The sequence below is a fragment of the Dasypus novemcinctus genome, chromosome 30 (genome assembly GCF_030445035.2).
Source record: "Dasypus novemcinctus isolate mDasNov1 chromosome 30, mDasNov1.1.hap2, whole genome shotgun sequence".
Taxonomy (NCBI): Eukaryota; Metazoa; Chordata; class Mammalia; order Cingulata; family Dasypodidae; genus Dasypus; species Dasypus novemcinctus.
Window position 1 is genome coordinate 4,070,888 of NC_080702.1, and position 72,089 is coordinate 4,142,976.

The following is a 72,089-nucleotide window of genomic DNA, read 5'->3' on the forward strand; positions in this document are numbered from 1 at the left end:
TCACTCAGGGAAGTCACTTGACTGTCAGAGAGGCTCACCAAAGTAGGTGACAGATAATGTAAAAATGCTGTGGGAAGAGGGCTACAAGTCTGGACTTCATCTAGACCTTTGGGGGGTGGTTCATGTGAGGGAAATGACATAATTGTTAGGGTTTGAAATGTAGAGTCAGGAAATTGTGTCAGCATTGGGGCCATTCTGGTGGCTCATGAACATCCTTTGGGCATTGATTCTCTCCCCCAACAGCTTTGAGAAAGCAGCATTTTTAAGGACTGTCTCAACGGTGAAAGCAGGAAAGCAATTAGGAAACATTCTGAGATGATTGAAAACAAAACCACCACATACAAAAACTTACAGGATGTAGCAAACGCAGTACTGAGGGGGAAATTTATAGCCCTAAATGCTTAAACTACAAAAGAAAAAAGAGCAAAAGTCAAACACCGAACTGCACATCAGGAGGAACTAACAAAACAACAGCACAAACTAAATCCAAAACAAGCAGAAAGAAATCACAAAGATTGGAGAGTTTAAAAACCAAAAATGAAGGGGGAAAAAACAATATCATCTAAATTAATGCAGAAAAGGCATGTGACAAAATCCAGCATCCTTTCTTCCTAAAATCACTTAGAAAAATAAGAATAAAAGGAAACTTCACCAACATTATAAAGGGCATACTTGAAAAACACCACTGCAAATACCATATCACTGGTGAAAGATTGAAAACTTTCCAAGATCTGGAATGAGACAAGGATGCCCAATGTCACCGATGTAATTCAACATTGTACTGGATGTTGTAGGCAGAGCCAAGTAAGCAAGAAAAAGAAATTAAAAACATCCAATTAGGAAAAGAAGTAAAACTTTCTCCTTGCAAATGACATGATCTTATATATAGAAAGTCCTGTACACTGTACAACAAAGTTATTCAAGCTAACAATTCCAGCAAAGTGCTGTTTGTTGAGATAAACATGAGCAAATCAGTAGTATTTATGTATAATTTCAGGAAGAAATGAAAAAAAGAAGTCCATTTCCAACTACCAGAATAAATTTAACTGAGGATGTAAAGGAATTATGCATGGGAAACTTCAAAATTATGAATACAAAAAGAATTTTTAAGAGAATGGAAGGATATTCCCTGCTCATGGATTGGAAGGTTAAATATACCAAGATATATGAATTACCAATGCTATGCAGTCCCAATGAAAATTGCAATAAACAACTTTGTAGAAATGGAAAAGACAAGTCAACACATTTATTTGGAAGGACATACAGTCCCAAAAAGCCAAAACCATCATGAAAAACAAACTCAGAGGACACACACTTCTTCACTTTAAAACATATTACAAAGCTACAGTGGCCTAAACAACATGGTCCTGGGACAAGTAGATACATAGACCAATTGAACTGAATGGACCCTCAAAATTATTCAGAAATAGACTCTCATAACTATGGGCAATTGATTTTTGACAAGGCTGCCAAGTCCACTCAAAATAGTCTATTCAATAAATGATGCTAACAGAACTGGATATCCAAATGTAAAACAATGACAGAGGACCCTGATCTCATCTCATATACAAAAAATTAACTGAAAATGTATAAAGATCTAAAAGAACTAGTAAGTTAAGATTTCTAGAAGAAAACATAGGAAATGATCTTCAGCACCTCATGTTGGGCAATGGTTTCTTAGACTTTACACCCAAAGCACAAGCAACAAAGGAAAAATTGATAAGACCTCATCTAAATTTAAAAGTTTTTCACCTAAAATAATTTTATCATGAAAATGAAAAGACAACTCATTCCATGGGAGAAAACAATTGGAAACTATATATCCAATTAGGGTTTAATACCTAGACTATACAAAGAAATCCTAAAACTCAACAATACAATGAAAGAAAACCCAATTAAATATGGGGAAAAGACTTGTGCCTCCAAAGAGTATACACAAATGACCAGAAAGCACATGAAAAGATCCTTACCTTCATTAGCTATTATGGACATGCAACTCAAAACCAAACTGAAATACCATGTCACACTCACTATAATGGTGTTATTATGAAACAGAAAATAAAAAATATTGGAGAGGATGTTGAGATATAGAAACACCCTTTCAATGCTGATGGCCAAGTAAAATGGCCACACAGCAGCAGTTGGACCTTGCAATATGGAGAATACATTCCCTTTGAAAATTCTGTGATGACCAGTTGCCATGGTTATCTCATGATGCACGTAAGGCTCATGGTCCTAACTATCACTCTATGCCCAGAGAGATTTGGAGTTGGTAGCAGGTGGAAAAGCTCCCCGCTTAGTTTCCACAGTACATAGAGATGGGAAATCTCAATTGCTGCTTAAGAGGTATGATCATATTGGCCTACATGATTAATTCAATCCCCAAAAAATTGGCAGGAAATTTTTCCACAAAATATGATTCACTTTTCTTCTAGTTTCTCCTCTCCAATTTGTCCTAAAGAGTTTTAGATGTGATTTATAGTTTTCTCTTAATCCTTATTTTATATTTTAGATCCATCTATCAAGCTGGTTGCCTCAAAATGAGTCTCCCTTTAGAAAACTTTAGCATTTCTTATAAAGTTCTTTACCATTCACTCTCTTTCTCAAGACCATGTCTGTGTTAATGTTATTTTACTCAGCAGGGATGTAGTAAAATAATTATTGCAGAATATGGAGTGAATCTGGATTGGTAGGGACCAGAAAGGATGCATTTCATATGATGAGGTGTACTAAAGATGTTTTTAACACCCTTTTCAACCTCTATTCATCATTAAGTGTATATATAACTCAGTATACTTGGGGTATGTTAGTACCATTCATATAACTAGTTTTCCAAACCTAGCTATAAGAACTTGAGTTTCCAAATGTCAGTTTATAAACCAATATACATATTTCCTTTAATCCTTGGGGGTTATCCAAAATTTTCATTTTAGGAAGTTACCTACTGATTTTCTCACTGCCCTGTATGCTCTTCAATAGTAAGTATGGGGAAAATAGAATAATTTTTTTCCATTGTGTTTTACATCACAAAATAAGCTTCTTTAGATGTTGATCATAATAACACATATTAGACTTGTTAGTGGTTCCATGGTTTAGGAAGCTAGAGCAGAAGTAAGACAAATTTTGAAGTTAAGTGGAGTGATACCCTTCACTATCCTTTCTCATTAATGAATTGTCTATCTTTACCTAAAAGGGCATATGATTTTGCCAGATTTCATGGTGGGATTTCTCTGGGATAATAGCAGAGGGTGCAGGTAACTGAGTGCAGCCTGGGGGAGGGAGAAGAAGGGACATCCCTTAGTACATGAGCAATTGGGGCCCAAAGAAAGGAGGCTAGAGGTGCTGAGGAAAGTCCTGGGTGGGGATAGCTATGGATGGGACTCTCTCCTCTGCCACTGCTTGTTCAGACTTGAGTGCAAGGAGAGCACATTCTTTGCAGAGCTCTCATGTGGCAGCTCTTTGTGAAAAGGTGGGTTCTGAGCCAGGATGGGAATCAAGCACACCCCTGATCACTAGGAGAGATTACATGCCCCCAGGAAGGCTCACATGAGGCAGCTGACAGTGGGAGTATTTGGGGCACGATGTTCACAAGTTTTGTTCCCTGGTCCTTCAGAGGAACTCTATGAGGGGAAACCTGAGTTATGGTTTGGGTCAGAGAACTCACTTATGCAGAAGGCAGGGTGAGGGTTTGAACCACTCTCTCTCCTGTAATAAAGTAGTTGGCAGGCCTTTCTCCACAGCTCCTGGGAGGTAACTTGTAACCCCAGAATCTGCTGAGTGGGGGCACTGACTACATTTCCTGACTAGAATCATTCACTCAGCAGTGTTGTGACCACACAGGGTTGATGTGGGATCTCAGAACAGAGCACGTGTTCTCTGTGAGCTGTAAAGGATCACCCCACTGAGGGCTGAAAGTCAGTGTCCATCCCCCTTGTCCTGGAACCATCAGGCACCCACTCTGGAGGGAAGTACTAGCAAGTTTCTTGAAATTCCTCCCAACATTTAATAAGTGAACTCTTCTGGGGCTTTTATGATATATTGGGCATTTTTCTTAAGGATTTCCTTACATTTGCTTATTTTTAGTCTCATAATACAAACTAATAAGCAGGTCTGGCTAAAATCTTCAAAAGACAGCATGGAAAACTGGACACATAAAGAGTTTACATAATGTTCCCTGTTTTGGGTGGCCTCTGAATGAGATTTGAACACAGTTGACCAGACCTTGGCACCCATGCTTTTGGTCACTGTGCTCTGCTGCCTTCCTATGCTGTGTCATCTATATTAAGTACCCTACATCTGTCTTTTGGGTGTCTAAAATGAACCCCAAACTACAACTTTTTTTGAAACCCACCTTTTACTCAAGTGGGACACCTGTGTAGACTGTAAATAAGGGATCATAGTGTGAACTGTAAATAAATTAATAATGATTTCCTACATTCATCTGTTGGTAAGATGTCACCTGAGAGTTCTGTTGTGAATGCCTTTCCCAGTTCTTGTCTCAAGCATGAAAAAATAAAATTTGCTACCCAGTCCAAAAAATCTACTATCTGACAATCCCATTCAGTTGGGAACCTCAAAATCAGCATCTGGCCAAAGAAAAGGGAGTGTCCTCTAACCTTCCCTAGAAAGTATTCCACAGACAGTACAATAGAAATGCAATTATTTTATTGCATCAGTAATGTTGACTGTAGATACTAAGTATTCCATATTGAGAAAAACCTTTAAAAAGGTTAAGCCATGATAGTTTTCTTAATTCACATGTGAAATTTTGCTTTTAGTAATGAGTCAGTAGTGCCACAACCACATAATTAAAAATGTAGTTACAACTAAAGTTGGTTCACATTTACTGGTAGATTGTATTTTAAGTTAATGTTTGGTCAGTCTATTTCTGAACATCAGTAGGAAGAGTTATCTTCTGAAAAAGTGCTGTGAGATTATTAAAAATCTGATATATTTTTAAGAGAAGTTTTAGATTCACATAAAAAACTGTGGAGAATACAAACAATTCCCACATATTCCCCTGCCACCCTCCCAGTCTAGAGCCAGCAGTTTCCCCTGTTAATAACTCTCATCACTGTGGTATGAACAATTGAAGGGACAGTATTGATACAGTGTTTTGGAGGCTTGCTCTTCCTAATCCTCAGCTTTGTGCATTTTGAGAAAGGCATATTGTCATGGTCCTACCATGACAGAACATCAGTGGTTGAATTGTGTCCCTCCAAATTACATTGAGAAAACCTTGGTACCTGTGAGTGTGACCACTTTTGGAAATAAGATGTTTGCAAATGTGATTAAGATGAGGTCTACTGAATCAGGGTGAACTGCAATATAATACAACTTGTGCACTTACAAGAAGGGAAGAGACAGAGAGGAGAAGGCTGTGTTAAGATGGACCAACACCGGAGAAGCAGGCCAGGTGAAGATGAGGAAGAGATTAGAGTCATGCTGCCAGGAGCCAGGACACCTGGAGCCACCAGAAGCTGGAAGAGTCAAGGAATGGTTCCTAGCAAGGATCTTCAGAGAGAGACACAGAGTATGGTGCTGTGGACACATTAATGCTGGACTTTTTGTCCTTAGAATTGTGAAGGTTTAAGTTTGTGTTCTCAAACCACCCAGTCTGTGGCAATGTATTATAGAAGTGCTAAGAAACTAAACACATATAGTGATGGGAAGTAAGGTGCTGCTGTAACAGATACATGTGGAAGGCTCACAGAGGCTTCTAGGCAAAATATAACTTCTGAGCAGTCATGGGTGAAATTAGCCCAGATATTTCCAGCCTACCTATAGCCATGACTCTGCATTGAAGCTTCAGACTCCAGAAAGCACAAATGGACCTCATCAATGTGCCTGTCTGGATTGCTAAAGATGTGATACAAAAACCTACTGAAATTGTTGTATTCCACAATTTGGGACAGTAGGGTTTTCATACAAAATAGCAGCAAAAATAATGCATTAATAAGAAATTTAAAATGTATGCAGGACTGTATATTGAAATCTGATTGACCTACCCTCCATTTTCTTTAGCCCTCTAGGTTCTGTGTCTCAAGTAACAACAGTTAAGTTTTTGCACATCCTTTTGGATTGAGTAATTGAGTATTCATATAAAATTGACACTGTACCACAGTTTTCTAAGGGTTTTACCTATATGTACTCATGGTCTTTTTTCCCTTTACTTTTAAGGAAATTTTAGATTACATGAAAGTTAAAGCAAAATTAGGTGGGATTCCCATATACTCCACCTCCACCCCCTCACACTTTACCCATTAAAAACATCTTTCATTAATGTGGGATATTTTTTATAAATCTTGAAGCACTGCTACTAACCATGGTCCATAGTTTCCAAGGTAAGGCCCACTGATGGGTTACCAATTTCCTGGGGATATCTGCCCTGGCTAGAATGTCCAGATGTCTTTAGAGCCCTCAGGAACACTCCTGCCTGAGGTATTATTTACTGTGGCAGCCACAGAGATCCTCCTGTGACCTGCCTAAACTTTCCTCTGGAATGACTTCCTGACTCATATTGAAGTATCCTAGCCATAAACACTCATTTGTATTTAATATTCCCTCTCTTGGTCAAGGTCTTTTTACAAATGTATCTCTAGTTGGCAATTGGTAACAATCCCTCAGTGCCAAGGGGGCCCATCCTTGGGAGTAATGTCCCATGCTGGGGAGAAAGCAGACTTCTATGCTGAGTTTGGCTTAGAGAGAGGCCACATTTGAGCAACATACACATTTTCAGAAGGTAACTCTTAGGCAGTATATATCACTAGGCTAAGTTTCAATTTTACAAGAATGAAGTTCATAACTACCAGCATTAATATCAAGGGCCTGGCATATTGGTCTGTCCTCTTTTAGCTAGGTTCTGATGATGTATTGATATTCTTACCACTGTATTAGAAAATGTAGCAGGGCTCCAAGAATGGGAATTGAAAGTTTTATTGTTTATTGTATGGGTTCCATCTACTGAGATAACACCCCATGACCATATGGACACATTCATAATCCCTAGAGGCATGCCTGAGGTGCACCCTTCCCCATGCATCTGTCCCTCACTGTCACCCTGCACCAGTAGACCTCCCCTGCCATAGCTGTAACTTTTGTGTAGTTCAAAACCTCCCCATAAAGAAAGTCAAAAGTTTTTTGCATTGTGACTTTCATCACCTTAATATCTGTTATTTTTTATGTATACTTACAATTTCATCTGTATCTTCCCCCAACGTCTTATTTTTTTTCACTTTATCTTCAAAGAAGCTTTCAGTTACAGAAATGTCACATCAAAAATATAGGGAATGAGCAGATGTGGCTTAAATGTTTGAATGCCTGCTCTCCACATGGGAGGTCCCAGTATGATTCCCAGTGCCTCCTAAAAACAAAGACAAAAAATGAAAAAAGCGAACACACACACACAAAAACAACTCAAAGGAACTGATGTGGCTCAGTGGTTGACTACTGGCTTCCCACTTACAAAGTCTGGGTTTCACTCCCTGGTCCTGGTACCTAAAAAAAGAGAGAAGAAAATAGAAGAATATATAGGTGATTCCCATATACTGCACCCCTTCCCATCTCATATTTATTTCTATTAGCAATATCATACATGAGTAGGGTTCATCTGTTACAATTGAAAAAAAAAAAACAGAAGCATTGCTACAAACTATGGTCAATGGTTTATGTTATGGTTTACACTTTGCATCATACTTTTATACGTTTTCACACAATGTACAATCATCTGTATCCATCATTGCAAAATCACACAGAACAGTTCCAATGCCCTCAAAATGATCCATCTATTCTTCCCTCCTTCTTCCCTCAGAACCTATGTTAGCCACTAAGTTTCAATTTTCCAAGAATAAGGTTCATAGTCTTATGCATTAATAATGAGGCTTTGACATACTGGTCTGCTTTTATTTGGCACTGCCCATGTACTCTAGAGATTCTTGCCCCTCTCTTTGAGTATATAGCAGGATTCCCAGGATGGAATTTTAATATTTTCTCATTGTTTGTGGGTCTCCATCCACTGATATAACACCTTATGACAAGATGAACACATTCATATTCCTTTGAAGCATCCCCCAGGGGCATCCTTTTCTATATGCCCCCCTAGCACCAGTACACTGCACCAGTGACCTACCTGCTGTATTTGCCAAAAAAACATTCCCATCCTTGTAGTCCCAACACAAACCAACAAATCCCAAGTACACTTGTTCCTTCCTCCAAGACTTCCACAATTCCATACAGTCCAAATTAAATACCTCCACCATGCTCACCCTTCCATTCCAGTTCCATCAACCCACTCATATCCCTGCATCACCATCACCCCATCCACTGCCAAACCACCCCTTTCTGCCTTATCATAGGCTCTGCCCATATTGAGCTTGGTTCACCACACTCAACTCCCTTTCTGTCTCCTTTAATCTATCTTCCAGACTCTCTGTGAGTCTCCTAAATAAACTTAGGTCATATCAGTGAGGTCAAGAAGTATTTGCCTTTAGTGACTGGCTTACTTCACTCAACATAAGGTCAAGATTCATCTATGTTGTCACATATATCAACATGCCATTCCTTCCTACAGCTGAGTAATATTCCATTGTATGTATAAACCATATTTGCTTATCCATTCATTTGTTGCTGGTCACAATTCTTTTGCATATATACCCAGTGGTGGGATTGCACAATCATATGGCAATTCTATAATAACCCTTTTGAGCACTGCCAAATCATCCTCCAAAATGGCTGCACCATTCCACATTCCCAGCAGCAGTTGAAGAGGGTTAGTCTTTCAGGAAATGGAGATTCCATTTTTAATAAGTAGGGTGGCTAATATTTTAGAAAGAAACAAAACTAGAAAATAACAAATAGAGATGTGGATATGAGTAAACTGGAGTCCCCATATATTGGTGATAGGAATCTAAAATAAAGCAGCCAATTCGGGAAATAGTTTGACATTCCCTCAAAAAGCTAAATCTAGAACTACTATATGACAGCTACCTATTAGGTTTGTATATTAAAGAATTAAAAACAGAGGCTGAAAGAGGTACTCGAAACCAGTATTTATTGCAGCATTATTTGCAATACCCAAAAGCTGGAAACCACCTAAGTGTGCTCATACAGAGGAATGAGTTTTTTTTAAAAGTGGCATATCCATACAATGGAATATAATTGAGCCATAAAAAGTATTGAAGTTCTGATACATACTACTGTATGCATGACCCTTAAAAACGTACTGAATAAGGCAGACACAAAAGTAAAACAGTTGGTGATTGCAATTATTTGAAAGCTAAGAAAAAGTAAATTCACAGAAACAGATAGGAGATTAGAGTTTATTACCAGGGACTAGCAGAAAGTAGAATGGGCTTAATAGCTAATAATTATAGAGTTTCTGTTTCAGGTAATGAGAAAGTTTTGGAATTGAATGTTTGGTGACAGTTACAAAACACTGTAAATGTAATTGATTCAAGTAAATTGTACATGCTGTAAAAATGGGTAAACTGGCAAATTTTCTATTACATAGCTATCTCACTGAAATTTTTTAAAAAATCCTCTAGATTGGATGGGATATTAAAAGTCAACAAGGCTGTGAGGCTGAAGCAGTATTTCTTGAAATCAGTGTGATACTGACAATTTCCTTGGACTTCAGAATAGGTTGGATATATATCATCATACTGTATAGTTTAGTACCACTTATACATGAACTATTTCACATTGACTTAGATTGTCTTCAGCTACAAAGCCAAGGATTCTGATTATATTCCACTCTTTCCTTTGTCTCTCTTTCCTACATGAAGGGTTTCTGGGTAGCTCCACCATCCTTGTTTGCACATTGTAGCCTCTTGTCTGGGCAAAGCAAAGTGCCCTGAGTAATGCAGGAGCTGCACCCCAGTGTACTGATCATTACTCTGTGTCCCCCTAGCTCCCATGGAAGACCTAGTAGAGGAGCCTTCTAGTGACAGGGTGGTTGAGGAGGTCCCATCTAATGTTGAGGTGAAGTCATCTGTTTTTGTCTAAGATAGAAATGTTCCTTTCTCAGATTTGTCCTTTTTTAAATTTGAGTACAGAACTTATTATATGATGGTATGAATTATAAATCTTTTTAAAGATTAGACTACAGCATAATTATATTTTTTCTTCTCCTCCCCCAGCCCCAGCCCCACCTCCATCCTACTGTTCTTACTGTCTGTGCCCATTCACTGTATGACCTTCTGCATTTTTGTCTTGTCTTCTCATCTTTCTCCTCTAGGATTCACTAGTACTCAGTCCTGGGGACATCTGATGTGGAGAGAGGTACCCTTTCACATGTGCCACATCAGTTCCTAGTCTCTGCTGCCCTTCACTTTGACTTTCCCCTTTGTTTCTCTTTTGTTGCATCATCATCTTACTGTGTGACTCACCTAAGCAGGCACTGGCTCACCATAGAGGCACTCAGCTCACCATGTGAGCACTAGCTGACTGCATAGGTACTCACACAGGCACTTGGCTTAACACATGGGTACTTGGCTTACTGTGTGGGCACTGGATCCCTTTACAGGCACTGGCTCAGCACATGGGCATTCACATGGACAATCAGCTCAGCACATGGGCACACAGCTCACCATGAGGGCACTTGGCTCACTACGTAGGCACTGGCTCACCATACAGGCTCACTTTCTCTTTTTTACCAGGAGGCCCCAGTGATCAAACCCAGGTTCTCCTATATGGTAGGTGGAAGCCTTATCACTTGAACCACATCTGCTTCCCTGAACTACAGATATTAACTGTCTGATCCAGTGGGGGCAGATTCCAGGGGCCTATGGGAAGAAGTGGGGGCAGGGAATGAGAAGAATGGAGATAAGACAGGATTCTGATCAAGCCTCATTTATTGGGGGTAGAACATGGGAATATATAATGAGGGAAGGGAACGTGTCCATGGGTGATAGGTGGGTCTTGTGGGTGACAGGCGTCCAAGGAGGGAATTGGCTGAAAATTTGTGCCAGGTCTGCAGAATTTCGCGCCTTGCGCATGCGTGCTGCTGTGGTTACCAGAGTTGTGGCGGGAAGGGGAGAACAAAGAAACAAGGAGGAAGAAGAAGAAGGAAATGGTGGGGCGGGGCTGAGGTAGTTGTGAAATCTGCCCATGTTGTTGGAGGCTGTAAATAGATTTCACAGTGGGTGGCTCCCCACAGGTCCCCCTTCTCTGTTTAATATGTTAGGAACTGAAGTGAAGAACAGCTGGTGATGGCTCATGTTAGGGCAGAGCTTATGCTCATTGGTGACATGCGGCTGCAAGGTGCTCCCGTACTGAGGGGGCTGTGCCTGTCTTAGGTTGGGGCTGTACCTGTTAAGTGATCAGTCTTACCTGTCATTGGGAATCATGGCAGCAAAAGGCCATATCTGTCTTAGGTTGACTGATGGGTCAGCCCAGTGCCATTGGCTAACCAGACCAGCGCCTCAGCGATAAATGACTTGCAAATATAACAAGCTATAACAGGGAGCTCTACACCACGCATGACATGCATGATGTACTGAGATTAGTGGGTGAGGCCACACCCACCCTGGTCTTGTTTGGCTAGGGCACCTGCTGCTCATTTGAACCACTAAACTCCTCACTGAAGCTGTTTTCCTTACTGAAGCTGTTCAGCGATATTAATTAAACAAAGAAGGGTTAGCTGCAATAGAGGCAGTTGTGACCATGGGCAGGGAGGACAGGCAAGGAAACACCATTAGGGTACAGGCTGGTGATGAGGCAACATAAGAGATTTGCATTTTCAAAGGTTGGTTGTTTGTTCTTCAGTCTGGATAGGCTGGTATTGATGAACAGCATCAAGATACATCACATGGGCAGAAATTTGCTTCATCCTTTCTTGGAGAAATTTAAGGAGGCAAGGTGCAAATGCACAGATTAAAAGGAGAGTGATTAGGGGGCTGAGGAGGGGACCTAGCCACATTACGAAGGGGGAGGTGAGCCAGGCAGATAAGGAGAGGTTGATTGGGAGGGCAGTATTCCTTCCCCCAATTCTCACAATTTCTTAGCATTTTCCTCAACAATACCAGATTCATTTATATAGTAGCAGCATTCCTCCTGGAGGAAAAGGCAGGTTCCCCCCTTTTTCAGCTGTAAGTTAAGGGCCCTGCAGTTTTGAAGGACTACTTGGGTGAGGGATGTTAGTTGCCACTGCAGAGAGTCAAGAGACTGTGCACTGGATTCTAGGCTAATTTGTGGTTCTTGTTTAAAGTATTGCAAGCTGAAGAGGCCATGACCAAGAGCACCACCTGCCATGGCAGCTGCAGTGACTGAACCTGTGAGGCTAATTTTTTACCAATATAGGGAGGAAGGCGGCTCTCTTTGACACAGATGCAGATAGTAACATTTTTAGTTTGCCTTCTCCATAGTATGTTAGTTGCGGGGTACTGGCTATTAGGATGCAAGGCCTCATTTTTATAGAATAGAGCATTTTTGGGTTATAGTTAATTTCCCGACAATCATGAGTAGGATTCTTATGATTAAATTGTAAGAAGGAAACAAAGTCACAATAAACTGAATATTACTATTTTTGAAGATAATTATGGTCTGATTTTTAACCTACATACAGGAAGGATGGTTACTAATGCATAAGGGTTGATAATCAAATGGTAATATGAGATTATCAATTCTTTGTCTTTCTTTATAGGGTTTAATTGGCAATCAATTATCAATTGGTTTAGGGAATATATGGGTTTTATTCAGATATATATGAAAGAATGGATTTTTCCAGGTTAACACTCTAAGTAATGGGGGTTTAGGTATAAAGGCCTAATAAGTGTAATTACTGGCAGCTTCCTTATTACTTACGATCACCATCATCAGAAGTTGTAGAAGACTCCATCTCTTCATTCTGGGGTTTAATCCTTTTCAGAGATAACTAAATTTGTTCTCCATTTTCTGAAATGATAAGAGCATAGCCTCACCCCCTTACTTTAATCCTGCCTTTTTTCCATTCATTGCTTAAAATATCTTTCTAGAATATTGGTTGATCTTCATTTCCTGTGTCTACTGTAGATGTTTGACATTTTCCAGAGTGACATTCCACAGGTGTTAATGAATTATAAACATTAAGAAAATGTAAAGTAAATAAAGCTTTTGCTAATTAATCTTTTGGTGTCATAATAACATTATTTCCCCCTTTTTGTTTTAAAAGCATAGTTTTTAGGGTATGATGGTTGCATTCAACTATGGCTTGACCTGTAGGATTATAAGGAATATTAGCAACACATTGAATACCATATTTTAAAAGGAAAGAGTCAAAGGATTTACTAATGTAAGGTGTATTATTAATTTTTAGAGGGCATAGCATTACAGCAAAAGCAGACTATAGATGTGAACAAACATGATGCAACTGTTCCTTACTTTGAGCAGCAGTGTACATAAAATGAGAATAAGTGTCAATATAAACATGAACATATTGTAGTTTACTAAAGGATGGTATGTGAGTAACACCCATCTGCCATAATTGATTAGGAGTCAGGCCTCTGGGATTAGTTCCAGCTTGAAAAGGCACCACTGTTAGTGGTCCACAAGTAGGACAAGAATGAATAATTTTTGTGCCTGTAGTTTTGTTAACTTTTGATATTTATTTCACACGCCTTTAGCATTAATGTGAGTTAGAGCATGAGCACCTTGTAAATACCCTATTAATAAATCAGCTCGAGCATTATTTGCTGTCATAGGACTAGGCAAAGAGGTATGAGAGCATATGTGAGTAATGTAAATAGGATGCTGTTTTAACCTGATGAGATGTTGCAAGTCAGTGAAAAGTTGAGATAACTTATTAGTAGCAAAGATATGAGCTGTTCCAATATGCTAAACAGTAAGGCATACATATTCAGAATTAGAGACAACATTCAAAGGTTCTTTAAATATTAACACCTTAATGATGGCAGCAAGTTCAGTATGCTGAGCAGACATGAATGGAGTCTGCCAAGCCTGTTCTTTTCAAGAAGTAACATATGCTGCTTTTTTATTACTATTACAATCAGTAAATACTGTACAAGATGGTTAGGCCATGCACATAGTCCTGAAAAGCACTGCAAAAATTCATTGTTAGGTTTTTTATAGATAGAGGAATGCAGCTGGCTTGATTTGTGTAAGAAGACACTAAAGAAAGTCTTAGCAAGTTTTAAAACAAAGTGATAGCTGTGCTGGACTTTAACTTTTTGCAACAAACTAGCAGTGTTTGGGATTGCTGCATACTAGTGTTGTTACTTTAATCTATGATAAGAGGTTGTTTCTGTGACACATACTCTTTTATTATAATTAAAACCATGAATAACCACACTGTACTTCTCTTTAATATTATGCTGAAATATTGGTAACTTTATAAACTTTTAAGCATTTATAGAAACCTTTTGTTCATACGACTTTAATTAATAGAGGGTTTAAGGGAAGAAAAAACTTGTTAATTTTATAACACTGTAAAACACCTTTTATTTACTTATAACATATTAAAAGAACTTAATTATTACTTTAATTTTTCTTTCAAGGTAAAAGAACAAATCTCTTATAATTAGTTTGGAATAAAAGGCTACTGTTCAGGATTAGGTTTTGAGAAAGCAGTTTTGAACATTATGTTCCTTTAAAAGAGATAAAACTTTCCTTTCTTGGAACACCAAGGAAATGATAAGCAGAAGAAGCACAAGAAGCTATTTTGATAAGACAGACTTTCTTTGTATACTGATTATTGAGGATAAGAACTTTTACCAAAACAGATTAATGATGAGAGGCCTTGAGAAAGAATAAAAATTTTCAACTTTGCATCAGCATACTACTTGATACTAAAGCCTTTAAAATTTTATAGATAGACCCATCAAATCTTATTCAACTTTAACTATAAAATTTCCTTTTTCATGAACCTTCTGCACTTTTAGTGGTCACTCAGGTTTTGTTCCATATTTTACCCTTTCTTAATAACCAATCATTTTATCTTAGGACAAAATTATCCCGTTTCCTTAATAATAAAAATACATTCCATATAGCCTACATACAAAGTTATCAAGCAAACTTTTTATAACATAATACTGTGAACACTAAATGAGCTTGTTAAAATAATGAACTTTACTTTAAATATTTAGTAGCATGCAATATCAGAAACAGTTTCCTAAAAGCAAGTTGTCAAGGGAGGCTGGCTGCAGCCAAGCTTTCCTGTTATAAAATTACTTTTTATTATTATTATTATTAATTCAGGTTTGTTTAATAATGACCTTTTGGAAATAGCCACTTAAACATTTTAATTTAAATAATGCTTTATAAGACCTTTTATAATTATTTATAACCATATAGACTATAGTTATATCATTTTTAGACAAATTTTATCTTTACAGAACACATTCCCTTACTTAGTTATCACAATACCTTCTACAACTTTCCACATGCAAATTAAATTTCAAGAGTTTATGAAAAATTAGCCATCCTACTTTAAGACAAAACACACCCCCTTGCAAAACCCATTAAATTTCAGCTAGCATTGCCACAAACACCCAACTCTTTAACATTCATTCAAGTTTCGCATGCCCCACACCACCCTGCAAAGAAAAACAAGCCATTCATTTCAATCTAGGCAAGAACCATCCCCTATGAAAAGGCATAGTAATTTTGTTAGTCAAGACTTACAATTTTTATCATTGTAGATATCTTATTAACATTTAAACTTATGTATTAATATAATTAACTTAACTATTAATATAAGTGCTTATTTAATTTTTGGCCATTTGAATAGAGCTCTTTAAAAATTTCTACAAATTTATATTTACCATCCAGAAGTATCATAATATACACTGACATTGAATGAACAGACAAACACAAAACAATTACAACACATTAACAGAAACATACAATTTATTTACAATTGACTCATAATTCTTACTTTCTTGGTATAGCTGCTTTTAAATCCTCTGTTATATATCACATCTTAGATTGTACCTTTTAAGATTTCTTCTGGAATTCATGTCGCCTGTAATATGCAAGCTTGTGCTTGGAAACTATTAGTTATCAGCAATCAGTTAAAATAACTTGAGCAGCATAAATACAGTTAAGTTTTTATTTTGCAGTTTAGACACACCATTAACACACATTTTTGGATTATTACTGTAAGACTATACTGAGACTTGAAGTTCTGGAGAAAACTATTGATTTAAAACTGAAAATTCCTTTTAGACCTTGATAAAAACTTCGTACTAATTTTATTATCTTGGTTAAGTAAGCCCAATCAGAATTAGCATGGAAACAAAACAAAACACAAATGTTGCCACATTTTTCTCTCTTTCCAGTGGCTTAACTATATTAGCCCTCACTAGCCTAGAGCTACATTGTCATGTAGACAGCAGGGAGTTTGAAGAGTTGTGAAAGGGACTGGCATTCGCTGGAGCAAAGTTGATTGCCTCATAAGCTTGTTTGGGTTTTGGGGCCTGTAGCTGGCCTCATGTTCCGTTTGCCTGATGGGGAGGGAAAGGTTGACCCTGCATGTTGGTTTGGGACCAACAGCCACTAGCACAGTGCTGGCTGTGGCAGCAATGAGGACAGACTTTAGGGGCACTACTAGGCTTTTTGTTAATACCAGGGGTGGGACAGTCTTGGGTGAAATGGCCGGGATTACTACACTTAAAACAAGTTCTTATTTGCTGCGGCTGTAAAACTTCTTTTAAAGCAGTGGCCGTAGCAAGGCCTTGTTGGTAGGTGGGGCCAATTTCAGAATAAAGCCTGATGTAACCAGACAAGTCCTCCTTCTTTCTATAAGGTCTAACTGTGGCCTGACAAGCCGCATTCACATTTTCAAAGGCAATTTGCTTTACATAGTCTGTTTCTGTATTGGTATCACCAAACAGTCTTTCTGCAGCCATGCACAATCTGCCTACAAAATCTGAAAAGGGTTTCTCTGGCCCCTGCTTAATATTAGTGAGGGAGGAGGCAGGGCGTTCTTTTGTGAGCAACCTTTTGCAGGCCCTAAGGGCTGCAGTTTGAATTTGGGCGAATAGGCCAGGGTTATAATTCATATGCTGTACAGTGCCTTCATAATCTCCCGAGCCTGTTAAAGAGCAGTGGGCCCATAGGTGGAGGTGGCAGTTTTAAGCTCTTTTAAAGATTTAAAGGGGAAAGTGGAATGCACACGAACTATCTTCACCTCACCATCTGCCTCATTATCTGCCTCATTGTTTCGCCCCTCGGTTTGCCTTTTGGTGACCCGGATATGCAAAAAAAGGGGGGGTTTTTCACTGCAGGGGATGCATGCCTGGGTGGCCTTTCTAAGCAGGCACAGGTGGGTGGGAAGTTGATAAAAGGATTGTGGTTAACTGCCTTTCTGCATTTATGGTGTTGTAATCCTTTTAGCTGCTGTAGCTTCTTTATGAGTTGTAAATGCTCCCTTCCTGTGGAAACCAGGGATAAACTTCTTTTAGGAATGCAAAGAATTTAGAGAGTTCTTTAACATTAACCTTTACTCCTCTTGTCCTAAGTGGGGCCTGCAGGCCAGACAGGAAAAGGGAACAATTATTAGAGGATGCCTGCCCCATCCTCGCCGATCACTTACCGAGCCTTCAGAAGATAGGCAGTCTTCTGAAGGTCTCTTCTGCCCAAGCTCATAGCTCAGGTCTTCTGCCCAAGCCAATGGCTTAGGTCTTCCACCCAAGCTGATTGCTCAGGTCTTCTGCCCAAGCCAATGGCTTAGGTCTGCCCAAGCTGATTGCTCAGGTCTTCCGCCCAAGAATTCTCAGGTCTTCCAAGTTCGCGTAGATCACCTGGCCAGGTTTTCCGTTGTGTCGGCGTATCAAGAGTACTTCATTCCTGGCCCCACCCACATAGGGCACCGCTTGTCTGATCTGGCAGGGGTGGTTTCCAGGGGCCTGTGGGAAGAAGTGGGGGCAGGGGATGAGAAGAATGGAGATAAGACAGGATTCTGATCAAGCCTCATTTATTGGGGGTAGAACATGGGAATGTATACTGAGGGAAGGGAACGTGTCCATGGGTGATAGGCTGGTCTTGTGGGTGGCAGGCATCCAAGGAGGGAATTGGCTGAAAGTTCATGCTGGGTCTGCAGAATTTCATGCCTTGCGCATGCATGCTGCTGTGGTTACCAGAGTTGTGGCGGGAAGGGGAGAACAAAGAAACAAGGAGGAAGAAGAAGAAGGAAATGGCGGGGCAGGGCTGAGGTAGTTGTGAAATCTGCTCATGTTGTTGGAGGCTGTAAATAGATTTCACAGCGGGTGGCTCCCCACAATTAACCACTCTTTAGGGGAAGGATAGTTGGGAGATGCCTACCAAAAGATCTCAGACGATGGAAGTGTTAAAATGGCACTGTTGTTTCATAAACCATATGGTAGTGGATTTATGCTTGAGCACCATTATTCCTGATCAGATTAGGACTTAGCTAATTGCCATCAAAATGGATTTGAGAAACACATACTGCAGGAAAAGGTTGACTCCCAAAGTTAGTTGCCAGGCTTATTCATGGGGGCTTTGACTTTACTAGTGCTTCCTATATGTTTTTATAAAATCACCATCTGAACAGACCCTATTCAACATCATAGTATCCTCATAGTTTTCTTTTCTACAATTGCAGGGGAACTCCAGAGCAAGTGAAAAAGTAGGTGTTCTGGGCTCATCCAATGTCTGATGAGAAAACAAATATAAGAGACTCGGGCTTCAAACTAGAGACTCAGGCTAATCACAGCATCATGGTGAGATGAGGATTAGGGGTATGATGAAGGGTTTCCATGGAGGAAATGTGCCCTTGTTACTACATTCTGTGGTAATGGCTGTGATCTCTCTAAGTTGTGCAAATTTTGCATGCAAGGGGGTTTGCAGGTACTCTAGTTTTAGTTTCTGTGGTGTAATTTTTAGTTTGTCTCTGAGCAAAAGGGGTGACCATAAGCAGCTCCCTAGATGTTAGGTGCCATTTACACTGGACAATTACCAGGGACAGTTTTCTCAAATACAACCCATCACCACAGCATGCTCTATGTATATGACCTTGTTCTGTCCTCACCACAGCTGGATCTGGGGTTTGCTTTCTATGATGGCAAAAAGATGTAAAAGTGAGGTGCAGATGTGAACTCACTCTTGCACTGCTAAAGGGAAGGTCATAAATGTGAACTCAGTCATGTGTCATAATACTGTGACCTACAGACATGAACTTACCACACAACCATATGCTTGCTAGAAACCATGCAAGAGAGTTCTAGCACATGTGTATGTACCTACACCCAAATTACCTGGGCCTACAAAGAGACCAAAACTGCCCATCATTATAAAGTAGCCTCCATAGTCACATGGCCTAGGGAAGTTAGCTGTCCAGAATATTACAGACTTTGGCATAGTTATTAGTACCCAAAGCACACAGTAATCCCACATGCAAATGAGCAGCTCAAAATTCTGAGTTGTGTGGCAATACATAGGATAACATGGTCAATCCTAAGAGGGCTGAGGACACAGCTCAGCAAGTCACCAAAAGCAGACAGGCAGGAAGTGGCTGTGGCTCAATCAGTTGGGCTCCTGTCTACCATACAGCATGAACCCAGGGCCTCTTTGTAAAGGCAGGCTCAGCCACATGCTGCAGAGAGCTACTGGCCCAGGTGCCATGGAATGCCATGAGCCCGCAAGCACTGCAGAAGGTATCCAGGCCTGCAAGCACCATGGGGCACCAAGTCAGCAAGGTGACACAACAAAAAGGGAGACAAGCAAAAAAATACAGGAGAGCATGCAGCAAATCGACACAGACAGCAAGCAAGCCACAAAGCTGGGGGGAGGGGGAAATAAATAAGTAAAAATAAAGACACAGAAGAACGCACTGTGAATGGACACAAAGAACTGAGAGCAAGTAAAAAAAAAGCTGCAAAGGGGTGATTAAAAATACATATATATTAAGAAAAAGCAGATAGGCATTGAGAAGACAATACAGTGTATTTGATAACATCATCCCAAATGACACCATAGATGCTCAAATCATGAGTCAACACAATACTGTCACTGAAAAATAAGAACTCAGGAACATCATCATTCTTAACCTGGTTTCTAAAACCCTTCTTGAAACATTCTTAAACAGCTGTCTTTATGGGTGTTGGCACTCAATCTAGGCAGCCCTCCATAATGAGCATCCCAGAGTTGATGGCCAATAATGAACAAACAATATTTCAATGAATTAACAAAGGGGGTTGCAAAGAAAGACTGGAAGAAAATCCATATGATTAATAAGCAGTGACATTTAAATGGTAATATTTTAGATCATCAATCTTCTACAATTGATTATCTTTATTACAATATGATACTGAATAAATGCAATGGAATGTACAATGTAGACTGGAATCTAGACCACCAAAAAAAAGTTGCTTTTAATCAAGTGGAAATTCCTGTGGAACAAATGGTAAATGTAGCATCAGTACATGTGTATCCAAGGAGCTGAATTTGTTGGATTTGTCAAGAGGATACTGGCAATTTAGGTGAGATACACTATAGAGAGGAGATGTGATAGTACTCAGCCACTGGGTCACAGCATGTATTTTTGTGCCATTTGTACACTGGGTATGGCCAATTGCTTTAGGCTTCCATTAGCTACAAAGCTGGGGACACTGAGTTTTGTTTCTTTCCTCCTACTCTCCCTGCCATCTTTCTTTCATGATGGAAGGCCCCACAGCAGCAAACTTCATGCTTGTTAAACTACCATCTCTACAAAATTTAGCATCTTGTCCAAGGCCATAAATTTCTTTAGCAATTCATAAGCAACCCACACCACTGCATATTTCACATATATTAACCTGTAAAATCCTCACCAGAATCATTCTTGCAATGATGTACACTCTCCCCATCCCTTACATGAAGATTCTGGGGGGCATTAATTAATGACCCAAGACTTCAAATTCCTAAGTGGTAGAGTCAAATATTCTACCACTAATATCTGTGATAGTGCTACCTATCACAATATATACTAATATTGTGATAGTATATCACAATATACCAATATTGTGAGCTATCACTTACATCACAGGCATGATTTATTAGTGACAATGAAGGAGTTTCCATCATCTGTATATATGCATGTGCCTTAGACAGTTCTTAAACACTGCACTTATATATTTGATATACTCAGGGGTCATATAACCCAGGGTTGCATTAGTTGCATTTTACCAAATCTTTTAGTTATTAGTTTGAAAAGCAAGAGAAAGCCCAAAATGTTTCTGGTAAATTCTGAGACTTGTGAGGCATCAGTAGAACAAGTTGCCAATCTCTGCCAATGTTGGGTCACAGCTCAGTGCATGGCCCAAGTAGACAGGTATTGGGGAAATATTTTCATCTACTTGATGACTTTATTGCCACAGCCATTAAAATAATCATTCTGTGAGTACACATTGGAGGAACAGTAACCAGGAAGTAATCAAACTCCATCTTAGTCATAAGCTTCATGTTCATCACTCTCATTGCCACATTCCTGCATAGGTGGGATAAAGAATCAATGCTCAACCTCTCAATACAGTTAATCCAAATTAACTGTCCCACAGTGGGCTGGTTCATGTAAGCATGGAGAGTCACATCACTCAGTGAATACAAAAATACAGTAATGAAAAGAAAGAATGAAGGAAAAATATAAGTTGAACATGTTACTTTTAAATGGTAATGCTTCAGTATAATGACAAGCTCTATAAAGACTATCCTTATGACACATCTCAGTGACTCAATACAAAGAATAATTTACCTAGAATTATATCCAGTCCACTAATACACACAAAGAAAAATACTACACAACAAATGAGTATTTTAGTAGCAGCATTTTGTAGTAGTGGAGATTGAAATGATCTTGTGAAGTACAAAAGGACACTACAATTAGCTTTGATTCAAAAGAGGAAGGAAGAGTGATAGGACTCTGAGGGAATAGCATCTATTTAATACTATTTGTGGGTTGGATATATCATGTTGCTCTTGGATGCCTTAAGCTACATAGCCAAACATTCTTGTTTCTCATTTGTTTCCTGTTCCTCTCCTCCTTTAAAATCCCTCTTCCACCAGAAAGCATGGACTACCACACATCATTCCAGGCTTATTGCCCTCAGCTCCATATTTTCTTGCCCATTGCAAAGACATGGCAGCTGCCTGAATAATTCATGAACAACACCCCTGTAAAGATAATTACTCTGTGTCCTCCCAGCAACCCCCAACGGTCTGTTAGAGAAGTCCCCTAGAGATAGGGCAGACAAAGACGTTTCATCTAACTCAAAGGTAAGGTCACCCTTTTGTTTACTGAAATAAACTCCCTAATTTTAGCTTTCATTAAGATATGAAAATCAGACCAGGTAATTATTCATGATGTATACAATTTCCTTGGTCAGGGGGAGTGTTCATTTGGAGCCTGTTACTAACTTAGCCCTGACACAAGAGGAACCACAAGGAATCGCCTGTATGATACAGGGCTAGTTTTTCCTCATAGGATTAAGATTTTATTTCCAACCTAAATAGACAGGAGAGATGGATCAAACAGGAAAATCCTGTGCATTTCCACACATCTGTTACAGTTACTTTACGGGCATTTCACTGGACCACTTTTTACCATCAGCTTTTCTAAAGGAAGCAACAGAGTAAAATATTTGTGCAAACATAAACAGCATGGTCCAATCCTCAGTGTTTTCATTTCTCTAATTGTAAGTGGCTTCAGGAGTAAGTGCAAATGGTGGTATTGGATACACGTTAAGAAAAAAAAATCTAGATAATTTAACCACAAGGCTTTTCATGCTTACTTTATTGTGGAGAGAAGCCTGCTTTCAGCTTCCACCGGGACATAAGAAATAGGGATGTGCTTCTGTTTAAGGTGAAGACAAATGGCCATGTACTACAGTACTTGGAAGCAGCTGTATTCCCATTAGGTGGTTTGGGATTTTCTCATACTCCACCACAATTGCACACTTTACATATATTTGCACAGTCAATGGTCAAACTATAACACTGGGCTTCAAAAGGGGCAGGAGGAGTGGTAAGAATCTCTCATTGAACAAACTGCTGCATTTTATTCCCTTTGCAGGGTTATTTCCTGCTAAACACCAGTGACAGCTTCCCTTGCTATTGCTGCCCCTCCATGGTGTGGTTCTTCCTCTCCTCAGCAGCTCACTTGTACTTGCTGATTACCTGCCTCATAGACCCTAATCCCTGCCCCAAATAAGGCCTCATGACCAATCCAGGAGGAACACACCCAAGGTACTGACTATGACTCCGTGTCCTCCAAGATCCTCCTGAAGGCCAGCTGGAATAGTTTCTAAGTGCCAGGGCAGAGAGCATACACCATTTACTTCAAGGTGAGGTCAACTTTCTTCATCTGAGTTAGAACTGAGCCATTCTTCATTTCTTCCTTTTCCCATCTAATTCAGACATGAAAATTTGATCCTGTGCACTAGAGGGGGGAAGTACAAATGTCTGGTGGGTCAGTGATCAGTGGGCATCTCTTAGCTAATCACTGTGTCAAGGGTAAAATCACAAAAGGCAGCATCAAGTTATTAACTATATGGTAGAAAAATATATTCTACTTGGGTTAAAAATTTTGGACTTAGTAATCAAAATGGACTTGAGAGATACATCATCCAGGACAAGCTTCTGTCTTTTCCTGATGTGTCTCCTTTCCTTGAGTTCTTTCCCATCCTGTATTCTAAAGTCACCAAGTGGACATAAGCTTCTGATATCACTATACAGTGAGTTCTGATCCTTACAGTGCTTTCTTTTTATTTAATGAGCATTTATTTTTATTGTATTTTTTGTAGACACAGACCACAAAAAATGTTACATTAAAAAATATAAGAGGTTCCCACATACCCCCACACACACCCTCCTCCAAGGTCAACAACTTCCTTCATCACTGCAGCACATCCATTGCATTTGGTGAATACATCTTGGAACACTGCTGCACCACATGGATTATAGTTCACACTGTAGTTCACACTCTCCCCCAGTACATTCAGTGGGCTATGCCAGGATATATAATGTCCAGCATCTGTCCCTCCAATATTTTCTTTGTAATTGCAGCCAGCCCATAGAGAAAGCAACAATGGTAAGTATTCTGAAATCTCACTAACTGAGGAAAAAAATCCACATAGTGAAAAAAAAAGGGGGGGGGGGTCTTCCATGCTAGTTTAGTCTCAAGAAGTCCCTGATTATAGCCTCCTGGTAGGAAGGAGAATTGGGGTGTGGTGAAAGCTGCGGCTATTCCAAGTAAGACAACAATTATGTTTCCTGAGAAGCTGTGTTCTCTTTCTTTGGCATTAGTCTGTGTGCACCAGAGTGGCACATGATGAAATGAAAACAGACATATGTGGCCATTCATTAACATATGAGACAGGGAAGACTTGAGAAGGTGTACAAAGTATTCAGAGCTGCACATCTAGTGAAAACAGACCCAGGCACTGGAGATATTAAAGGCTTAGATTCCTAAACCACACACTTTCTTCATGCCTCTTCTGCCTGGCAGGGTCTCTAAAGTTCTAGTATGAATTTGTCAACATTTCCTATTTTAATTCCTGGTCCTGAGCCCCACAGGGTCAGTGCATGTATAGCAGATTGCAATTTTTGCAAATTTTCAAAAGCCCAGTATCCATTTGTGCTAGTAGTTATGATATGGACAATAGAGAGAACATATTCACCCTTGTAAAATGATCTCCAGGACAGCTACCCAGAGTCTAGCACTAGGTCCATTCTTTGTACTCACCTTAGTGTGTGTGTCCAGTCAACATTTCAGGGTGATAAGATTTGAGAAGAATGCTGTAACTTTTGAGCTAAATGAGGCAGTGAGAAGTTGAGGGCTGATTCCTTCACCTCTTCTTCCACATTTGCAAACTGCTTACAACATCTTGTTGGAGGCCTGGGACTCCAGAGAGCACAGGGAAAGTCTCAGGACCCAGGCTAGGGAGCTGGGATTCCTATGGTAGCCAGCACAGCCTCAGGTAGAGAAGAGAGGGTGGAGGCCTTATTTTAATAATGTTCCTATGGATGCTTGTGTTCCTAAAAGACTGACTTGTGGATCAGAGGTACATCTCCACCAGAAGCAAAGATGATGACAATCCAGGTAGGCAACAATTCTCAAGAAAGGATCTAATGGAGAGGATTCCAGATCAGTAGTTATACCTGGTGCCAAATCCAAAATGCTTGATTAGGAATTAAACCTACATTTCATCACATTTGAGAAAGGCTTGATTCCAGCTGCCCCTTCAGTGCTAAAAAACCCTAGCAGGTTTTTGTAGGACTTCTGTGAATGGGCTGCTGGATGGCTTCACACACTGGCTCTCCAAATCCTACTCAGCTGGAGTCCTGGAATTGAGCAGGCCCAAGAGAAAATCTCTGGGCAGCAGGACCACAGCTTCCCTGCTCCTCCCTAAACTAGTGCTGCTGCCAGGCATCTCTGCTATGTCCTTCAAACAACATGTGTGTCCCTCCCTATACCTTTGCCCAGGCTTGTCAAAGCACCCAAGGTACCCAGTCCTAGAGAGGCTTGATGAAGTCACTTCTTTAATTGGCCATGCATCCTGCATAAACCCTATTATGTCAATTGCAGGACAAGAGAATGTGGGCAAGTTACCTCTAATCTTGTGTTCATCCACCCAAAAGGGTTAGGAAACCTATGGGGGCATTGAGAGGACAAAGGTCTGCCCAATTCCTAAGGTCATCCCAGGCACTTGACAGCCACTTGGTTTGTGAGGTGGGTGGTAGCTCTCTTCCCCAGGATCTGATTCAACTCCAGGTTGCAGAGAGTTGCCCCTGGAGATGGGTGAACTGGTAAGTGAACAATTTATTGACTGGAGAGGACAACAATATACACTTGATCATTCCTCCATGTTCTCCTATGGAACAACAACACGAATGGAAATTAAAGCAAATAAGCACTAATTAGGAGACAGAAGAGAGGCAGGGAGGTTCTGAGCCAGGAAAATGGGAAGGAAAGCAATAGCATGCTTAGAAAGACAAGGAGACACTGACTGCTTTCTTAGTGCTCAAGGAAGATATGAGCATTTCCCCCTAAAATTAGAGCATGTGAGGTCTAGAACACAGACCCTATATCTTAGGCAAACCCCACAAGGCAGAAGAGAAGCAATTGAAGCTCAAAATCAGGATGAGATGAGGACAGAATTTTATCCTAGGTGCAGGTCATGTTATGACATCAAAAATAGGGGCTTGACACAGGAGAGGGTCAGGTGTTGGTGGAGAGTAAAATGCCAAGAAAATCATATCAAAATATAATAAAGAGGGTTACCTGTTTAGAATGCTCGGAGGGGAGGGTCTGATGCAGGACGGGCTCCTGGGGAATGTCTAAATGCTCATTCTGCCAGAGTGGGTGACATCATGGGGTAGAAACCCAAGTAGTGAGAGTGGGGGTGGACCCACATCCTGGGGAGGACTAATGCCATCAAATAGAGGGAACTGTATCCCTCGAGAGAAAGGGTGGCTCCCAGGGCATTGGGGCAGTTGAGCAAGTTAGGTCCTGAAAACTATTCCATCTATATCTGGAAGTGGCTCCTCAGGAAACGGAGGTTGGCTGTCACTGTGGGCACCAAGGTGGAAGGGAAAATGGACGTTAAATGTGTGGAACCAAGGTAAATGGGGGGTAAGAGAGGAGTTTTGTGCGAGTACACGAGGATGGATATAAAACATGTAATATTACACCATAACATATAGGAGATGACAGACTGATAATGTAAACCATAATATAAAACATAGGATAACTAAGAATGTAAAGAACTGTGTATCCTAAAGTATGCACCATAATGTAAGCACAGATGTCACCTTGTTAGAAAGCTAATGTCTCAGACTCTGTACATCACGTTAAGTAAATATGATGTGAATAGGGTGTAAGAGTATCACTGTGGAAGGTAAAAGGTTTTGTGGTGGATGTATGGGAGTGCTGTATATTATATATATGCATTGCTGTGGTCTAGGACTCCTGTGAAGAGAAGCTGAATAATTAGGGGAGAAAAAAAAAAAAAGAGAGAAAAAGATAGGATGCAGAATTTTTTCAAGTCAACATTCTTTTTTTTTTTTTTTTAAGATTTATTTTTATTTATTTAATTCCCCTCCCCTCCCCCGGTTGTCTGTTTTCTGTGTCTTTTTGCTGCGTCTTGTTTCTTTGTCCGCTTCTGTTGTCGTCAGCGGCACGGGAAGTGTGGGCGGCGCCATTCCTCAGCAGGCTGCTCCCTCCTTCGCGCTGGGCGGCTTTCCTCACGGGCGCACTCCTTGTGCGTGGGGCTCCCCTACGCGGGGGACACCCCTGTGTGGCACGGCACTCCTTGCGCGCATCAGCACTGCACTTGGGCCAGCTCCACACGGGTCAGGGAGGCCCGGGGCTTGAACCGCGGACCTCCCATGTGGTAGATGGATGCCCTAACCACTGGGCCAAAGTCCGTTTCTGAGTCAACATTCTTTATCTAAGTTCTTTATCTAACTTTATCCAAGTTCTTTATCTAACCTTTAAACCCATCACTATATGCCATTCCCTAGTAAGGGACCATGACATTATATTGGGCTTCAAATTTCAGGGAGTTCTGGATCACAGAGTGTTTCAACAATGGCAATGGAGGGATACTGGTATGGGATACCAATGACAGGTGATATATGGCTGACAGGGAGCTGTACAGAACATATGTCCAGGGTGCATGGTAATGTTTGGATATACTCATAGTGGCAACAATTAAAAACCACAGCAGAGGGGTTACTGGGTTCCTGGCCAGTGGTGCTCTGTCGTGGTCCCTAGGGGAGCAGCGACAGTCTCCCAGGTACAGGGGCGGGGACCGGGAGGGAGTGAGGGTTCAACAGTGAGCCCCTGATGCTAATGACTATGCTTGTGAGCTGATAAGCCTAAAATAAGAACAAGGTCTAGAGCAACATTGTGCCTGGGAATTTCCTCCTGTCAGCCTTCATGTTACTCAAATGTGGCCAGTCTCGAAGCCAAACTCAGCATGTAAATGCAATGCCTTCCCCCCAGCGTGGGACATGACACCCGGGGATGAGCCTCCCTGGCACCGAGGGACCACTATCAACTACCAACTGATGATGCAACTGGAAAATGACCTTAAATGGAAGGTTCAATGCGGATCAGCAGAATATCCCTGTCTATATAAAATAACATGACTTTAAAATGCTGTTTGACCTAAAGTAAGGGAGAAATGGAAAGGAGAAATGAGTTTATATGGCTACGAGTTTCTAAAAGAGTCTGGAGGCTGGCAGAAGGATTGCCCTCATGCACAACTGAGCAGAGTCAGAGAGACAGATAAAGCAGATGCAACCCCCAGATATTGGTTCCTTTGAGGGCTAAAGAGACCCATGGGAGTTATGGTCATGGCCGATGGGGTTAACTACCAGGTCAGATGGCCCCTCTTTGGAAATGGTGTTTATGTGTGATGAATCTGAACTCAGATGGGATTTTCCTTCATAAGACTTTCATGCTAATGTGCTGGAGGTGCAGTTAATGTTGGGGTTTAAGATATATTTAGGGGATGTGAATCTCTAGACTGACAATGTGATAGCCAGGTCCTGAGCCTCAACAGACTCCAGCACCTACAATCTGATTTATTGGACTTACCACACTCAGCTAAGATGGAGTTGAAGAAGGACAACCACCACACCATGGAGCCTAGAGTGATTACAACTGAAAGTGGGAGGATTGCATCCAGCATCCATGTGGAATCTGAGCCTCCTCTTGACATAGAGGTGCAATGGACACAACCAACCCAATGTCCACATAGAAGAGGTGGCATTGGATTGGGAAAAGTGGACATGGTGGACGATGGGTATGGGGAAAGGCAGGAAGAGATGAGAGGTGGAGGCATCTTTGGGACATGGAGCTGCCCTGGATGGTGCTTCAGAGGCAATCACCGGACATTGTAAATCCTCACAGGGCCCACTGGATGGAATGGAGGAGAGTATGGGCCATGATGTGGACCATTGACTATGAGGTGCAGAGGTGCCCAAAGATGTACTTACCAAATGCAATGGATGTGTCATGATGATGGGAATGAGTGTTGCTGGGGGGGGGGGGAGAGGTGGGGTGGGGGGGTGGGGTTGAATGGGACCTCACATATATATTTTTAATGTAATATTATTACAAAGTCAATAAAAAAAAATAGGGGCTTGAGCTCCCCTTTCAACCTGAACTTTCTCCTTTCCTTTTGCAAGGCCACCCCATCACCGTTATAGCATTGTGCATTCAGAAGCATTTTTCACAGATGAAGAAGATTCAGACATAGAGAATGGCAACTTGCATGTAATTTATTTCCTTTCTCCCTATTTTTAAAATCTGTTTCTTATCTGTAAGCATTTCTTTGTAGCTCTTCTTTTATCCATTCTTTATATAATTATCTTGAAGGTCTCTTCCAGGAAGATGAGTTCATACCAATGACAATGTTTTTAAAACATGTCTTCAACTTCCTACCTACTATATTTCTACATTACACTGATTTTTCAACCTACTCTGCACCATGAATCAACTCATGGAATCCAGATGGGCCAGACAAGTAGCTGTGCTGGGATCAGAATCCTGGATCTCCATTATGGGGAAGGGGACTCTGTGAAGTTGGTTCTGGGCTGGGCTATCCCCTCACGGTAGTGATGCTGCACATGCAGCTCTGGAAATGCAAGTCTGCTCTCCTCCCTGCAGCTGTCTACACTCTTTGAGGAGGAGAAGGAGTCTCTTTATGTCAATTGTCTGTTCCTGGAAAGCACAGATGGCATCCAAGATGTAGAAAGAGAAGAACAAGAAGAGGAAATGTTGAGTGTGGTGTGGGTAGAATGAGGAGAAGGGAAACAGGTCAACTAACACTCCACTGATTCTTTACTTTCTCTTGACACTTCAGGAAATCCAGCCTTCTTGAGGAGCTTACTGAAGAGACTGCAAGTGTGGGAGCATGGAGACAGAGGTGAGAATTGGATGGTGAAAATAAGTGCAGGCAGGTGAAGGATGCCCTGAGACCCTCACCCCATGGACTAGAAACCCATTCCACAAAAGTCCTAATTTGCTCAGCTATGGCTCCTTAGTTAAGAGGAGAGAGCTCTAGCCCAGTTTAAGAACAGAGTTTGCCCTCCCAATCCCCTTAAAGGCCACCAGCTCTTCCCCTCTCTATTATTGAGTGTGGTGGATAAAGTGGAGTGTCATTGAGTGCCACCTAGTCAGGTCTCAAGGGAAAAGGTTGAGTTAGATTGTTAGTTTGCCAGGGCTGCTTTATCCAATACCACTAGCTAGTTGGTGTATATGCAGGAATTGACTGCCTAAAAGTTTCAGAGGTTAGAAGTAAACTCTAGGTGTGAGCATGGCCATGATTTCCCTCAAGCTGGTGGCAGTTTGCCAGCAACCCATAACTCCACTTCTCCCTCCATCACCTATCATCTCTTTATATTTGTCCCCTCTGCTCCTGCTCATGAATTTCTCTAGACTTGCTCTCTTCAGGACTCCATGCATAAAGAACTAAAGCCACCCTGTAGCAGACTGGCATCACTTACACCAATAAGATCTAACAGCCCTATTCACAAACAAGTTCACTTCCCTAGGAGTCAAGGTGAGGGTGAAATCATGACTTTATGGCTGGACCTGACTTGATCCAACAAGAACAGTGGTGCTCTGAGGTCCCTCTTAAGCAAGAAGGGTAGCTACTGTGGCCATCTGTTCTCACTGGGACCTCTCAGTTGCCCAAGACATGGGGTTCTCAGCCTCTGCAGTTCTCTACCCAGATACCAGATTAGCTCATGCACCTTTTCTACAGATGCAGGTCTTGAAGATTTCTCTATGTATGTAGAAGTCAAAGAAACAAAACCTGAAGGAAATTTCCCTGCAGAGCTAACTTGGGATGAGAGAAGCAAGGGAGATTTCGCATTACTCATTTCCCCTTATTAAAGATTGCAATTATTAAAATAACTCTATTATACTATAATGAGGAGTGTTTTATAATATCTACATTTTGGAATATATTAATGTAAGAAAATTTGTTTTTGGTATCACAGTATAACTTTGTAAAAATGGAAAATGACAGGTAAGCTTTGTGTTTGATTAAGAATGAAACTGTTGATTAGGAAAAGGAAGGTTTTTTTTAATGTGAATCTTTCATGACTGAACTCTGTTGGAAATTTCTAGACAATCTTTGTCACAGACAGCACCCTCTGCAAAGAGCAGCAATAGGAATTCAATGCCTCCTGGATCTGGCTCCCAGGGGTATCAGGGACCTAAGGTCACTTCTCCAGGGTCTGAGGTGCCTTCTGGGTCTTGCAACCCACCTCAGGTATTCCAGATTCTGTATTTGTGTTTTGAGGCTAAGAGGAGCTGGAGATCTCACAGTGTTTGGAGATGCCTCAGTACTCACTCTTCTACTCCACTCAGAATGAGTCAATTTAATGACAGTTCAGTTTTACTTCAAAAGATTAGGCTGTTTTAGAAAGAGGTTAATTTAATTTTACTTATTAAACAATATTTGTATCTTTAATACATGTATATATATAGATAAGCACCCTAAACAAAGTTAGCACTATATGAATTATATTTGGTCTCCATAATGGCTCCCAATTCATACTCTCACTCCTAGAATCCTCATTGTTAGTTGAATAATGGTAAATTGAGTGTGTATCATCCATCCTCCTGTCAATGAATTTCAGTAATTTCATTTACTGAACTCTGTTCACTCACATGGAACATGTCTAGTAGGATAATTGAGTTTCAATGAATTTTTTGCTGTTTTTTCTCTATTTTTTTAATGTTACATTAAAAAAAAATGAGGTCCCCATATACCTCCCACTCCCCTCAACCCACTCCTTCCACATCAACAACCTCTTTCATCATCATGGGATATTCACTGCACTTTATGAATACATTTTGGAGCACTGCTGCACCACATGATAATGATTTAAATTGTAGTTTACACTCTCTCCCAGTCCACCCAGTGGTCAATGCCTTTCTGTGTTGCTGGGTATAAAACCACAAATATTGCTTTCCACAAATATACTGCCCCATTTGCATCTGGCACAAAATATTGTTCTCAAAAATGTTGATGAAATAGTAATTACTTTGTATAATGCACGTATAAGGATTTGTATATTTTCTTTAATGGGTAATTTTTCTAAAATATGCCTTGCATTTAGCCTTTCTTAGTCAGTGCTCAGTGTGCACTTTTGATATGCAGCTTCAAAGAACTTCATATCAAACAAAGGAATTGTAATTTTTAGTATTTCTTTCAAGTCTTACAACTGGTTTTCTGGTTCAGACATTCTATACCATTCCTCATTGTATTAACTCAGGGTTCTCTATGGAAACAGAATCAACAGGAGATATCTGTAAAGAGTATGAGATCTTATAAAATTCTCTCATGTATAGTGGGGATGCACAAATCCAGACTCTGTAGGCAGGCTGCAAAGCCAGGGGCTCTGATGAAAGTCCCACGAAGTTCCCAGGAGACGCTGGCTGTCCAAAGAGGAGCTGGGAAATTTTCTCTCAATGCTGAATCACTTCCCCTTTTTAAGGCATTCAGTTGATTACATAAAGCATCACACATTGCTGAAGGCAATCTCCCTGGTAGACTGTAGACATAATCAGCCATCTATGCAGTAAACTCACTGATGACTTAAGTCCACAAATGCCCTTATATTACAATTAGCCCAGTGCTTGCTTAACCAAAAAAGTGGGCACACATTCTGGCCAAGTTAACATATTAACATAACCATCACACTCACCTGTTGACTTCTCTTTCAAATCTTTAACATTCTACACTCAATATCTTTTCAGCAATTTCCACTTATTACCTTCTCTTTCTACTTAAGCGTTGTCACCCTATTTCATATATATTACATTTCAAGTTTGAACTGATATTTTTCCAATTTTCTTACTGCCTAATTTCTCCCCATTCATTTTTTGTTTTATAAATAATTTATAATGTCTTCTCAAATATTGTTCATTTTCTTAGTGCCTCGTATCTTCTTTTGAGAAAGTATATTTCAGTACATAATATAAATCATGATAAAGAGCTTTCATTCATTTGGGGTTATTCTGTACTTACTCCTTTTCTCACTATATTATTTGAAAATAACATGAATTTTTTCTTTTGATTTTCACATGATTTTAAAAAATTATAGACAGAAATGAGATTCAAAATACCTTTTCCAACAACACAGAACTGTTTCTGTGTCTAGATGTATTATGAAATTTTTTTTAAAGCATGGAAGCTTTCTTCCCGATATTTCTGGATTCTGTACTTTTACCACTCCTAAAAATGCATCGTCACTCTCATTACCTCTATTGCACCCATCATTGTGTATTTTTTTCCGCCATGTGACTACTGAATATTCCTTTTAGCAAGTGAAACATGAATTACCACTTTGCCAAAATCAAGTCATTCTCCATAAATGGTTATGTATTTTTAAAACCAATTATCTGTTATTTTCAAATATATAACTTGCATTGTATTTCATTACTGAATTAACTTATTTTTGAATATTTATATACATATTATTCCTATACTCATTAGGTTTTAGTTTCTTATATTTCTTTTATATGTAAATTTCTTTGTTTTTACACTTTATATCTGAGTTGACTTCAGAGTTAACTTCCTTTTTATTTCATTTTAAATCAATCTATTTTCATACATATTTGGTGTTAGCAATGGCAGTTCATATCAGCAATTTTTAAAAGTTTCTATTATTTTGATTCACAATCACATGGGTTCAGTATCATTTATATGGACTACAATATCACCACCATATGGCTTTAAACTTATCATCAGGCACATACACCAACATCCCTGAAGGAATCTTGGTATTCCCATGGCCCCCAAGGATTGTCTTTAATACTTGTCCTTGACCCATTAATAGTACTGTTTTCTTAATAACCTCTAGAAAGAATAAAGTCATTTGATATGCTTTACTGAATTTTAAAACTTAAGAACACATCAAAATGTTTCAGGCATATTTTATCATGAGCGGATTATTAAAACTTGAACACGTGGACATTAGAAAGAATTCAGTTCTTCAAAACCATAAAATTGTAGGTATGCTACAATTAACTCACATTCCAGGATTTCATAAATGCACTCACAGGATGCTATCACCTGGGAACTTTCTACTGCTTACTAAGCAGAGGGACATTTGTGGAAGTCATTCTACTCTGTTCATATACCTGCATCTACAAAACTCACTGCTAATATAATACTCAATAGTGAAATCCTGAAAATCTTGCCTATGAAGTCTAGCCAGAGCAGTTGGGTAAGAAAAAGAAATAAAGTCATTCAGATTGGAATGGAAGAGGGAAAGCTATCCTTACATACAGATGACATAATCTTATAAAAACAAATTCCAAAGAACCCACAATACTAATTTTACAATACTTTTACAATAAAGCAAACTTGTCATGTATAAGATACACAAAAAAGGTTTTATAATATAGCAAAGGATTTTTTTAGAAGTCCATTTAATTATCCACTAACAAATTGAATACCTAATGAATTTAATGAAAGGGTGAAACACTTGAACACTAGCAAACATACCTGCATTAAACTGAAGTCCTAGACATATGGTAAGACATCATTTGTTCAAGGATGGTAAGACTCAGTAATGTTCTAATATCAATACTACCTACAGGAAACTACAGATCAATATAATAGTTTAAAAAATCCCAGCAGCCATTATTCTTTTTGCAGAACTGGAAAAACTGATTGTCAAATTTAAATGGCATCAATTACTGTCTTGAAGAGTCAAAACAATCATCTTTCTCCTTTGTAAGATTGGGATAGGTTAATTTATATAACATCAGGAGGTCTTTCCTTGAGATCTGGTTGACTTAAGAATTTGCAGGATCCTCAGGGACATTGGGGTTCACAGAAATTTGGGTTATAATTCTCCTTGTTAATGGAGGGCCACTATCTTCCTGTAAGTTTAATGGGGACTCAGAGGCAAGAATGTGGAATATCTCTGAGTATAGAGCTGTATTGTTGTAGAATTTGAGAGGTTCAATTATTTGAGTATAGAGAGGCCAGGACTCAGGAATGATTTTGAGAAGGAAAAATGGTTTATTGACAACAGGCTGGACTCAGGGAATTTTCCATTTCAATCCCTTTCCGTTTCAATCCCAAGCCCCCTGGGGCAAAGGATGGGGGAGGAGGGACAGTGGGGGCGTAAATTGTAAAGAGGAGGAGGAAATGTGTTGGGGGGATAGTGGGGGGTGGGAAGGGACCAAGACTGGGGACAGGTCAGTTTGGGGGGAGGAGGAACCGTGGAGGTAGGGGTACTGGGGGAGGAGGGGCCATGCGGGGAAGGAGGGACCATGCGGAGGAGGAGGGACGGTGGCAGGAAGGGACTGTGGAGGGCAGAGGGCCCCTGAGGGGAGGAACAGTGGGGGGGAAGGACCATGGGGGCAGAGGGCCCCTGGGGAGGAATGGTGGGGTGGAGGGACCATGGGGGTAGGGAAAGTAGGGGGGGTAGGGAAAATGGGGAAGGAGCGACCGTGGGGAGTGTGGGCCGCCCTCCCTTATTCTGACTCGGGACCCCCCCCCCCCAGGCCCACCGCGCTGGGCCTGGACCCCCGAAAGGCCCCCGCCCGGCCCGCGCCGCCCGCGGAAGCAGCCCCCACAGGGCCCGCCCTGCCTGGTCCCCCCCGGCCCCGAAGGACCCCGCCCCCCGCAGGCGAGGCAGCAGGACCTCCGTGGGCGCGGGACGGGCGCCCCTCACGCTGCAAGGGGGCTCGCTCGCCCTCGTCTGCGCCTACGGGCCCGCCTGCGCCCGCCCGACGCCACGTGGGGCCCAGACTTACTGCTGCACAGGCGGGACACGGGGTTCCCAAGGGCGGGCGAGCGCTCCCCGCAGCGCCCCGTGCGCCCCGACACCGCGTCCCTCCTGCCCTCGGGCTCGCAGGGGTGCCGCGGGAGCGCGCAGCAGGTCCGCGGGGCGCGCGCCCAACCGCCGCCAGCTGTTAAAGGGGCCGCCGCGCGGGGGCCGGCGGGACTTGAGGGCCGGAGAGCCCAAGGGCCAATCAGGTCTGGACCGGTTCCCCGACTCCGCCCCGAGGGGGCGTGGCCATCTGCCTGGCGGACAGCGCCCAGCAGCCAGTGGACGCGCGGTCGGGCTGGCGCTAAGGAGGGCGAGCTCCCCCTACGCGGTGAGGGCGGCTCCTGACTGGTGGGCAGGGGTTCCCCGCAAGTGGGGGTGTCCCCACCCACAGTGCACCAGAGGCGGCCTGGGCCCGGGCGTAGGTCACCGAGGCCGGCTGCTTGGAGCTGCTGGAAGCGCGGTGTGAGGGGCCTCTGGCCCGGCGCAGCCGAGCCCGGCCCCGGGCGAGGCTGTCGTCCCTGCTCCTTTCTCCTGGAGCTGGGGGCTGGCTCCTCTGAGGAGCCTGAGGAGTGCTGGCCCCTGGCCTGCGTTCTGGGGAGAATTTATTTCCCAAATTTATTTTATTCGTACATGTTAATAAATCATACAATACATCCAAAGAATACAAGCAACGGTATTTGGTATATCAGAGTTGTGCGGGCATCACTTCATCATTAGGAGTGCGTTATCATTATTTCAATAATAAAAATAAGCAAAAAACAGACTTCTTCATCCCTCTCTCTGTTCCCCTGCCTTACAGAGCTGCTATTTCTGGCCATTCTAGCACAATTATTTATTTATTTAGTCGTTTTATTCAGACATGTTCACATACCATAACATCTAAAGTGTATAGTCAGTGGCTTTTAGTATAATTCCAATGTTGTGCATTCATCATCACAAAAACTTTTAGAATTATTTCATTACTCCACACCCCTTAGCATGCCTTCCCTAGCCATCCATAACCACTAATCAAAGGTCATCTTTATAAATTGATTTATATTTACATTTTATATCAATGGAATCATGAAGTATCTTTTTAACTTTATTTTGTACATTTAATAATTGAAAATATAAACAATAGTTAATTAGAAGAAAACACAGTTTTGAATAAAAGCATATATTTCTCAAATGTACTGAATACATATAAATTTTTTTCAAATCATATGTTACACAATGTATTTGGTTCATAGTAATGCAATCATACAGTATTTGTCCTTTTGTGTCTGGCATGCTACACTCAACATGTCCTCCAGGTTCCTCCATGCTGTCAAATATTTTATAACTTCATTTCTCCTTGCAGCTGCATAATATTCCATCGTGTGTATATACCACAGTTTCCTTATCCATTCATGGGTAGGTAGATACTGGGTTTGTTTCCAACTTTTGGCAAGTTTGGATAATGCCTCTATGAATATAGGTGTGCAGATGTCTGTTCACATCACTGCCCGCAGTCCTTCTTGGTACTTTCTTTAAGCATGCACATACCCGCTGTATTAGTCAGCCAAAGAGGTGAATATCTGGGGCTTCTCCTGGCTTCCAGAGGAAATCTCGTTCTGAATGGGAGTTTCTAGCAAGGGTCTTCCAGCAGCCATTTTGGGGGCACCGAAGGACACGTGTTTAATGGTGGCAGCTTTCTGCCAGGTTCCAGATCCGCTATCAATTCCCTGTTTTACTAGACTGCCTCAGATTGCCACATGTGCAGTCTTAAAGCCAAGGAGCCATAAGCCATACTGAAGCCCTAACTCAGAGGGAACCAACTGTGTTTCAGAAGCAGTGCTGCTTAGCATAGATTTTGGATAAAGAGTGTTACATGGTAAAATGACTATGAGAACAGAGAAGAAAGGAGAAAAAGTTTTGACCTACTTCCCCATATTCATTGTCACATGACAGAACACAGCCGTGTTCAGTATATCGTAGCAGTGTTTTCAGACTCAGTTCAGGTCATCTTCAACATTATTAAATTATTCTATGTTAGTGAGATTTCCCTAATTCCACAGAAATCTGAAACATTTTTTATGCACAGGGACTATTTTTATAATTTTTTTTTAGTTTTTAAAGAAGCTTTAGATTACATAAATGTTACATAAAAATATAAGAAATTCCAATATGCCCCACTCTGTTCACCTCCCATATTTTCCCACATTAACAGCATCCTTCACTAGTGTGGTACATTTGTTAAAGTTGATGAACCCATACTGAAGAATTGCTGCTAACCATGCACTAAAGTTTACAACACAGGTTACACTTTGTCCTGCATAATTTTGTAGATTATGACAAAATATACAATGGCCTGTATTCATCACTGCAATGCCATGTAGGACAATACCGATGTCCCCAAAATGCCCCCAAATTCCACCTATTCTTCCCTTTCCCCTCTTCAGAACCTTTGGTGGCCACTGCCTTTACATCAATGAAAAGAGCTCTTCAATTGCTAGAATAATAAGTCTTAGTAGAATAATAATGAGTCAATTTTAGTCCATTGTTCATTCAATACCAATCAAAATTCCAACAGCCTACTTTACAGAACTAGAAAAGGCAATTACCTAATTCAGTTGGAAGGGAAAGTATATGTGAGAAACCAAAAGCATTCTAAAAAAGAAGAGAGACAGGGAGGAATTATTCTGCCTGACCTTGAAACATTACAAAGCTACAGTTGTCAAACAGCATGATACTGGCATACAGGTAGACACATCAACCAGTGGAATAGAATTGAAAGTCCAGAAATAAACCATCATCTCTATGGCCAAATGGTTTTTGACAAACGTACCAAATCCATGTTAATGATACAAAACAGTCTCAGCAACAAATGGTGCTGGGAGAACTGGAAATCTATAATGAAAAGAATGAAAGAGGACACCTATCTCACTCCCTATACAAGAATCAACTCAAAATGGATTAAAGACCTAAATATAAAAGACAGGACAATAAGACTACTAGAAGAAAATGTAAGGAAACATCTTCAAGACCTAGTGATCAGTGGTGGTTTCTTGGACCTTACATCCAAAGCACACAAAAACAAAAGAAATCATAGATAAATAGGACCTCCTCAACATTAAACACTTTTGCACCTCAAAGAACTTTGTCAAAAGGCTGTAAAGGCAGCCGACTTAATGGGAGAAAATATTTGGAAATCATTTGTCTGATAAGGGTTTAATCTCCAGGATATATAGAGATGTTACAACTCAACAATAAAAAGACAAATGACCCAATTAAAAAGTGGGCAAAAGATTTGAATTGACATGTGTCCAAAGAAGAAATACAAATGGCAAAAAAAAACCAAAAGAAAAAATGCTCAACATCACTAATAATTAGGAAAATGCAAATCAAAACTACAATAAGGTATCATTTCACACCTATCAGAATGACCAGTATTAAAAAGACAGAGAAGTAAAGTCATGGAGAGGATGTGGAGAGAGGAAAACTTATTCATCAGTGGGAATACAGAGTGGTACAGTCACTGTGGAGGACTGCTTGGCAGTTCCTAAAGAAGTTGAATATAGGGAAGTACACTTGGCCCAATGGATAGGGCATCCACCTACAACATGGGAGGTCAGTGGTTCAAACCTTGGGCCTCCTTGATCTATGTGGAGCTGGCCCACATGCAGTGCTGATACATACAAGGAGTGTCCTGCCATGCAGGGGTGCCCCCCCCCTGCATAGGGGAGCCCCATGCACAAGGAGTGCACCCTATGTGCAAGGTGTCCACCCATAAGGAGAGTCACCCAGTGTGAAAGAAAGTACAGCCTGCTCAGAAATGGCACCACACACACATGGAGAACTGATGCAGCAAGATGACACAACAAAAAGAGACACAGATTCCCATGCCACTGACAACAACAGAAGCTGACAAAGAAGAACATGCAACAAATAGACACAGAGAACAGACAAATGGGTGGGGGGAAGGGGAGAGAAACAAATTTTAAAAAAAGAAAACATTAAATGGACTATTATTCCATCATAAAAAGAAAAAGAAGTCCTGATTCATGTGACAGCAGAGAGAGCCTTGAAGACAGCTTGTTGAGAGAATTAAGCCAGAAACAGGTGGACAAATCTTATATGATCTCACTAATATGAAATAATTAGAATAAGGGAACACAGAATGGGGAATCCTTTATTTTATTCATGATGGTTCTATAAACCCACAACTTGTGAAAAATTCAGGATCTATCAATTACTGAATTCCTAAATAACTTCCACAGTTTTAGCTATCTGTAACAAAGGCACAGCACTTTCTGGTATCAAATATGCCAAGGCTGATACTATAAATACTTCAAAGCCAGTTGTTTTAAGGATTGGAAACTTATTGCCTCAGGTTTGGAAGCTAGAATTCCAAAATAAAGATCTAAACAGAACACACCTTCTCCCTGACATTGCAATATTCTGCTACTGCTTACTGTGGATGTGGGGTTCCTTATCTGGAATCTCTGCCTCTATCACATGGTTCCACCTTTTCTCTTTTGTGACTACTGGCTTCCCTGATTTGGGGCTTTTACTGATTTTGTGTGTCTGAGTTTCCTTTGCTTGTAAGGACTCCAGTCTTATGGCTTAGGGGCCAGCCTGACTCCATTTTGCCACATCTAAAGAGGAATCTTCAAATGAATTGTGATGAATACTTACCTTAACCTTTAAAAAAAAAGTGCCCTTATGTTCCAACTCACAGGTAGACCATCAACAGCTTATGTGAGTGCACAAATGAACAATCCTTGGGAATAATGTAATGCACCAGCACCTTTTAAATAAAAGTCTCAGAATTTGTAGGAATTTGTAGCTTGCAGAATCATAGACTGTTTTATCTCTTTCCTGGGTAAAAGGCTTGTTCTGCTGGTGACTGGAGAGTAGTTTTGAGGGACTCTGAGGAAAGACAAAAGGGCAGGTGTAAAATTTTAAACTGACCCTTTACAACAAGCTGGAATGCTCTCAGCTATGTATTGGTTTGGTAGTAAGGTGTTGCTGTTAGCAAAAAGAATGGGGATGAGGGGCCCAGGTGGACCACATGTCCTTCAGTAAACTTGCTTTGTTTAGCCAGTGGCCTTTTAAAGGTAAATTGAACCCGGCACTGGCAAAGTTGAACCAAACTATCATGCAAAATATTGTACAAACAAATGTTATCATCTTATTGCTGGGAGTGTGTCACCTAAGGTCAGGGATGGAAGCCAGTGGTTTTATTCTTGCCTTTTGGTAAGGTACTGTTTTGTTGTAGAGCTTGCCTTTCATCTGGGAGAACTTCTAGGCCCAGCTCCTTAGATACAGCCTGACTCTGCCAGTTGTCTAATCTCTAGAACTTTAAAAGTGAGCTGTTATGCATGGGTGAGAGAAGAGAAGGAACCTGTATGAGGGTATGACAGCATGTACTTGTCCTTTCAGCCTTGATAAAAATCAGGGGCGTTAGAGGACACCCCACCCCCATCCCCACCCCCAGGAAAACAACAAGAAATTGGATTCTAAATTTAAACTGGAAAAGAAAACAAGAAGTTGCTATAAAATAGTTCTATGGTGTTATATATTTCAGAATCCCAACAAGAAATATGAATATTTCTCATTCTAATCCTGTGATTTTTGAGAAAACTCATGTTTTAAAATTTGAATTTTTAAAAAGATTTTTTGCACATATGACTTGTGGCCTATTACAACCAGTTGATCCTTGTTCAAAATGTGTTCCATAGACCAGAAGCCTCACCAAGTTCTGAGAGATTGTAGAAACACCTCACCCCAGACTTTTGAATCATAATAGGAAGTTTCCCCAGGTGATTTGCTGCAACCTGTGCGGGTGAACTGAGAATCTGAGGGGAGGTGACAGGAGCTGAAGAAAGATACATAGAGACAAAGACAAGATTAGAGGGGACCAGGTGCACCAGGGCTAGCTGATGGCAAAGCCAAGGCCCCGAGCTGGCACCACAGGCTTTATTTAAAGCAGTTAAAGGAAGCAGACTTGGCCCAGTGGTTAGGGCATCTGTCTACCACATGGGAGGTCCATGGTTCAAATTCTGGGCCTCCTTGACCCATGTGGAGCTGGCCCACGTGCAGTGGTGATGCGCACAAGGAATGCCATGCCACACAGGGGTATCCCCGTGTAGCGGAGCCCCACATGCAAGGAGTACACCCTGTAAGGAGAACTGCCCAGTGTGAAAGAAAGTTCAGCCTGCCCAGGAATTGCACTGCACACAGGGAGAGCGGACACAACAAGAGGACACAACAAAAAGAAACACAGATTCCCATGCCACTGACAACAACAGAAGCAGACAAAGAAGAACATGAGGCAAATAGACACAGAGAACAGACAACTGGGGTGGGGGAGGAAGGGGAGAGAAAAAAATAAAATAAATAAATCTTTAAAAATATAATAAAGCAGTTAACTAGGTCATTGTTCTCAGAGCAGGAGCTATCAGGCATGAAGTTCTTTGAGGAGGATGTTCTTAGAGTTCCTTCTTGTCAGAACATCAGTTCCTTTCTGCTTACTTGCAGATACCGACATGTTTGACCACACCCCCACCTCTCTGCACACATTGATCCTCCCTCACAACGTGGCTTGAGCCCCGCACATTACTTCAGGGACCCCTACATGATTCACATGCATATTAAAATTTGAGAAGTACAGTCCTCTATGTTTTTGTGCTAAAAATCTCACATGGAAATGTTCTAGGGGAGAGAGCAAGATGGCGGCTGAGTGAACTGCCTGGTTGCTGGCTCCTGTGGGGAATCGGCTGGGCGGTGTTGGAGAATCTTCGGGACCGGGCTGTTTTGGGATTTTTGCTGGTCCGGAGGTGTCTGGACATCGATTTGGAGGGAAGGTAACAGAGAGGATCCACCTGTGAAATATATACGGGCATTCCAGCTACGTGTGAGGATTCCCTCCTTCGGTGGGTGGAGCCGAGGCATCTGGACCCGCTGCGGTGGGGGGAGCCGGCCGACCGCCCAGCGGCAGTGGCCGGGGGGGCGGGGCCGAGCCAGGCCGAGCGGCAGCGGTGAGGGGGCGGAGCCGAGCCAGGCCGAGCCTAGCCGGGCCGAGCCGATCCGAGCCGATCCGGGCCTAGCCAGGCCGAGCCCAGCAGCGGGGTTTCTGTTCTTTATGTGTGTGTTTTATTTTTTTCTTGTTTTTTTTTTATCCTCTCTTTCTTGTCCCTGATTTTCTTCTTATTCTATTTTACCTTAGCAATACAACAGGTCCTGCAGGAAACACCTCACATTTGATGGGTTTCCTCATCCTCCACTGCCTCATTTCTCTGTGAGTAAATTTATGCTATCTATACTATCCCCTTTCCCCTACAACTTGATATCCTCCACCATCTGCTATCTCTCCTATATTCCACCTCCCTTTCTTTGACCCACAAAGTGTCTAACTCTTAAATTCTAATACCTTTGTTTAGTTTTCCATCGGGTATCTGCCCTTGAAACTATTACCTCTCTTTTCTCTTTCCCTCTCTTATGAAAACAATAGCTTCTTAGTACATACCATATTCCTCCCATATTCAGTCGTCTACCTCATTATGGGTACTTCCCTACTACTATAACTCTACACAATTTACACGATCTAACCTCCATCCTCCCAGAACTCATATTGTTGCTTTGTTAACATATATCACCGATACTACTTTACACTTTTTCCTTCCTTACACAATTGCCTTTCCCCAGCATTAATACTTTCCTTTAAAGTGAACTTAACCAGCAATAAGAAATTGGAATAGGAAGAACAAAGGGACAAAGAGAAGATATATCACTTACACAAAAACAACAGCTAATTAATCTCCAAGACTAGACAAAGAAGCTCAGGAACTGATTAAACCCATCAAGAAGAAATGATGACAAGACAGCAACAAAAATATACAAACCAAACCAGTAATCAGGAAAACATGGCTGAATCCAACCAACAAACTAAAAATCAGGAAGGGGAGCAGATCTTCGCACAAGCAATGAAAGATCTCAGAACATTTATCACTGAAAAATTTGATGATGTAATGAAAGAAGTTAACAACATGAAGACAACACTTGGAGGGGAAATTGCAGACATGCACAAAAAAATAACAGATATGATAGAAATGAACACCACAATTCAAGAAATCAAAAATACACTTGCAGCAAATATCAGCAGACTAGAAGAGGCAGAGCAGAGAATTAGTGATGTGGAAGACAGTACATTGGAAATCAAACATATAGTAGAAGTGGTCAATAAAAAGGTAGAAAAAATCCAGATAGGACTTAGGGAACTGAATGATAATGCAAAACGCTCAAACACACGTATTATAGGCATTCCAGAAGGAGAAGAGAAGGGAAAGGGGTCAGAAGGAGTGTTGCAGGAAATAATGACTGAAAACTTCCCAAATCTACTGAAAGAGACAGATGTACATATCCAAGAAGCACAGCGCACTCCACTGGTCATAAACCCCAAAAGGCCCACCCCAAGACATATACTTGTCAAACTATTCAATGCTCAAGACAAAGAGAAAATTCTAAAAGCAGCAAGAGAAAAGAAAACCATCACATACAAGGGAAGCTCCATAAGATTAAGTGCTTATTTCTCATCTGAAACGATGGAGGCAAGAAGGCAGTGGTATGATATAGTCAAGGTACTAAAGGAAAAAAATTTCCAACCAAGAATACTCTATCCAGCTAAACTAGCATTTAAAAATGATGGAGAGTTCAAAATATTCACAAATAAACAGAAACTGAAAGAGTATATCAACAAGAAACCTCCCCTTCAAGAAATTCTTAAGGGAGTTCTGCAGGAAGAAAGGAAAAAACATGACAGTCAGAGATGGAGGAGAGTGTAAGAGCAACAAAAAATACAAAAATAGAAGGGGAAAATAAAATATTACAAACAAAATATAACAAACACAAATCCAACCAAAATATGGCTACCACAAATAATTCTCTGAACGTAATAACACTGAATGTCAACGGACTAAACTCACCTATGCAAAGATTCAGACTGGGACACTGGATAAGGAAATATGAACCATCTGTATGCTGTCCACAAGAGACACATCTTAGACCCAGAGACTCATGGAGGTTGAAAGTGAATGGCTGGAAAACAATCATACAAGCAAACAACAACCAAAAAAAGGCAGGAGTAGCTATATTAATATCAGACAGAATAGACTTTAAATGCAAAACAATTGTGAGAGACAAAGAAGGATACTGCATTTTAGTGAAAGGGACAATCTGTCAAGAAGATTGAACGATGATAAATATTTATGCTCCTAACAAGGGTGCCTCTAAATACGTGAGACAAATGCTGGAAAAACTAAGTGAAAAAATAGATGCATCTACAATTATAGTGGGGGATTTTAATACACCACTATCAATTCTGGACAGAACATCTCAAAAGAGAATCACTAAAGAAACAAAACATTTGAACAGTATATTAGAAGAGCTGGATCTAATAGACATATATGGATCATTACACCCAAACACAGCAGGATATACATTTTTCTCAAGGGCACATGGAACATTCTCCAAGATAGACCATATGCTAGGCCACAAAGAAAGCCTTAATGAATTCAGAAACATCGAAATCATACAAAACAATATCTCTGATCACAGTGGAGTGAAGCTGGAAATTTGCAAGGGACGGAGGCCCAGACTTCACACTACAATTTGGAAATTAAACAGCACACTCTTAGAAAAACTGTGGGTCAAAGAGGAAATCTCAAAAGAAATCAATGACTACCTTGAATCAAATGATAATGATAACACAACATACCAAAATGTATGGGATGCAGCAAAAGCAGTACTGAGAGGGAAATTTATAGCCATAAATTCACATATCAAAAAAGAAGAAAGAGCAAAAATTGAAGAACTAACTGCACTTTTGACGGAATTAGAAAAACAACAACAAAGTAACCCAACAGGAAGAAGAAGGAAGGAAATAACAAAGATAAGAGCAGAACTAAATGAAATAGAAAATAAGAAAGCACTTGAAAACATAAACAAGACCAAGAGCTGGTTTTCTGAGAAGGTCAACAAAATTAACAAACCTTTAGTGAGACTAACAAAGAAAAAAAGAGAAAAGATGCAAATACACAAAATAAGAAATGAGAAAGGTGATATCACCACTGATCCCACAGAAATAAAGACTATCATAAGAGGATACTTTGAAAAACTATATTCCAACAAAAATGACAATTTAGAGGAAATGGACAAATTCCTAGAAACACATAAGCAGCCCATACTGATGAAAGAAGAAATTGAGGATCTTAACAAACCAATCATAAGCAAAGAGATAGAATCAGTCATTAAAAATCTCCCAACTAAGAAGAGCCCAGGGCCAGACGGCTTCACAGGTCAATTCTACAAAACATTCCGGAAAGAACTAACACCCATCCTGTTGAAACTATTCCAAAAAATCGAAACAGAAGGAACATTGCTGAACTCCTTCTATGAGGCCAACATTATCCTAGTACCAAAGCCAAATAAAGACACCACAAGAAAGGAAAATTACAGACCAATTTCTCTAATGAACCTAGACGCAAAAATACTTAACAAAATACTTGCTAATTCTATTCAACAACACATTAAACGAATTATACACCATGACCAAGTGGGATTTATTCCAGGTATGCAAGGATTGTTCAACATAAGAAAATCAATTAATGTGATACACGATATAAACAGATTGAAGGGAAAAAATCACGATTATATCTATAGATGCAGAAAAGGCATTTGACAAAATACAGCACCCCTTCTTGATAAAAACACTCCAAAAGATCAGAATACAAGGAAACTTTTTGAACATGATAAAGAGTATATATGAAAAACCTACAGCCAACATTGTTTACAATGGCGAAATCCTGAAATCCTTTCCTCTAATCTCAGGAACAAAACAAGGATGCCCATTGTCTCTGCTCCTATTTAACATTGTCTTGGAAGTACTTGCACCAGCACTGAGGCAAGAACCAGATATAAAAGGCATTCAAATTGGAAGGGAAGAAGTCAAAATTTCATTATTTGCAGATGACATGATCCTATACATAGAAAACCCTGAGAGATCTACAACAAAGCTTCTAGAACTCATTTATAAATGAGTTCAGCAGTCACACATTATAAGATAAATGCACAAAAATCAGTAACATTTCTGTACACCAATAATGAGCAAGATCAGGAGGAAATCAAGAAACAAATACCATTCACAATAGTAAATAAAAAAATCAAATACTTAGGAATAAATTTAATTAAAGAGGTAAAAAACTTATACACTGAGAACTATGCAAGAATGTTCAAGGAAATCAAAGAAGACCTAAATAAATGGAAGAATATTCCTTGTTCATGGATAGGAAGACTGAATATTATTAAGATGTCTATCCTACCAAAACTGATCTACACATTCAATGCAATCCCAATAAAAATCAACACAGCCTTCTTTAAGTAACTAGAAAAACTAACTATGAAATTTATTTGGAAAGGAAAGAGGCCCCAAATAGCCAAAGACATATTGAAAAAGAAAAACGAAATAGGAGGAATCACACTTCCTGACTTCAAAACATACTACAAAGCTACAGTAGTGAAAACAGCATGGTATTGGCATAAGGAGAGACACACAGACCAATGGAATTGAATTGAAAGTTCAGATATAGAACCTCATGTATATAGCCATATAATATTCGATAAAGCCACCAAACCCTCTCAACTGGGAGAGAATGGCCTATTCAACAAATGGTGCCTGGAGAACTGGAGAGTCATATGTAGAAGAATGAAAGAGGATTACCATCTCACACCTTATACAAAGATCAACTCAAGATGGATCAAAGACCTAAATATAAGAGCCAAGACCATGAAGATCTTGGAAAGCAGTGTCCGGAAACATCTACAGGACCTTGTAATAGGAAATGGATTCATGAATTTCACACCAAAAGCACGAGCAGCAAAAGAACAAATAGATAAATGGGACTTCCTCAAAATTAAAGCCTTCTGCACCTCAAAGGAGTTTGTCAAGAAAGTAAAAAGGGAACCCACACAATGGGAGAAAATATTTGGCAACCATATATCTGATAAGAGGCTTATAACTTGCATATATAAAGAACTCATAAATCTTGAAAACAAAAAGATAAACAACCCACTTAAAAAATGGGAAAAAGATTTAAACAGACAATTCTCCAAAGAAGAAATACAAATGGCTGAAAAGCACATGAAAAAATGCTCCAAATCTCTAGCTATCAGGGAAATGCAAATCAAAACTACAATGAGATACCATCTCACTCCCATAAGATTGGCAGCTATGAAAAAAAACAGAAGAATACAAATGCTGGTGGGAATGCAGAAGGATCCAACCATTCTGGAGGACAGTTTGGCAGTTTCTCAAAAAACTAACCATAGATTTGCCATATGACCCAGCAATACCATTGCTGAGTATATACCCATCAGAACTGAAAGCAAGGACACAAACAGATATATGTACACCAATGTTCATAGCAGCATTGTTTACTATCGCGAAAAGTTGGAATCAATCCAAATGTCCATCAACAGATGAGTGGATCAATAAAATGTGGTATATACACACAATGGAATACTACTTGGCTGTCAGAACAAATACACTACAATCACACGTGATAACATGGATGAACCTTGAGAATCTTATGTTGAGTGAAGCAACCCAGGCATTGAAGGACAAATACTACATGACCTCAATGATATGAAATAAGCAAACTGCCTCAGAGAGCTAGACACTGGAAAAGAGGCTTACAGGAAATCGGGGGGTGGGGGAAGGATGTGAGTTAACGTCTGGAGGGGTGGAATCTGTGATGAGCTGGTGGTAAGTATGAGCACAAAGAAGGGACAAAATGGGGGCAAGGGGTTACCTTTGGGTGGGGCTTTGTGGGTTTGAGGGGGGCTGGGGATGGGCAGAGGGGAAATATTGTCCAAAAATTGGGGGGAAGGAGGGGCAACATATGAACATGGGAGAGTGTCAGGTGTTAGCTGAGAACAAAATGTTGAGAAAATCGTATCAAAGTATAAGTAGGAGGGTTACCTGTTTAGGATGCTCAGGGGGTATGGGCTGATGCAGGACGGACTCAGGGCGAATAGCTGAAGGCTCATTTTGCCAAGGTGGGTTGTACCATTGGGAAGAGACCCAAGAAGTGAGAGTTGGGGTGGACCCACATCCTGGGGAGGACTAATGCTGTCAAATAGAGAGAACTGTATCTCTCGTCAGAAAGGATGGCTCCCAGGGCATTAGGGCAGTTGAGAAAGTCAGGCCCTGAATACTGCTGCAAGTATCTCTGGACATGGCTTCTTGGGAAATGGAGATTGGCTGGTGTTGTGGGCCCCAAGGGGAGGGGAAAATGGATGTGGAATGGATGGAAACAAGGTAAATATGGGGGCAAGAGAGGAGTTTTGTGAGAGTACACAAAGATGAATATAAAACATGTAATATTACTCCAAAAACATATAGGGGATGACAGACTAATAATGTAAACCATAAGGCAAAACATAGGATAACTAAAAAATTTAGAAAACTGTACAACCTAAAGTATGGACCACATAGTAAGCACAGATGTCATCTTCTTTGAAAGCTATTGTCTCAGAATCTGTACATCAGTTTCAGGAAATATGATATGAACAAGTTAAGAGATTATCGCTGTGGAAGGGAAAAGGTTTTATGGTGAATCTGGGGAAGTACTGTATATTGTATATATGAATTTCGGTGATCTAAGACTCTTGTGAAGCTGACATTATGCTGGGATTGACTTTACAGGAAGTTTTGGATCACAGAGTGGTTCAACAATGGCAGCGGAGGAATAATGATATAGGATGTTATTGACAGGATATATATGGTTGACAGGGAGTTAACAGGGCATATGCCCAGGGTATATAATAATGTCTAGATATACTCATAGTGGAAACAATTAAAAACAATAGCTGGGGGGGGTACTGGGCCCCTGGCCAGGGGGTCACTGTCGTGGACACTGGGGGAGCAGCGGCAGTCCCCCAGGTGCAACGGCAAGAACCAGGAAGGAAGGAGGGCCCAACAGTGGGCTCCTGATACTTATGGCTATGCTTTTGAGCCTATACACCTCCAATAAGAATAAGGCCTAGAGTAGCACTGTGCCTGGGAGTTTCCTCCTGACAGCCTTCATGTTACTCAAATGTGGCCACTCTCACAGCCAAACTCAGCATGTAAATGCAGTGCAGTCCCCCTAGCGTGGGACATGACACCCGGGGATGAGCCTCCCTGGCACCGAGGGATCACTACCACATATCAGCTGAAGATGCAACTAGAAAAGGACCTTGAATTAAAGGTTCAACACGGATCAGCAGAATATCCCTGTCTACATATAATAACATGACTTCAAAATGCTGTTTGACCTAATGTAAGGGGGAAATGGAAAGGAGAAATGAGAATATAAGGCTATGAGTCTCTAAAAAAGAGTCTGGAGGTTGTCAGAAGGAATGCCCTTATGCACAAATGAGCAGAGTCTGAGAGACAGATAAAGTAGATACAACCCCAGGTATTGGTTCTTTTGAGGAATAAAGAGACCCACGGGTTCTATGATCATGGCAGATGGGGTTCACTGCCATGGCAGATGGCCCTTCTTTGGAGCTGGTGTTTCTGCATGATGGAATTGGACTCAGAGGGGACCTCTTTTCACAAGACTTGCATGCTACTTTAATGGAATTGTAGTTGGTGCTGGGGTTTTAGTTATATTTAGGGGATTTGAATCTCTGGACTGATAATATGACACCCAGGCCCAGAGCCTCAACAGACTTCAGCTCCTACACTTTGATTTATTGGACTTATCCCACTCAGCTAACATCGAGTTGAAGAAGGTCAACCACCATACCATGGAGCCTAGAGTGTCTACAACTGAAAGCAGGAGGAGTGCATCCAGTATCCATGTGGAATCTAAGCCCCCACTTGACATAGATGTGCAATGGACACAACCAATCCAATGTCCACAGAGAAAATGTGGAATGAGTGTGGGAAGGGTAGCCATGGTGGCTGCTGGGTTTGGGGAATGGGAGGAAGAGATGAGATGTGGAGGCGTTTTCGGGATGAGGAGATGCCCTGGGTGGTGCTTCATGGACAATTATGGGACATTGTAGATCCCCCCAGGGTCCACTGGATGGAACGTGGGAGAGTGTGGGCTATGATGTGGACCATTGACTAGGGGTGCAGTGATACTCAGAGATGTACTTACCAGGCGCAATGGATGTGTCATGATGATGGGAGAGAGTGTTGCTGTGGGGGGAGTGGGGGGTGGGGGCGGTGGGGTTGAATGGGACCTCATATTTTTTTAATGTAATTTTTAAAAATAAATAAATAATATTAAAAAATGTTCTAAATTGTTCTGCGGTGATAGTTGCACACATCTGTTAATGTATTGAAAACCACTGAGTTGTACAGTTTAAATGAGTGAATTGGATGTTACATAACCTATATCTTAATAAAGCTGTTACAAAATAAAAGTGGACCAAAAAATAAATAAATAAATAAAAAATAAAAATCTCACATGGGTGCTATCAGCCCTCAGAAGCATTTAACAATCCACCTCAAGGCTGAGATTTTTGTATAAAAGGGGCCTGAACCTCTGTTAGAGATTTCTCCCTTACAAGGTGTTTAATAATGAACTGATCACACTGTTTACAAGGGCTAACAGTGACTTGAATTCCTGTGACCTAGAACAGCCCCCATCCAGAGCCTACATGTTCAGATACAGTTCATTTAGCCACCAGAATAGACAAAGGAGCCACGTGACACCACCAACCCCTCCCACACTCCTAGAATTCACTACCACTAGCAGACCACCCCCCTGGCCATCCCTATTGGCCCTCGGTCTTACCCAAGCCCCACCCCTCCCATTGGCTAAGCATGTTCCTGCCTATAGATGTACTGCATAGATTCATGACCCCCTCTGCCAAATGCGGACTGAAGTCTCTCTCCAGTCCCCTCCATTGGGAGAGCTTCCCAATCAACTTCCTTCCTGCAATCCTGTCAGTCTCCATGTCTCAGTGATCTCCATTTTTTCTCTAACAACCTCCATCAAAGGATTAAACGGATGAGCTAGCATATAAAAATAGCATCTAGCTTCTTAAATACTTAATTGGTGTGTAATAAATATTAGCTATCCCTATTGCTAATATTCTGTCTCTAAAGAAATTTGGTGACAATGTCATCCCTAAATCATGAATGTATATTTAAATCAATGATACTTTGCTCCCTAATGATTTAAAAGTTGAATTGATATTGTAAATGGGATGTTTTTTGACAGTAAAACTAATCTGAAATATTATGAAACTAATCAGTGGAAATGCATAAATTATATCTTTAAAAAGTGAAACCCATGCCTATCTCATAGTTGGGAGAATGTTTACCATGCTTATGTCAAACAATAAGAATACTTTTTTTTGTGGAAATGAGTTCATTTAAACTTCTTATTTAAATTAGCTTCCTCCTATTCATGAGTGAATTCTGTGAGAGCTTATTGGTTTTTGCTCCTATCATCATGTTAGGAAATAGTTAATGTAAGTCCTTTGGTTTGAGAAGTCTAGTTTCTTATTTTCATTTTTCTGAGCTTGTTTGAAAGCATAGTTTTATAATTGGAGTGAAGGAGGAGAATACTCTCATATACACTGTGATGTAAGGACATTGTGAGAAGAAGTGCCCTGGATTGGACAAAACTTTCTGAACAGCAGCAGCAACAACAATAGTAACCATCATTTAGTGTGTGCTTACTCTACTCTTGTCACATTGTGGTTGAGGAAATTGAGGCACAGGAGTTGTAAGTCATTCAAGGTCACATGGCTAGTGGGTGTAGGAGCTGGGACTTGAATCCAGGCAGTCAGGTTTCAGTTTGCTCCTCAGTGCCTCCTGAATGCATCATTTTGAGTTGCTCCTCATAGTGGTACAGGAGACCCTGAGCCCAAATGTTTCTGTGCTCTCTGGGCAGGCAGCCAGGTGCACATATGGATGAGTTTTCACATGCTGCAGTGACAGAATTACAAGGGCTTCCATTTCTTCATGGGTGTGCGGTGCTCCTTAGTGTGCAGCTACTCAGCCCCATGGAGAAGGAGAGGGCAGGCTTCCTCAAAAGTCCAGGAGGCTCTCTTCCTAGAGGAGCCCACACCAAAGCTTGATTTGTTTCCGTCCTTCTCTCCCATTTCTCAGCAAGTTCTGTTCTTTCCCCCAATTTCCCAATAAATTATTTTTACTAGCCTAAAAATTAATGCTGGGAGAAGAATCAGCATTTCAGATTGGAAAGGGCCCTTCAGGGAGCCCTGATGCTTAAGATCCTGTCCTTGCATGCCTTTCTGGACCTTCTGACATTGCATTTGTTCAGGAATTTTTACAACATTAAACCAATTAATAGGAGATAATTTTAAGATTCAGATATTAGTTCCACTGATTCTGAAACCTCTTCATCCTGTTGTGTCAGCTTCCTCAATGGGAGAATATAAGTGGTACTGACTGAGCATTTTAGGAATTGTCAGCATAAGTTACTTCCCTCACCAAAGTCTATTCCCACATGTTCGGGCAAGAAGGCTAATGGTGTCTGCCAGGGTTCAGGCTTCCTGGGTTCCTCGCTTCCTGGGGCTCATTTCTCTCTGGGCTCAGCTGCTCTACTCTGTTCTTACTTCCCAGGCTCCAGCTCAAAACTCCAACTTTCTCTTCTGCCATGTCATTTTCTCTGTGAGTCCCTACCCACCAAGAGGGTGGGGCTCAATGTCATACTGACATGGCCCAATCAAAGCCTTAATTATTACTGAATCAAGAAACAGTAAAACCTCTGAATCCAATCCAACCTAATATGCCCAGAGAAAGAGATGAGTTCACAAACATAATCCAATATCTATTTTTTTAATTCATAAGCAATATCAAACTGCTATACTACCTAAGATTATAGTGGATAAATGGACACTGTAATTGTTACCTAGACATGCCATTTACAAATGGCCTACAATTTATATCTTTTAAAACAGAGTTCACCAACCAATAGAATACTTACTGAGATTGCTCACAAAAAGCAACCACTTTCACCGAGCCCAGTGGAGGGTGTTGGGGGGGGGGGGGAACAAATGAATCTCTTAGTGTCTGGTCCTTATCAGTTTTTAAGCACAGAATTACAATATGACCCAGCAATCCCTCCAATAGGCATATATGCAACAGTATTGAAAGCAGGGACTCAAACCAATATCTTCATACTAGTGTGTTCACAATTGCCAGAAGATGCTGTCAACCAATTGTCCATCAACCAATGTATGGATAAACAAAATGTGGCATATACATATACACTCAAATGCAAGGTGTTAATAAGAGGGTGATATACTGGGAAAAAATACACCCTAATATAAAATATGGACTATTGTTAATACTACAATTACAATACTCTTCTATCAATTGTAACAAAGTACCACACTAATGCAATGTGCTAATAATAGAGGGGGATATAAGGGAAGACTGTATTTGTTACATGATTTTTCTGACAACCTACTTATCTAATTAAAAATTTAAATTAACAAAAAGCCAAAAAGTATTTCCAATCATGTTTCACCTAGTTATTTCATATATTTTCTTGCATTTTGTTTTTGTTTCATGTTTAGCTCAATGATCCTTTGAGTTAAATTTTGTGCAGAATTTAAGTATATATTGCATTAATCTGTTATGATTAAATTGGGTAATCTGTGGTTCTTTCTCCATTATTTTGGTCACTCAAGAGTTCATAACACATATACATTTTATTATTACTATCAGTTTTCACTCTAAAACTGCTATACTTTTCATCTACCTCTATTTCAAGTTGTGCTCTTTCTCACTTCTCTGTTTGGTGCAAATGACCTTTCAGTGTACTTGCCCTGATTACATTAAACTTGTCTCCCTTAGTCAATATCTCATTAACAGAAATTGTATTGGCAGTTCTCTGAAATCAGAGAATATTGACCGAACTGTCTGCTTTCAAATGCTGTAAATAAAAACAGACATTTTCAGGTCAGAGTTAACTCATTCTGCTTGCAATGACATATATTTCTCTTGATGTAATGTTCTGACCAGTTCTTTTCTTTATTTGGAAACCTGCTTATACTTGGCCTGTAACTGTAGTCTGACCTCTGCCAGCTCTTGGCCCAGACTTTTTGATAATGAAAGAGTGGCAGCAATCTGCAGGTCAGAACCACATGAGCTTAGTATCCTGATATTCCTTTATTCTCAATTCCTTTGTTCCTCACTTCCTAGGTTTTTCTCTGTCTTTCTCATTCTCCCAGTAGCTGCAGTCTTAATCTAGTGTTTCCCAACACTGTTCATATCATAGCATAGATTGGAGTCCTCTGGATTTGCGGTGCATCAACAGCAAAATATACTTTATCTTCAACAGCTCCTGTTGAAAGTTCCATCACCATAGTGTTCTAATGTAGTGGTTCTCAACAATTTTTGCTCCCCCCCCCCAGGGGCTATTTGTGGAGGCACTTTTAGTTGACATAATGCTGGGCTGGTGGGAGGAGCTACTACTGGCATCTAATGGGTAGACAGAGGTCAGGGATGCCAGGAAACACCCTAAAACACTCTGTACATGCCCCACAACCAGGAATTTTCTAGTCCAGGGTGCCAACAGTGCTGAGAGTGAAAAAGCCTGCTGTATGGGAAACCCAACTCTCCCTATGGTCCAAGCATCCACCACAAGGATGGCTGCTGTTTCTGCATACACCCCTTACCTCTGGCCTAGAGTGGGGGGTTATTCACCTTGCTCTTTTCAGATAATTATTCTTTCCTATTTCCTAAACAGAGGCATAGACCAATGTTTGAATCTCATGTCACCAGATGATATCACCCACTGTCCTCACTTGCTGTTGACTGTAGGCCCCTCATTTTTTATTTCTTTCCCCCTTTTCCCCCTGTTCCCCCCATTGTCTTCTTTCTGTGTCCATTCACTGTGTGTTCTTCTTTGTCTCCTAGCATTCTTGTCAGTGGCACCAGGAATCTATGTCACTTTTTATTGCATCATCTTGCTGCATCAGCCCTTGGTGTGTGTGGCACCACTCCTGGGCAGGCTGCACCTTTTTTGCATGGGGCACCTCTCCTTGAGCAGCACACTCTTTGTCATGGGTCTCCCCTATGTGGGGGACACCCCTGTTTGGCACAGCACTCTTTGCATGCATCAGCACTGCACATGGGCCAGCTCATCACACAGGCCAGGAGGCCCTGGGTTTGAACACTGGACCTCCCAAGTGGTAGGCAGATGTTCTATCAGTTGAGCTAAATCTGCTTCCCCCCTCATTTCTGAATTTCCAGAACTGACACTCTGTTACTCTCTCCAATACTCCTCACATCTCAACTGGCCAATACACTGTCCTTTCAATTCTTTACTCTTCTCCTCCTGTGATCTTGTCTCCACACTCTGCAGCCATGCATTGCATGATCCTCTCTTGAATCTTCTCATTATTGGTAGCTGCTGTCCCTCCCCAATACTGATTTCATGCATCCTACTGCAGACCACCACCTCACATGACATATCACCTTAAAGTTTGGAACATGAACTTAAAATGGCTTCATGGGCATTTACTTTCCTAGAAGTTCTCCTGCATCTCATAGTAACCAAAAGACAGCTTGAGTTGTCAAACTAATTGCCTGTAAAATAAACTTAAAATGAACAACTGTTAAAAGGGACAAAGACAGTCATTATATACTGATAAAGGGGGCAATTAAAAAGGAGGCATAATCAACAAAGAGACATAATCATACATATATGCATCTAATGGCAGAGCCCCATAATATATACAGCAAATACTGACAGATTTGAAGGGATAAATAGATATTTGTACCTTAACAGAATTGGATTCAAGGAATAAATTGCAAATTTAAGAGGGAACTACTGCTTTTTAAACCATTCATTTCCACTGGTCTTAAGACATTATAGATCATTCTCTTTGAGACTTTCTCATGAAAGGATTCTCTTCAGCCTACATAATTGAATTATTTCCAAGATACAACATACTATAGAATCAAAGCAAAGCAATTCTAAATTCATAGTCAACAGTGAAAAACAATTGATTTGGAATATGTTCATAAAAAAGACAAAGGGACAGTGACCTGCCAGAAAAGCAATCCATTTTGGAATTAAAAACTGCCAAAAGCAAATGATCTGCCATGAAATGGAGTTCCTTTCCCCAAAACATTTACAAATGAACCTTCAAGCATAATATACTTTGCAACCTAAACATTATAACAATACAATTGTAGTAGAAAAGAACATTGTTTTAGGTTCCTAAGCTACTTAAAGCTTATACCATGAAATGGTTAGATTTCATCAATGGGAATTTATTAGCTTACAGTTTTGAGCCTGAGACAATATCTAAATCCAAGTATCTCAAAGTGATGCTTTCCTCCAAAGACCTGCTGCCAGCAATCTTTGGCTCCTCTGCCACTTGGCAAAGCCCATGGTGCATCTGCTGGTCTCTCCCTTCTTTTCTAGGTTTCACTGATTTAAGCTTCTTGTTTCCATGGCTTTCTCTCTTTGTCTGAATTTCATTCTCTTGTCAAGGACTCTAATAATAGGATTAAGCCTGATCCTGAATGAATGTCTTAATTAAAGCAGTCTCTTCAAAAGATCCTACCATTGATATGGTTTACCTCCATATCAATGGCACAGATTAAAGAACATGTTTCTCTGGGGGTCCATACAGCTTCAAAACACAACACCACACCCTTAGGACCCCCAAAGATGTTACTTGCCATATGCAAAATACATCCATTCCACCAAAATATCCCCAAAGCCTTAAGTCATTGCAGTGTCTGCATTAAGTACAAAGTCTCATCAAAACTGGTAATAGCTGCTTAATAAATAAATAATTGTGCAAGAATAACCAGAAATAGCAGCTATGTACACAACAGGGGAAGCATAGAGAGATAAAGGGGTGAAGAATTTGTTAGTTTGTCTTTTGTTTATTATCATTATCAAAAGAATGAAAATGCTCTAATGATGATTGAGGTAATGAATGCACACCTGTGATTATACCAAATACCATTGACTGTACACCGGATGAATTGTTGCTTTATTAATACATATCCATAAAATTGCCTTGTTTAAAAAAATCAGTTATAGGTGTGTTCTGTCCTGGGGCATAATTCTCTGTCTGTGGACCTGTGAAAATGAGAACAAGTTATCTGCTTCCAGTGCACAATGGAAGGACAGGCATAGGATATGCATTCCTATTCCCACAGGGAGAAACTGGAAGGAAACACAGGGTTCATGGGTCCCAAACAATTCTGAGACACAGCAGGGACTCCTTCATCAGATTTTGAGGTCTGAGGGTCTTCTATGGAATGATGTTTGGCCTCTGGGCCTAATGGAGCAGCAGTCCCACCCTTTCCCATGCTCTCCCCAAACACTGGGGAGAAGGCTACACACTTGAAGCATCATGGTCATGGCCAAACACTGCAATCCCAGAGCACAGGATCAGTGCTGTAAGAACATTGGCTGACGGTCATGCTCTCCCCAAAGCCATACCTATGGAAATATCTTCTTAAAACATTGAACATATTCTCTTTAAAATGTGGGACAAGGATAAGAAGAGAATATTCACTAACACTTCTAGTCATCATTATACTGGCAGTCCTTAGATAGAGCAAAAAAAATTAGAAAAAGAATTTAAGGGCATAAGATTTAGAAAGGAAAAAATAAAATTGCTTGTATATTATTTGTCAATTTACATAGAACCATGAAAAAATCTACAGGAAAATATGAGAACACAAGGTAGTTGAGTGAAAGAATAATACAGACAATCATGTTTTTCTGTATCCTAATGACAAAAACAGATCAATCTAACCAAAGGCATGCAAGATTGAAGGTAAAAAAATGTAATACTTTATTAAGGGAAATTAAAAGAGGTCCACAATAAAGAGATACATGATTTCATGATTCAGAAGAATTCAGATCTGTTGCTGGAGAAGCTACACCCAGGCCCCAGTGCCTGAAGGGAATCTTGCTCAAGATCTGCAGCTTCAGCCTGGCCAAGAGATCACTTCAGAGGGAGCACCTAGACCTGGGTCTCCCATGGGACCTTAGGCCTGAGGTAACTGTCTGCTGTCCTCTCCCCAGGTCTCTACTGTCATCTGCTTCTCCTACCCTAACCATCACCCTGCCTGGGGTTCCACCTGGGACCCTTCTCATTTGTCCCTCTGTGGGGCAACTGGTCACACCCCATGCCTTAAAATTCAGCTGCTCACATTCACATACACTGTCTTTACTACCCATCTGTTTTCCACACACAGGAATTCTCCCATCATTTCATTATGGAAAATTTCAAACAGAAAAATTGAAAAGATCATGGAGAAAACAGTCCTAGATCCACCTCTTAGACTCCTGTGTCCTTGTCATGTAACCCATCTACCCCTTGATGTGTGGTGCCTTCCAAAGCCAGGGCAGTGGCCAGCACACTGTGCTGAAGGGAATCTGTGACCTGTGACTCCATTACACCCACTTCTGTCCCTGTTTCTCTCTCACACACATACATGGCCACAGTGACAAATCATGTGCCTCCCACTTTATTTTTCCTCTCTTCTCCATAACACATGGTTGAGATTAAGTAATACCCTTGGGCCCCCTAAACATGCTTAATCTCAGTAGTCCAGCAATTCAGAGCATTTCTTGAAGCTTGTCCTTGAGGCCATGAGGCTGCATCTGCCCACGCCTGTATTTATGGGGTGGCAGTCCGCTGCTCACCTGCAGTGAGGAGTAGCTCTAGTGGTGCACAGTGTTGGTGGAGCTCAACATTGAGGTCCAAAGAGAGGGTGAAAACTCCTTGGACTTCTCCCTGATAGGAGGAGAAAGAGTGCACATATATCTGTAAAGAACTCTTACTTTGGGGAAAGCTGAAAGATAGTCTCTGAAGCCTGCAAATCATGCTACAAAGCATCACTGTAGTGTTTTGCCTTTTATCTGCAGAACTTCAGAAACCATCAGTCCTGGGAGTCTGTGTGGGCCCTAGTGAGTTTACTGAACCACATAAAAGTCCTACACCAAAGCTTCATGGGGCTGCTCGTGTCATGGGATGCAGCAAAAATATGTCCCCCACACCCTTACCACCCCTACCTCCACTCCCCTGCCCCATTGTCCCTTAGGCTGGCTTATTTACAAGTGGGTGCAGTGACCTGTTCTGGACCCCATGACATCATCAAGGGAGGAAGACAGAGAAGAGCATGCAAGGTAATTCCAGCTTGAGTCTGCAAACCTTTTGGAGACAGGGCCCAAGACAGGAAGTGGGAGAGGGATTATCTTGAAGGAGGAAGCCAGGAACCATGGGCCATAACCCACTGAAGGTACTGGGGGAGAGTATGAACTACAATGTAAACCACTATTCATGTGGTGCAGCAGTGCTCCAAAATGTATTCACCAAATTCAATGAATGTGCCACGATGATGGAAGAGGTTGTTGGTGTGGGAGGAGTGTGTATGTGGGGGGTTATGGGAAGCTCTTACATTTTTTAATGTAACATTTTCTGTGATCTATGTGTCTTTTAAAAATAGACAATTTAATCTAAAAATTATATTTATAAAAGACATGATCATCCTATTGGGGCTACTTTTAAAATTAATTAATATTTTTTCATTACAAATTTTTCTTCTATCAGATGTCAATACCATTTTTTTTCTTTCTGAGAGAAGTTGTGGGTTTACAGAGAAATCATACATGATATACAAGATTCCCATATACCATCCAAATATTAACACCAAGCATTGGTGTGGAAAATATATTACAATTGATAAGAGCACATTTTTGTAATTGTACTATGAACTATAGTCTATGGTTTAAGGTCGGGTTTGTTGTTTATGTAGTGCAGTTCCCTGGAGTTTTGTAAAAGTTTTATTTTTTTACCATATACAAAACTTTACATTTCTTCTTCTAGCCACATTCAGATGGCTATTTCAGGGTTCTTAATTACCTTCACAATGTTGTGCCACCATCAACACCATCCACCACCAAAACAGTTATATCATTTCCAAATAAGAGCCATGTACATTTTAACCCACAATTTCCCATTCCCTCTCCACACCTCATCTTCTGGTATCCTATATTCTAGATTCTGACTCTGTAAGTTTACTTATTCTAGTTTCATATCCATGAAATCATATAACATTTGCCCTTTTCTGTCTGGTTTATTTCATTTAACATGTCTTCAAGCTTCATCCACACTGTCTCATGTTTTAGTTCCCTAGACTGCTCAAACCAAATACCATCAAATGAGTTTGCTTAAACAATGGGAACTTATTCACTCATGGTTAGAGTTCAGAAAAATGTCTGAATCAAGGCATCATCAAGGTGATGCTTTCTTCCTGAAGAGCAGCTTCTGGCAATCATTGACTCCTCTACCACATGGAATATGGTGGCATCTGCTGGTCTCTCCCTTCTTCCAGTTTTTGTTGATTTCAGCTTTTTGCTTCCATGGCTTTCTCTCTCTCTCTCTGTATTCATTTTGTTCATTAATACCCATCCTGATTGATGTTGGTGACACCCTAAATGAAGTAACCTTAACAAAAATCCATAATTACAGTGGGCTCACACCCACAGGAGTGAATTAGATTTAAGAATGTGTTTTTCAGGGGCACATACAGCATTGCACCACCACAGCCCATCCTCTGGATCTGCTAAAGACATGTTCTCCCCATATGCAAAATACATTTATTCCATCCCAATATCCCAAAGACTTGAAATCATTTCAGAAACAATGCTTATTACTAAGTCTCATCAGAATTGTTTATGGGTGTGGTCTGTCCTATGGCACAGTTCCCCTCCTTCAGTTGACCTGGGAATCCTAATTAAAAAGTTATCTGCTTCCAATATACAATTGAGAGACAGGCATAGGATAAACATTCCCACTCCCACAGGGAGAAGTTGGAAGGAAAATAGGGATTAGTTTCCAAGCAATTATGAAACCCTGAAGGGCACACTCTGAGAGTCCTCTATGGAAAGATGTCTTGTTCTATGGGCCTGATGGAGTGGAGGACAACCCTTCCAAGTGTGTGTGCAGTGAAAATGCTCTACCCAAATACTAGTGGTGAAGACACCACCCTCTCCACCACTGAGATGGCATCTAGGCTGTCAGCAATCTTGGGACATAGGTTCCAAATTCCTAGAACACTGGGGTGATAACACTTTTCCTGAACAGTGGGCTGGAAGGCCTGCCCTCTCCAATGCTGTGGCAGATGCACATTTTCTGCACACATGGTGTGTCCACACTCTTGGCCTGAATTGTGTTTGGTCCAGAACTCAGCTTCCATGGTTCTGCCCTTGAAGTGATTTTAGTCTTCAATGTCTCCCTTTTAATCCAGGCTGGCAGTGGCTCCACTTATACAGATCTTGCAAAAAATCTTGCTGGTCTGCATGTAGTAAACAGGGTTGAATCCATCAAACAAGACTTTTCAGTTTTTTCCCAAGTAACTACACTGCAAGTCCTGACTTGCCCTGGAATGTCTGTCTAATTGGATTCATGTTCAGTTAAACCCTCACATGGACACTGTTCTCTAGGGACTTGCTTTATGGAAGCCCAGGCTTTTCCAAGCCATCAATTTCTGGTTCCTTTATGCTTAAGAATTTGGTTATTAGCTTTTCCATTTCCTCTTATATTTTACTATAAGCTGCAATGAAGGGTAAACTGTCCTTTCTATAGTTACCTTGGAAAACTCTTCAGCTAAATATCCCAGCTCAGTACTTTCAAGTTCTGCCTTCCACCAACATCAGAACTTAATTTTACCAAGTTCTTTGCCATTTTGAACAAGGATCACTATAACTCCAGTTTCTAATAACATTTTCAAATTTCCATCTAAGGCCTCAATGGAAGTGTATTTAGTGTCCATATTTCTAGGAACAGACACTAGAAAGTAATCTTTAAACTTTTTCTAGCAAGTGCTGCACAGTTGTATGAGCCTCTAACCATTACTCAATTCCAATGCCATTTCCACATTTTTAGAGCTTCCAATAGCAGCACTCCACTATCCTGGTACAAAAATCTGTTTTATTTTCCTAGACTACTTAGTGCAAATATCATGAAGTGGGTTTGGCTTAAACAATGGGAATCTATTTGTTCATGGTTATAGGAATATGTTCAACTCATGTAATCCATCAAGGCTATGATTTCTTCATTAAGACTACTACAGTGGTTCTTGGCTCCTCTGCCCATGGTAAGGCATATGGTGGCCTCTCCCAATCTCTTCTTTTTCTTCTAGGTTTCATGACTCCAGCTTCTTCCTACCATGGCTTTTTTTCTCTCCATAATGTGTTCTGTTTAGAAAGGACTGCAGAAATAGGAGTAAGTTCCACCCTGATTGAGATGCGTCACACCGTTAACTGAAAGAACCTCATCAAAAGGCCCTACTTACTATGGATATGCATCCATAGGAACAGATTGCTTTTAAGAGCTTCTTTTTCTGAGGTATGTACAGCTTCAAATCTTCACAATGCATGTATCAAATCTGCATTTCTTTTTATGACTGAATAATATTCCATGGTATGAATATATCACATTTTTTTTCCATTCACCAGTTGATGGACACTTGGGTTACTTTCAACTTTTTGCAATTTTGCATAATGCTGCTATGAATATCATTGTGCAATTCCATTCATTTGGATTTATATCTAATAGTTGGACTATGGGGCATGGTAGTTTGAGAATTTTTAAACCCTAGAAAATCATGTCCTTAGAGCTAATTAATTCCCTGTGTGGAAACCAATTGTTGGTGGGATCTTTTGATTAAATTACTCCATTAAGGGCCTTTGATTAGATTGTGTGACCCAGGGTGTTTCTTAATCCTTCTACTGGAGTCCTTTATATATGGAGGAATAAAAGGTCACTGATGGAGGAAAAAACTGCAGAGACAGGGAAATGACTCCAGAAGCTAAAACCAATGCCCAGCAGAGAGAACAGCCAAAGATGGAGTAGTCAGAAGCTGAAAGAAAGATGTGCCTGTTTTATTAACCTTTTCAAAGACCCAAGTTTTAGTTTCACTGATTCTATTGTTTTATTGTATTCTATTTCATTAATCTCTGCTCTAAACCTTGTTATATACTTCCTTCGACTTGCTTTGGTTTAGCTTGATCTTCTTTTTCTCTGGCTCTTCCAGGTTTGAGGTTAAGTCTCTAATATAAAATCTTTCCTCATTTTTAATATAAGCATTTACAGCTTCATGCCAATTTTAAATGTAAGCATTTAGAGTTTTTTGGTTAGATTTAGTCCATTTTATTTCACCATTTTTGTTCTTACACCTTACAGAGCATCACACAATTACTTTTTTTTTCATTTTCTGACCTGCAAACAGATACCTTATGTGGAAATATTCTTTTTTAATATTACAAATTAGGTATTTCCAAAATGCAACAACTACATATAAGACAATTCACAAAGTGGAATTTACTAGGACATGTACTAAGAATTTAGAGCAGCCAATCAGTAGAAATCTGACTAAATTTGGCAATCAGGAAAATTCTGACCAAATTTAGCAATCAGCTATTTATATATTTAAAAACAAACCTAATTAATCTTCCAAACAAGAAGCTTGAAACTTTTTGTTAAATACACATTGGAAGATAGGAAGTGATCATTTAAACCTATATCCAGCCTTAACAGTGCTAATCCCAAATACTAGGCTATTTCCAGTCTGCCACTGAATAATGAGCATCTCAGTTTGTCTGACCCCATGTATCAAACTCTTACACTATTGGGTGCACAGAAAGGTTAAGTGATCATTAATTAAAAAGCAAAACAAAAATTCATTAAATGTCTGTACTATTCTTCCAGCTCATCTGCAATTCCAAGTCTGCAACATGTGTCACTTAGTGACAAGCTACATTTTCTATTACATATATTTATGTTACCTGTGAGTATGTAAGTGTGCACATGCACACAAGGATACTATGTACAAACTGGCTATTAAAAGTCTCTGCAATTGGAAAGCATCTACAGGATATTGTAATAGGAAAGGGCTTTATGAACTTCACACCAAAAGCACGTGCAGCAAAAGAACAAATAAATAAATGGGACTTCCTCTGCATCTCAAAGGAGTTTTTCAGGAAAGTGAAAAGAGAGCCTACACAATGGGAGAAAATATTTGGTAGCCATATATCTGATAGGAGACATATATCTTGCATATATAAAGAACTCCTATATCTTGAAAATGAAAAGACAAACAGCCCATTTAAAAAATGGGAAAAAGATTTGAACAGACACTTTTCCAAAGATGATATACAAATGGCTAAAAAACACATGAAAAAATGCTCAAAATCCCTAGCTATTAGGGAAATGCAAATCAAAACAACAATGAGATACCATCTTAGTCCCATAAGACTGGCAGCTATCAAAAAATCAGAAAACTACAATTGTTGGAGAGGATGTGGAGGAATGGGAATACTCATCCACTGCTGGTGGGAATGCAGAAGGATCCAGCCATTCTGGAGGACAGTTTGGTGGTTTCTCTAAAAACTAGCTATGGATTTGCCATATGACCCAGAAATTCCACTGCTGGGTATATACCCAGAAGATCTGAAAACAAGGACACAAACCGATATATGCACATCAATGTTCATGGCAGCATTGTTCACTACTGCCAAAAGTTGGAATCAACCCAAATGCCCATCAACAGATGAATGGAAAAATAAAATGTGGTATATACATACAATGGAATACTACTCAGCTATAAGAACAAATAGAGTACACGTGATAACATGGATGAATCTTGAGAACCTTATGTTGAGTGAAGCAACCCAGGCATTGAAGGACAAATACTACATGACCTCTCTGATATGAAATAAGTAAACCAAGCTGTCTCAGAGAGCTAGAGACTAGATGATAAACTTTAAGGTAGTTGGAGGGTAGAGGAAGGTTTTGAGCTGAAAGCTACTTGGGTGAAATCTATGATAAGCTGGAGGTAAGTATTTGTACAGGGAAGGGATAAAATGGGGGCATAGGGGTAACTTAGGGTGGTGCTGCATGGGCTTTAGAGGCACTAGGGATGGGAGGATGGGTCAGATTGCCCAAGAAATTGGGCAGAGGGTGAGGGGAACATTTGATCATGGGAGATTGTCAGGTATGTAGTTGAAATTGTGGTGCAGAGAAAACTCTTTAGAGAATGTAATATGGAAGGTTGCCTGTTTTGGATGCTTAAGGGCAGGGGGCATCTGACACAGGGCAAGCTTCTGGGGAGTGTGTGAGTGCTCATTTTGTCATAGTGGATTATATCATTGGGTGGAGACCCATACAATGAGAGTGAAGGTATACCCACATCCTGGGGAGGACTGATGTTCTCAAACAAAGGGAATTGTAACTCTTGAGAGAATCGGTGGCTCCCAATAGGTTAGGGCAGTCAAGTAGATCAAGCCCTCAACATTTTTGCATGTATCTCTGAATATGGTCCCTCAAGTAATGAAGATTGATTGTCATGGTGGGCCCTAAGGGGAGGGGGAAAGAGGTGTTGAATACATGGAATCAGGGTAACTGTGGGGCAATGAAAGTGTTCCACAAGATCATGCCATGATGGATATAGGTCATGTTAAATTATACCAAAAATGTATAAAAGTCTATAGGCTAAAATGTAAACCATAATGTAAAACATAAGATAACTAAAAATTTAGGAAAGTGTATAGTCTAAAATATAAACCATGATGTAAACCCAAATGAAACCATGTTTGAAAGCTCTCATTTCAATATCTGTACATTAGCTGCAGCAAATATAATATGAACTTGTAAAAAGATCACTGTTGAGGAAGGACAAAGGGTTTGATGTTGGATATGTGGGTGTACCATATATTGTATATGTGAATTACTGTGACCTAAAACTTACATCAAGAGAAAATTAATCAGGAAAAAAAAAAGGAGGTAGATACTGAGGAAGAAATGGAGGAAATTGCCTTGCCACTGTACATACAAGGCAACAGCTATAGCAGTGATGAAAGGCAAAATGTCAAAAACAAAGCTTTTTCATTTTTTTGATGCCCTAATTTATTTTTCCTTTATTTAATTTTTCTAAATTTCTATATATTCTATACCTAACCTTTAAACCCATCACTATATTCCATTTTCTTATTAATGGAGCCTGTCAATATATTGGGCTTCCTTTTTGAATAAGTTTTGGCATACAGAGAGGTTCAACTATGGTGGGAGAGGAGCATTCATGTGGGGTGTCACTGGAGGGCTGCACACAGTTGGGAGGGAGTTCTCCAGGGCATGTCTACAGGGTACATAGAAAGGTTTGGATATTTTCATAGTGGTTTCAGTTGGAAACTACAGATGAGAGAGTGCTGACTTTCTGACCAGGGGAGCTCTATCACACTCCCCAGTGGAACAAAAACAATCCCCCAAGTGCAATGGCAAAGACCAATAAAGATGGAAGGTCCAACGATGAGCCCTTGATACTGATGGCTCTGATTATGAGCCTGTGTGCCTGAAATATGAACTAGAACTATAGCTGTGGGGTACCTAAGAGTTACCTCCTGAGAGCCTCCATGTTGCTCAGATGTGGCCACTCTGTAAGCCAAACTCAGCATGTAGATGCACTGCCTTCCCCCCCAGCATGGGACATGACTCCTGGGGATGAGGCTCCCTGGCATTGAGGGGTTACTACCAAGCACCAGCTGATGATGTAACTACCAAAAGACCTTGAACAAAGAGGTCAACTCAGACCGGCAGAATATCTCAGCCTACATGTAATATCAGGTGTTAAAAACTGCTTTTTTACTTTGGATAAAAAAGGGGGGAATGGAAAGGACAAGTGAGTTTATATGGCGAAGAGTCTCCAAAAAAGAGTCAGGAGGTCATCGGGGGTGATGCTTATGCATGCCTCAGCAGGGTACCAGAGACAGCCAAGGTAGATGGAAACCCAGGTGCTGGTTCTCCTGAGAGCTGCAGCAACTCACAGTTCTATGGTCAAGGCAGATGGCTCTGGAGTTCAGGACCATGTTAGTTGGCCTGACTTTGGAGTTTGTGTTCCTGAGTGTGATGGAGTTGGACTCAGATATAACCTTTCTACTCATGCCTCTTCTGTTACTTTTACTGGACCTGTGGTTGGCACTTGGGTTGGTGTATACTCAGGAGACCTGAAACTCTGAACTGTCCATGTGATGGCCAGGCCCTGGGCCTCAGGAGACTTGCAGCTCCTACCCTCTGGTTTCTTGGACTTACCCTAGCCAGCTGACAGGGAGGTAAAGAGGGTCAACCACCACACCAGGGAGCCAAGAGTGCCTACAGCTGCAAGCAGGAGAATTGCATCCATCATCCATGTGGAATCTAAACCTCCTCTTGAGGTAGAGGGGACTGGACATAGCCATCCCAGGTCCACAAGACACAGGAACAGAGTATGGATTAGAGTGGATGTACTGGTGTTCTGCTGGGGAACTATTGTGATAAGTAAGGGAAAAAAACCTGTAGTAGTGATGTGGAGAGGGTGGCCACGGTGGCTGCTGATGGTTGGGAGAGGAAAGAAGAGATATGGTGTGGGGGAATTTTCAGGATTTGGAGTTGTCCTAGGTGGTGCTGCAGGGATGGATGCTGGACATTGTGTGTCCAGCCCACTGTGTGGACTGGGGAAGAGTATGGACTACAATCTAGACCACTGTCCATGTGCTGCAGTGGTTCTCCAGAATGTATTCGCCGAGTGCAGTGGATGTGCCACAATGAGTTTGTTGATATGGGAGGGGTGGGATGGGTGGGGTGAGGGGTATATGGGGACCTCATTTTTTTTAATGTAACATTTAAAAGAAAATAAAGAAGAAAATTTTTAAGTGCAAAAATTCACTTTCAATTGAGGCTTTGGTTCCTATGCCTTGGGGTTTTTTGACTTCACAACTGAAAAATACTACTAACATTTCACTTCCTTAAGACAAAATTTCATTGCTTGTTCAATAAGTTGCCCAGTCAAAAAATGGCTATATGGAAGTAAAAAACCAAGCCCAACCAAAACATACAAACAAATAAACCAGCCAATTCAGTACAATTTCTCTCTACAATTTGAACAGGCAATTTATGGAAGTCATTGCTAACTAGATTAGAAAATCTGCAGTGCTTTCTAATTTTTCTCACCTACCTTACTGTCCATGTTCATATTTCAAACTACACCAACAGAGCCCACATTTCAGGGGTTGGCTGCTTGGCAGTCTTAGCTGCCTTTGTGACAGGTTTGTGACACAGGCCCTTTCTCTTACTAAAGTGTTACTGGAAGTTTTCTATAAAGGGGGAGGGTTGCAAGAGAGCAAGGAAAGATGTTGGAGACTCAAACCATGAAATATGGGTCTCCCGTTGGATTGAAAGGCCATTATAAATTTCTGTCCCACAGTTATGATATGAATAATGGCCAATGGAAGCTGTAAATCTGGATGCAAACAATGTTCCCTACACATATGATCCTGCCATCTGGTGTGAAAGATTCAGAGATGATTTTGGAACAGGCTTTCATTATCAAGGAATTCCTGAGCTTTTTCTCTCCCTTTGAAGAGAAGGAAGTAGTGGAGGCAGCAGATGCATGCATGCTTCCTGGAGGAAAATCAAAGCTTTCAGGAGAACTAGAGTCTGCATGGGTTGATTTCAAATCAGTGCTACAACTGATACACTGGAAGAGTCAGGTCTCAATTTTTTTTCTTTTGTGCCTTTTCTTTGGCAATTTTCAGTACATCCTGAGCTTTGTATGATCCAGTTCTTAACTCTGAAGCATATTTTTTGTACTTAACTGGGTGTTTGATGTACTTGCTTGAGCAACTTGGCACTACTCTGTCTCTGTCATGAGCAAAATTTGAAACCTTAACCACAGAATAATCCATGACTGTGCTTGGAGAGATGAGGGTGGACTTGGACTGACTGGGGGGCTTGTTTTCCTGGGCAGGAGCATGTGGCATTGGAGATGAGCTGGGCAGTCAAATGTCTACAATTGTTGTGCCAGCTTCCAGGGGTGCTGAAGGTCTCTCCTCCTGAGTTCCATGCAAGGCCTGCCAGGGCCATCAGGCAGCACCCAAGCTCATGCCCAGTTTGGGGACAGGCCTGTGCTGTCAGGTGAGTGGTGTGAGGGCCCAGACTCCTTATGGCTTGGGGTGGCTGCTGGCCTCCAGTAAGCTTCACATTCACCTGCACCCTTCTGGTTAGGCAGGGGCAGTGTGCCATTTGCAGGTTCAGAGCTTCTCCTGGTGGCTAGAGCTCACCCTCAGGTGTTGTGGGGTCAGTTTGTTATCAGGGAATGAGAATGATGCAGCTGAGGCTGGCAAGATATTGGGCTTTGAGGCTCCTATGTGGCCAAGTATTGGCCAGGTGGGGCTGTGGCAACCACTCTGTGGTTAGAGGTTAATGTGCAGCCAGGGCCGGGAGTCAGGTGGAAAAAGGGCCATCATGTGGTCAGAGGTAGGGAGCTGGTGAACCATGTGTCCTAGTTTCGGGTGTCCAGGATTCATAATTCTGGTTGTTGGTTAAGACTGAAGAGAGACCAAGCAGTAAAGGACAGTGGATTGAAGCAGTGGCAACGCCCTCTTCCAACCAGTGGATGCTCTTCCCTGCTCAGATGACCTAACTCTGCCAGGGAAAAGAGGCAGGGCCGTGGAGCTTCTAGTCTCCTCTCCTTCTGACTCTGCCCTGCTTTCAGCAGGAAGTCAAGGAACTGACCCTCTGTGGTCCCCAGAGGCCACTCAAGGACTGTGGGAGCCACTGGCCCTGGTCCTGGAATTTCCTGGAGATGAGAACCTTTCAAAGCCACTGGAGCCCAGGTCCTGTCATCTCAATGGCTAATGTGACCAATCAGCAGTTTAGCCCCAGCTCTGTTCTCAGGGCAAAAGAGTGGGGCTTGGAGAGGGTGGTCCTTGGAGGCTGAGAGCAGAGACAGCTGTCCTGGGATGGAAGGAGCCCCCGTGGCCACAGGTGGGGGCAGCTTCCTTCTGGCAGCAGGAGAGGCAGACTTAGAAATATAATGTGCTGCTGTCACCTTCATCTCTTTGTAGTACTTTGAGTTTTCAAATGTCATTGGGTTGCTTAAACCAACCCCTTCTGAGTCCCTCCTCTGCCCCAGGTGCTGTTCTAAGCACTGCCCCTGCCACTCTGCTTCTCCTCTCAACTTCACAGCCCCTGGAGCTGTAAGGATGCTGCTGGTGCCCATGTGGCTGGCTGGGGCAGGGCTGGGGCCCAAGCCAGGGCCAAGGCCCATCCCGGCCTGCCCTTGACCCTGAGTGCACCTGTCCCTCCTTGTCCTTTAAATGATCAGACATCGAATCTCTCATGGCTCCCAGCTGGTTCACTTCCAGGCCTGGCCCCACATTGTTGTGTGACCCTGGGCAGGTTCTCCTGACCTCTCTGTGCCTCAGTTTTCCCATCTGTGAAGTGGGGCTAGTGATAGGACTTTCATGTTGAGTTGCTGCAGAGATTATCTGGGGTTAACCAAAGGCTCAGAGCTCAGTCTGAGAGACACTGAAAGTATGATGAATATTAATTTGTAAATTACTAGTTACTGCTGCCTGGTTTTCCTTCAGTGCACCACTATTTGATGTGGGAAGCCATGATCCACTCTGAGGCCCTTGCTCAGCCTTTTCAGTTTTCAGTCTTGAACCCGGTTTCCATTGCAGCCACTGTAAACACAACTGCTAATGAATTGCAATTAGGTATCCCTGGGGCCAGCCCCTCAGGCCCAGCCTCTAGCCCCCTCATCTCACATGTGCAGGAGAACAGGGGGTTGTGACTCCTGCATGGGTCCCACAGGTGGTCAGGGCTGAGCCCAGATGGGAACCCAGATTCCCAAAGTAACTGGAGTCCCTTCCCAGGCCCCTGCCTGCAGGAGCCTCTGCCCACTGAGGGGTGGTGTTTGCTTGTCCTTCAAGTCTCTTCAGGGCACCAATATGTTGGTGGAGGGTTCTGGCCTCCATGCTGCCTCCTGGACCCCCACCTGGCCTGGGCCTGGCCTCTGCCTACTGATAGCTGGCAGCAACCTGGTGGACCCACACTGGCCACATCAGGATCATGGCTTATGTCCTGGTGTCATCCATGGAAGTGGGCAGCTGGTCCCCACTCAGGAGCTGGAATTCATGATGCCCCATCTGGATCCATCTCGATGCCAAAGCAGCTGTGTCCCATCATTGCCTTGGACAATCCCAGCCCTACAGGTGGGTCTCCTCTCAACAGGATGATTAGTTCTGTACCAGATGCCATGGCCTCCTCACCTCTTTGTTGAGGGGGCAGAAGGATGGAAGGACCCGGAGGTTTACTTTCCCCCATTGTCATCTGATTAGACCCAGAACCTGTGCCACTGAAACAGACACTCTTCCCACAGTTATTACCAACAGATTTTAGTCTATTTTTGGGCAGAAAATATGCACATTGCTAAAGAGTAAGGCAGTGTAGAAAGAACTAAAATGAAAGGAAAGAGCTGCTGCCTCTCTACTTCC

At 41.1% G+C, this 72,089-nt stretch overlaps 2 long non-coding RNA genes across 2 annotated transcripts; one reads left to right on the top strand and one right to left on the bottom strand.

The window, feature by feature from the left end:
* Positions 1-7,265: 7,265 nt before the first annotated feature.
* LOC131276619 (uncharacterized) lies at positions 7,266-13,211 on the bottom strand. The gene is made up of 3 exons (XR_009184080.2): positions 12,802-13,211; positions 7,466-7,497; positions 7,266-7,363 (listed from the first exon to the last, which is right to left on the bottom strand). It is a non-coding gene; the product is annotated as an uncharacterized lncRNA (long non-coding RNA).
* A 15,972-nt stretch (positions 13,212-29,183) lies between these two features.
* LOC131276620 (uncharacterized) lies at positions 29,184-29,858 on the top strand. Its single transcript, XR_009184081.1, has 3 exons — positions 29,184-29,212; positions 29,606-29,715; positions 29,802-29,858. It is a non-coding gene; the product is annotated as an uncharacterized lncRNA (long non-coding RNA).
* The last annotated feature ends 42,231 nt before the right edge of the window (positions 29,859-72,089 follow it).